The following is a 55689-nucleotide window of genomic DNA, read 5'->3' on the forward strand; positions in this document are numbered from 1 at the left end:
AAAGTGGTGCTGGGGGAGATGGGGGTGGCAAGGCTTTTATCATGCACTAGTTCCAATAACTGTTCAACTACTTCAAGACTATGATGACAACTATCTGAAAGTGCCTGTGGGGTCACTTCAAGTAGTGGCTGCATTTTACAAAACGCTTCTGCTTTGAGAGAGAAGCAGGTGCTCAGGTTGGAGCAACTTGAGCGGCTGCCTGTGCTCCCTCACCCCCTTCTGAACTGGGCCAAACACGAGAAGGCACTTGAGCATGTTGGTACTGCCCTTCTCTGAGCCCCCACCGCCCCGTCGTGCATTAGCTGGGTGCAATACACTGAACACTTGTGGGACCACAGCTGGGGGTGAGAGGAGAAAGTGTGGCCTCAGCCCTGGTCTGGATGTCCTTCCACCTGACAACGACAAGCACCGTTTCTCCCTCCTCTGCCCACACCAGCGCAGAGGTGGCACTTCAAATAACGCAAGTTTGCCAAGTGAAACCAGCCTTGTGGATAAAGCGAGGAATTTTCTTCTGTTTTCCTTTGTCTAACGTATCTCAGACTCGCAGCAACACCCCTTCTCACCGCAGGGCTGGCAGCTATGGACTGAGGCAGCTCCTCGCACAAGGAAAGGGAGAGCTAGAAAGTGCAGCTGTGTTACAACTCCCCAACAGGCCATGACCTAAACCGTGTTACAAGCCCATCAGCATGTTGGTGTGAATTAATGTATAGCCTGTTCATACTCACTCAGAGCACAAGAGTGGTGAACACACGCATGGTGTTAACCTTTGCTCTGAAGTTTGTGGCTCCGTTGCATGTACAACCTGCACGGAGCCCTGCTGTGGTCTGCAAGGCTTTGTGGTCTGCAATGTTTTCCCATTTTGCAGGGGGAAATCAAACCTTCTTCCCTGACCTCATTTGGTACTTGGTCACTGGCCTGTCTTCTCAGTATCATTGAAACCATGGTGGGACACATGTCCTCAGCTCCCTTTAGACCAGCCTCTTGGTTCTGATTTCCCAAAAGCTGCTGCTCTTCTGTTCCTCTGCATTGAGAACAAAAGTCAAACCCTGCCCCGGGGTTTGCACTGCAGCATGGCTGGGGCAGAGTGTGCGGAGGTGACACCAAGGCAACATGGAGACATCCTGTGTCTGCTCGTCACACAACAAAACAGAGTGTCTGGCTTTTGGGGAAGTGGAAAAGTTCAAATGAACTCTTTCTCTGCCAAGCCACCAATATCTTCTACAGGAGGAGTGAGTGCATGTCAAGAGTACTTTTAGCTGACAACTTGGTGGCAGCCTCGAATGAGGAGCCTGTTGGCCATGGTAGGTATGTCGCAGCTCTCTCCAGTGTCTCTGCTGCACTGTGTTTGCCTTTGCAAACATCCTAAGTGTGAGCTATAAGACCAGGTGGACTTTCTGGCTGCAAGGACCCACAAGCAAATTTAGCCAAAAGGACTGGATACATCCCCTTTAAAAAGCTGACAGGGTCAGCGTCTGCAGCATGGGGAACAGAGCTCAGAATAAATGATCCTGAACTCAACGGTTTTTAGAGCAATTGCGAAGTGAGAGGAACGCAGCACGGCCTGCTGTGACCTCCGCCGACCTCTGCACAGGACCCAGAGCACTGCAAAGCCCCGGCTCCATATCGGGTAGTTACAGCTGTCACCGTAGCTGTCACCTCATGATTCTGCTCTCACTGTGCAATGGAAAGAAGTGAGAAGCAGGCTTGCATCGCTGCCTGTGATGTTAAATGCAGCGCGAGCTGCCGAGCTCACACATGTGGTCTGTTGGGCCTTGAAAGGAGGAGACTTGCGTCTCCCATGGGACTCGGCTCCCACGTGGGATCTCCATCCCTGGAGAGGCACAGAGATGCCCTTCCAGACCCTCCTCTTCTCCCTTTTCCCCTTGATTATTTCTGGTCTCGCCCATCCTCTCAGGGCACGGCTCCCTGTCCACCACCAGCCCCGTGCAAAGCTGACCTGGGCCTTTCGCTTGAGGAAAGGTGAGGTTCAGCTGATGCCACCCTTGCACGCCACGTGTGGCTTATCCTGCCCCTGCAATCTGGAGTAATGGGGCCTGACACGTGTGTTTTTCCAGAACACAATCTCTTCAGATCAAATTAATTCTGTGATTTCCATCTGCTTCCTCCTCTGCATAAACGATGAAAACTTCCTGAAGCTAACGGCCAAGCTTGCTCGAAGCTGGGACATTCAAATTAATCTTTTGTCCTTGGGTACCTTCTGTAGCCTGATGGCTCTGGGTGCGACTTCTCCCTTCTCGCCCGCAGACCTGTAGGTCCTAAAGCTGCAGGCAAAGAGGCATTTTAGCGGAGGGGAAGAGGAGGGCAGGGCAGGGTGTGAAGTGACTTGTTTGTGGCTTTGAGCCTGTGGGAGTTTCACACTGAGAGGTCTTTGCCCAGAGCCTCCCTGTTGAGTTGCTGCCTGCACGTGGGGCGAGGGCATCGCTGTGGGTCCAGCATGGGGTCCACCACAAACGGCCTTGAATGAACCCGCAGCTGCATCCCACTTCCCCGGTCCAAGGGTGAGGCCAGCTGTCACCCAGGTGCTTCTGAGGACATGGTAACTGAGGGCTGTGTTTAAAAACGCCAGACAACCTCTCCTTCCCAATTTGAGGGGGTGCTCGCTGAACAGGGTGATTGTATTTGAGCCCTAGCAACACTGTGTCCTGTAGGTCCTCTTTGCATTAAGAGGAACTGAGATTTTGATGGGAACATCTTGTATTGTGTGTGCATTTCCCCTCTCCTGCTTGTCAGGGGTTGCATCGTGTTGCTTATATTAAAGTCTAAAATACAGATGAAGGTGTGAAGCATGAATAATAACTATTGTCCATCAGTGGACACCGCAGAAGTACATCCCATTAATAAAGAGTATTGGGTGAATAAAATGCCTTTTCATTTTTGTTCACTGCTTTTTAGCAAAATCCTGAGCCAGGATGTTTATGTTTTTGTGTAGATCCACATGTGCATTTTCTCATGTTTAGTTCTATAACCTGACTGCATTGCTAGTATGAGTAGTGCTGGCACCACAAAATTTCCATAGCCTATAGAAGGCATGGAGCAGAAGTCTAGAGAACATACCCTCCATCTGTCTCCCACCTGCAGTGCAGCCACCAGTACTTATCTTACAGGTAGGATGTCTCTCGATCAGAGATCTCCAAGCCCTCGGTGAAGTGTATTATTCTTTTTTTAAAAATGCTAATCATGTCCTTACGCAGCTTTTTATTTGAGCAAGATGCAGTGTCCCAGTGCTGAGCTGCAGCTTCCTTGGCTTGCTCTGCTCACCAGGTGGGTCTGTTCCAGTGGGGTTGTTAAGTGTGGTGGATTTTAAACTAGTTAATTAAAAATTTACAAATCCGAGCATGCACTCTTCATGCTTACTTCAGTATCACCCCTCAGGGACAGGCCTGGCTGATGCTTTCGGTAAGGTTGAGTCACTCTTTCTAACCTGGTTTTACTTGTGTCTGCTTTTGTGTCCTTCCCTTGCCTGCCAGCTGTGAGGTCTACATCCCTGTTACACAAGCCAATGTTGTTGGTGTTTTCCTTCTTGATTGTTCTGCGTGTAATTTAGATTCCACCAGCAGCATTTCAATTATGTCATTGCATCATTTTAACGGTGTTTTTCTTGGCTGCAGGTTTGATTTTCTTGGCATTGCAGTTAGGGCATCTTTGCAGACAGGGACACTCGCTAGCTGCACACTCCATTTCCCCTTTTGTGCACCTTGTGCTCGCCTCTGCAAATCCAAACTGCAAAGGACTTATTTTGCAATTCTTTCCTTGCTTGCTCACAATGCCTAACGCAATTTCTCTTCCCCTTTAATTTTCATACGTCAGTACTTATCTTGGATTAAAGTTGTCCTTACACTACACGAAATCTTTGAAGTTTTTGTTTTGATAGCAGTGCCTGGAAGATCCAGGCAAGGACCAGGGACAATTTGTGCTCGTTCTGCCCAGGCAAAACCCAGCGCTTCTGGTACCCAAGTGCTTCGTCTCTAACCTTCACATGGGACAACAGAGGGATACAGACAGGAAAACAGGAGCATCAGGAAATGATGATACAGCATCACCCAGCATGATAGACCTGCGTGCTCAGCACTAACCATTTTCAGACCTTTGTCAGCAGCCGTGCAAAGGGATTGCAAAGGAACTGTGAAGGATAACTAGGTACTTCTCTGTGTTTTTCATCACTGCATCCACAGCTCTACTGTCACATTCTGCTTGTCCTTCTCTGGAGGCACATCTTCCCAACACAATGGATTTAGGATTGCATTTTTTCCCTGGGCTGTTTAGCAAAGCCCATTCCTTACTCCTGGCAGTTCTGCTCTTAAGGTGTCTCCAGCTTCCCACAACATTAGTGCAGGGCTCTTGGTGGATTCATTCAAATCCTCACCTTTTTCTGATACTATTATAACACAATCTGCCCTTTCTTGTAAGAGCTGACAGACAAATCAGACACGGATCGTTTGCGAGTACAGAGTTGTCAGTTTTCTTACATTACCAATTCTATTGCTTGCTAGTGCTTTTTGTTAAACAAAACCAAAGCAATTGTTCCCCAACAACAATCTTCTTCTTTAAACCATCAGAAATCCTATAAAGGCGTTGAGCTAGAATCTGCATCTTCCTTTTCTCCCACCCCTGCCCATATATTGATATTTCTGTGCTCTCTGCCCTGGCGTTCCCAGCTCTCAGCTGCCGTGGCTGTAGCACCCAGCCCCAGCAAGCCCAGTGCCAGCTCCCAGGATAGCCAGGGGCAAGTGTGGTATCTAAAAAAGAGCAAATTCACCGAACTCTGTGAATCTAATAGCAAACTAGAAATGCAAGCAACGTGCTGCCCTCGTGACTTCTTGTCATAAGATCAAGGCAGAAACGGGAAAAAAATTGGCCCAGCGATTACTCTGCGAGAAAGCGGTGATGGAAGCGCAAGGATGGTCCCTGCGCTGCCGTCGTGTCCTGCTCCTTGGTGGAAATGCTATGTGAGTGATCTCGAAGCTGAGCAAGGTCTGGCAGGGGCTGGGGTGTCTGGCTCCTGTGCAGGCAGCAAACTCCCAGAAACATGGAGAAGAAAGAGGGGAAGGGAAAATTGATGGGCTTGGGAGCCAACACACAGCCCAGCGCAGGCAGATGCTTCCCAAAAGGAACCTCCAAAGTAAATACAATTGTGCAAACCATTTCTGTGCCACGCTGGCAGAGTGCGCTAGAATTTTCTGGTCCTTTTTCATATATATCTGCTCAGAAGTGCATGTTTCGGGTGCCCTGGGGTTGAACAAGGAGAAGTTAAGCTCATGCTGTCAGCTGCGCTCCAAATCTGGGCTTGCAGCGCCCTGAGTTCATTCTGTGGAGGAGAGGAGAGGCTGTGGTGCTCCAAAAGCAAGTGGGGTTTGCTCTGGTGCCAGGATGGCCTTTCTAAAAAAAACATATTTCTTTTTTCCTCCCACCTCTTAGCCTTTCACCAGCTAGCCAGTTCCCAGCCCCTTCCTCTCCCCTGTACACTGATTTTAAGCCTCTTCTGTGTACTGTGGCCAGGCAGCTTCCCCACCCCGAGGTGCCCGGAGGAGCAGGGGGCACGGGTACGGGCTGTGCTCGGGGCAGGGGGAAGCACACGCGGGGCTGCTCACACCGCTTCTTCATGCTGTTTGTGCACACCTGACCAGCTTGTTTTCCAAAACCATGATTAATGATGCTCAGCCCAAGTTTGCCTTCTTTCTTCTGAAACCCATCAAGGACACAAAACCAAGCCGAACCAGGGATTTTCTTTTGCAAGCACGATGTTTTCAGAAACAAAGTCTTTGTTCAGGCCGAGCCTTAATGTGTCCTGGACCAGCCCAATTTCTCAATTCATGGACAAATTGTAGGTAGGAAAGTCCCACAAATGACAGGCTTGTTGCAGGGTCTGCTCCACCTTCCTGACAGAACAAGCTGGGTTTTCTGGTTGCCTTCATGGCCTCAGCTAACAAAGCCAGGTCTGGTCTCTCTCTGGGGAAGACTGGCTCCTTTTCCAGTCCTGCCTTGACTACTCCGGCTGACTTTGTCCCTGCTCAAAGGTTTGCCCTAGCTGATGAGCTGGCAGGCTGGTAAGGGAACAGGAGGTCCTTCAACATCCTTGTGCTGTTGCATGTATCAGGTCCTGGTGGCCAGAAGACTGAAAAATCAAAGGAACCATCTCATGTTGGAAAATGTATGAATTTTTCATCTTTATATATGAGGGATCAGGACCCCAGCTGGCCTCCCTGGTGACCGTGTCTGAGAGGGGCTCCTCACTGTTCACACAGCAGCCCCACAGAGGACAGTGCCCGGCTGGGAGCTGCTCCTCTGTGCCCCGGTCCAGCACGGTGGGGACGGGGTGCCAGCGCAGGAGCCTGCGAGGCTGCTCTGAGTCACCATTTGGAAGGCCCTCGCTTCCTTGCTCTCCGATCCAAGGCTGCTTTCTTGGCAGAAGCCTCCCCCAGCAGTCGGTGGTAAACTCACTGCTTTGGGCTGGGAGGGCTGGTTGGTTTGGGTTTTTTCCAGTGTTCGCTCTGATACACGATTAATTAAACATAAGTGCCTCCATTTATTGCTCTCTAGAGAAACCCTTCTGGCTTGCATGCCCTGGTCTTTGGGGACATTTCTATTGTTTCAGCTACTGCCAAAGCCAAGGAAAGCTAAATCACACTCTCCCTCAGTGCGATGGGAGGCAGCTCGCTTGCCACCGTGCCTTGGCATGGCTTGTGGTTGCCTAAACGAGCAGACACTCTGCAGTGGATTTGGTATTACAAGGTGACCACTACCAGCAAGGTCTGGACTCTGTCACCAATCCAAGCAAGGTCAAATCAGTTTGAAATAGTTGACTGGTCTTTCACCGTCAACAAGCAGCCTTGGAAGACTGCAAGGAAAGTCTGAGGGAAATGGTTTGACGTAATTCAGGTAACAAAAAATGTAATCTGCGAGCCTCATGCTACAGGCTCACTGCCAAATCTGTCACGTCTCTTCTCCAAGGGCTTCACCTGCCTTAGGAGCGAAGGTAACTTGATCCATGCCGTGTTTTGTCAGGTCCTGGTTTAGACGTGCACCCACATTTTTGACGTGCCAGCATGGCAGTCATTCCCTGCCGGCAGACTGTCTTGATGCATTTGGTATGCATCAAGGGGTTGCATGGCCCAAGGAAAACCACGAGGGCTTCGAAGCATGGCGTCTGGGGCCATGGGTACCCGGATTGACGGCTGCTTGCTTCACCAGATTGGTTTACAAAGCACAGGCTTTCCTCCACCAGTCCTTGCTGATGGAAAACACCGGCTTGGCTCCAGCTGGACCTTTCTAGAGCCCAGAAATGTCTGATTAAAGCCAAGCGAAACAAGGGGCTGTGGATGCTGGGGAAGGGTTTACCTGGAACTGTGCAAGGGTTTCGCTGCCAGCTGTCCTGCCTTGCTCGAGGAGCTCTGTCTCCTCAGCACGGAGGACACGGGAGCTGTGCAACCACCTCCAACATGCTGCAGGTCACAGCGTGGCATTGCCAGGGAAAACAGACCTGCTTTGCTCTGCCTCGGAAGGCTGAGCAGTGACCTGCAGCGTGTCAGGAGCTGCTTGAGCAGCTGAATGATGGCACAGCTTGGGAGCAGGCGGACAGCAGTTGGCAATTGCCTCATCCCTGGGACAGTCAGTCCTGTCTCCATCCCCACCGCAGTGGAGTCCTGTCCCCTATGCAAGCTGTGCCCACTAGTTGATCAGACACATGGCAAGGGGAACGGAGCAGGGAAAGTGCATCGCCAGCCTGGTTGCCAGCAGCCTGTGTCACTCCTGACTTTAAGCCCATGACAAGATGACAGCAGCTTGTTCTGACTTCTCACTTCAGCTTATGGCTGAAGATACCTTACACATCCTTATCTGGAAGGGTGAAGCCCTTAAACATTTTCCAGAGTCCATCTAATCAATATTTCTCTAATAATCTAATTACTAGGGTGAAGCCAGACCAGCTGCCTAGTACAAGCCACTTACAGCATTAAGAGGTTACAGCTCTGAGCCCAAGGTTGGTGTTTTTCAGCCTCTCTGACTTCCCAAAGTTTCCAGGGAATTTGCAGACCCACGGCACAGGTTTAGGATGACCGGCGCTGGGCTTGTTTTTTCAGCCCGTAACTTGGCCATATGCTGCTTTTACCTGCAGCGTTGATGTAAGGGATTCTCACCTTCTTCCTCTCCCCTGTGCCAGGCGCTGACCAGAGTTAAAATAATTTCAGATCTAATAATTTTCAGAGTATTTTTAACCAGTTGCTTTCACAGTGCAGCCTCACAAACCCTTCTGTCAGGCTACAGGAGCTGCACACCACAGCTTGAAAAGCATTGCCCTGTACTCACACCTTGCTTCAAGCCATCTCCTCCTGAAGAACTGCAGGTTGGAGGGCCCAGGGCAGCGTTTGAGGACTCACCAGCCACCCCGAAGGGAAGGGCTGTGCCTGCCAGGCTGTGCTCACCTACCTCGTGTAAACACCAGCATTTCGGTTAGAGCTCGCACACTTCTCCGTGCTTTCATCTGCTGCTTTTCCTTATTCCACACACGTGGGATTATTTTTTAAATAGAAACTTCTTAAGAAGCCCATTGGCGTTCAGACCAGAATGGATTCGGCCTTTCAGTCAGCGAGGTTCTTCACTTGAGGCACTAGAGCAGCCCCACTGAGATCAGTGGGTGGCTGCATGTGGTAGATCCCTGCAAAACCTGAAGGCTGGAGGATTTCCTGGCCACAGGGCATCCACCAGAGCAGAACAGCAACAAACACCTCAAAGAGCATATTTATACACATCAGATGAGAACAACTTGTTCACCAGCACTGTTCTACTGCAACAGTTACATTTATGCATGCAAAAATCTTGCAAAATCTGCCACAGACCCACTGTGGTTTAATGCAAAATAGCTTAAAAACAACTGCAACAACAAAAATCCAACCATACCTCTCTTAAAAAAAAAAACTTAAAATAGAGCAGGGAGAGAGAAGAAAATAGCAGCACCGATTTCCTCTTTCGCAGTCAGCTAGAGAAGTAAACTGCTAGCATTGGGTTATATATTTATTACCCAACAGCTCCAGTATCAGACAAGCTGGCTTCAGGACCGAGTACTTAACACCAACGTGCCGTGAGAACCCTTCCTCTGCACATGTCGTTGTGCAGTGTCAGCCTGAAATACAGACCTGTCTGTAAAATGGGGGGGAGAAGTTGTTCGCCAAACAGCTACTTGCAAATACCACCAAAGCCAACATTAGTGGAAAAGGCTGGGAGAAAACTGGCGAACTGCAAAACAATTCCAGCAAAGGGTCATACAGGTGACAGTAGCCAGAAAACTGACTGGGAGCCCTCACCCTGAATCTGGAAAGCTAGTGGTAGTTTGCCACTAAATTTCAACAGAAAATAGGACACCTCCTTATTCTGTGATTCTCTCACTTAAGGTGTTCTAGGAGATACTAGAATAAACTCCATAAATTATCCCCTTCATGGTCATCTTTTTTTCCCTTTTTCTGTCTCCCTACAATCAGGCTGCAAGGGCAGGACAGCCCATGCAAATCTGATTCCCAGATATTTAATATAAGCATAGCTGCAATGAACCACCAGCAATCTGACAGAACCACTTTGTATTTTTTTTGTAAAACAACAATATCATGGCTATAAACCAAACTACATTCGGTCTCTGCAATGGAGTAAATAAACCAGAGCAGCAAATAGTGACCCAAATGTGGAGCTGTGGCCAAGGGAACCAGCCCTTGCTACTAGGACTGTAGGTTTGCCAAATTCACGTGAGACAAGGGAAAAAGAGGACTCCAGCATCAAGGCCACTTACTGGGATTGGCAGTAACTCACAACAGGACTTAACTGGAGCACACCTATCCTCTGTCCTCAGAATGGACAAGTCTCGCCCCCGTCCAAGAGGTGAAGTCCAGCACGCAAGGTGCGCAGCCCTCTTTTCCCTGGCTTTGCTGTTAAAGCTGACTGGCAGTACCAGAGGTAGGCAGCAAGATGCACTGCCACTTCTTGTCTAGATACTGCAATAGAAAAGGACGGGCTGGCAGCAAGCACTGCCCTGCCAAGCTGTGGGTAGCAGCAACGCCTCCACCCACAGGTCACATTAGATAGTTATATAGAGTTATAACCACCTGAGAGGAAACAAAAAGGGGCTTTTACGGTGCCCTCCCAGCATCCACACTGGCAATTCAGCTGCTTTTAGCCTTCATCGCGAGCTAGCAGAGCAATCCAGAGTCAGGCTGCAGTAAATCATCCCTGGTACAAACCACAGACCCAAACCAGACTTTCACACATTTGTATGTTTATTATTTCAAAGTACAATATATACATAATGTATAGTGATATCTTCAAAAACTTTATACAGAAACAGGTATCTACAAAATTAAATCAATAGACATTCTGCGTATATTCAGACAACATACATACATATATTGGAAGATTCAACATAGTTTCAGTTATAACACAAAAATGGGAAGGAAACCCCCATCCGTCTTGGAAAAGCTCTAAATACCACCCAGCTCCCTCTGCAACGCAGCCGTCTGCCCCTCGACAGGTTTCAGGCCGTTGTGGAGACACGGTAAATGTGATTTCCAGTGCCACCTACTGCTGACATTCACCATCACCGCTGCTTCCATTGTCAGCGGGAAGGGTGAAGGCAGCTCAGACAGGTCTTGTCTCTGAACCCCTTCCTAGATTCAGGTCTCTGCAGCGTGTGGGCACTCAGCTTTACAATCGATTCAGTGGGAGCCTGGGAGCCAGAAATCTGATTTTTTTTTTTTTTTTTTTTAGTTATGAACCAAAATATTATAATGAAAAATGTTTCAAGATAGTAACTTCAGTTTTAGTAGCTGGAGATACTGCAGGTGTCAGCCACAAGTGAAGATGATGAGAACATCTCTGAGGAACAAATCCATCTCCACTGTTTTCTGGAGAGTAAAATTAAAAATATTGCACAAGCCTATGTGGCAGAGAGCCAGTGATTTCTATAGCATAAAATAGTATTCTTCAGTTCAGAGGGTCTGGCTTTAGACAACGACAGTGCTGGATTTTACAGCTTTCCTGTAGGGCCTCTAACAACATCTGGATGTGCGATGTTTGAATTAGAAGAGCAGCCTGAGTATTTAAGAAACAGATGTTTAAGCCTGTAGGACACAACTAGCTACAAGCTTGGAATTTTCAAAAGCAGCCTGTGGCAATTATGTCTACTGGACACTGAATTTCAGTGACAGGTACGTAGCTAACTGCTCCAGGCTGCCTTCAAAATTCATTTATCAGTTTATATCTAAAATTCAGTTTATCTGAGGACAGTTTTCAATCTCAGGTTCGTAACAAAAAGTTTTAAAAAAAAAAAAAGCAAGTGAAACGCGATTGCTACGCAAGCCTTGCACCCACTGCACCAGCTGGTGCTCACCCGTGTGAAGCACCTCATAGAAACACACCTTTCCACAGAAGTGTTCTTGTTACGTGCACCAACGATACTACACTCCTGACAATCTACCCCGTGGAAACAACAGGCAGGTGCCTTGCCAGCAACATTTTCATGGCTGGTACACCACCACCTCTCAGGAATGAGCAATATCATTAAGCAAAGTTGCTGGCTGACCCTGTCATGTATTCATCACATTCTGCGCTTACTGGATAGAGAGTCATTTGCCAATGTGTGAGCTAGAATGAAATTTCCATCTCTACCAGCTATATTTAAAATAACATGTGCAGAAGATGACTTTGGTCCATGAAAATACTGTGCACAGTAAACGATGTGATATTTTGGCTGCTTTGTGTGTCTCCATAACCAAGAAAAAAAGCCTGAAAAGTTACTCGTGCTAGAGAGAGGAAGCAGCATTTCCAGCAGGGCAGGAGGACAACTAACTAGGTTTCTCAAATAACTTAAAAGGAGAAACAACCATGCCAAAAAGAAGTAAGAATTTCCACAATGTCATTGCACTTATTCCATCTGCACCACACCTCCCCTTCATTCACATTGTACACCTGGAGAACATACATTAAATGATTACAATATTAACATGGTATCTAAAATACTGGAGTCATTCAGCTGAATGCCTGAAAATATCCAGAGATCTGGTACATTAAAGCATTAAAACACAAACATACAAGAGCTAAGCTATGTTTTGACATGCAAATTGTTCTAAATACTTTCAGCAGAAGGTCTAGTTCAGTCACAAACAACTGTCTGTTCACTTCCTGGAAGCTGGTGACAAACCTGTTTCAGCAGAGCCAGGTATTTTCCTCTTCACATCACTCAAACAGTGAAGCAGAGGTAGTCCCATGACTGGACTGGTCCAAATTCCCTAACACTTCAGATAACCATTGCTCTCAGGAATTAGAAAAATATATGTATAAAAACCCACCCAGATTAAAGTCTCACAGTTTCCACAATGCTTGGTCAGGTTTTAAATAATTTGTTTCCACCCTCCCTTTCTAAAGAAATCCTTAAACATTTGACACTGAAGGGACCTGCCATCCAAGACTCCTGAAGCTCTCTGGACCACAAATCAGGTCTTGATCCCGCAAAGACTTTCAGAGATGCCTATCTTTAAAGTAAAAACAAAGTCTCACTGTCTTGAATCAAACTACTCAAATCAAATCAGACCCTTTTGCTCAATTTGGTTCATTACAAAGCTCAAGGGACTCAGTGGCATCCAAAAATGGGAGTACACACCCCTAAGTCACCTAGATGCTTTGATAAATTATCCCGCTGTGTGCTGTTGGATTCAGGCCCCTTGTTTTGTGTATGATGCAGCAAATGGTGCCTGTAGTGAGACAGATTCCCCCCCCGCCCCCAGTATCCTTTCTAATGAAAATAGCTAAAGCATTGCTATTGTAAATGTACATTGAATGTTTTACCATGATAAAAGGAAGTCCAAATATTTAATAAAAAACCCAAAGTATATATTTACACTGTGAACTGTTCAATTAATTTTGGTCAAAAGGCAATAAATACAGAAATCTATGCATTTACTGCTGGAATAGAAATCTATGCATTTACTGCTGGAATAGAGATATTTCAGATCCCATAAATTACTTATCCTGGAATTAAAATGTGAACATGACGTTGTGACTAACCAGAATCTTGTCACCATGATACTCTTCCTCCATCACCCTCTCAGTCACTGGAGGACTAAGTAGCAGTTCTCAGTTTGTGCCATTTTGACCAACTAATTCTTCACAACAGTCAAATTAAGGAGTCACACAGATTTTTGTGCCACTTTCACAGTCCAACCAATAGATTAAAATCCCATTTAGATATCTTCCCATTTCTTACCATTCCTTTCACTATCTGGTCTAGCCACAGTTAATGAGAAAATTTAGTTAGCTTCCATTTGTCTTTGAAAACAGATTTTCTGGCCATCTGAAAACAGATGCAATCATGATGTCTACCTGTACGTACATAACAAAGGGCAGTTAAAACTCCTACTTTTTAAACACTGTTCGTTATGCAGAACTTGATTAACCAATTATGTGATATCAGATTTCTTTAGATCCATATGTCTAAAGATCAAAGGTTTACAGGATTTGTTGAATTGACATTTGTTTCAATTACACATACTCAACAACTGAATCAGAAAGCTTCTTAATCCCTTAGTTCTACTGTTGTTTCACTTCTTTTGAATAAAGAAACTGACCAGTTGAATGTTAATCTAAAGCAGAAACTATGCAATATCATGGCCACCACTTAAAAACCAAAATTTTCTGACAAAGCATTTTTCCATGCATATGTAAAAAATGCTTAATCAACCTAAATATCAGAAATAATAAGCAAAAAAGAAAATAGTCTGAAAGCTCTTAAAGCTCAGTAACACTGGATATGTTCAACAGCAACTAAGACATAATTGTTTTTATTTTTTTTTCAAGCTCCATCATTACGAGACTGATTAATTATACAGTGCAGAAATTAAAATCTCACTGCAACTCACTCAAAACATAGTATGCACCGCAAAGCATCTGTATGTCATTTCAAATAAAAGTTTTAGATAAATGCAGCATGTAGTAAAATTCTGCGACACCTCAGGCTGGTATTGGGTAGACAGAACCAGGCTGATGCCAAACTCTGTAGATCTCTCACATGAGTAAGCCTGTATGGTTAAAGGCTGTATATGCAAAATGCCAGATGCTTGTGCTGGCAGGCAATCAAATTTCAGGAAAAATGTAAAAAACAGTGGTCTGTAGCACCTGCCTCTTCTGCATCTTCATGTTGGCTATTCCATGAAAGTTTTAGTTATGTCTGCTTTATTCTTTGTTCCAGTTCATGCTTGTGTTTAATAAGCCGTTCTATTTCTGTTCCTAGAGTTTGAAGGTTTTCCTTTGGGAGGGGAAAAAAAAAGGATAGGGCAAGTTATATAGGGAAAATGAGTCAATCAGCACAAAATGCACTAATAAGTTAAAATTACTGTTTATGTCAGCAGGTTGATACTTTCAAGTATCCAGAACTAATGCAAATGATTAGACAGAGTTGGAGAAAACCAAGCTCATTTCAATAAAGGATGCAAATCTCTCCGCAAGTCTTCTTTTGCAGTTACTAATACTCTACAGGCTGTCTAGAAAGTACAGCATTCAAGGGGAATGATAATAGCAGGACGAGATCTCCAACTTCTGCAGAACACTGCAGTCCAGCTGGCAGCCTGCACAACATTTTCCAGCCTGCCATCTTTCCTGTGCAGCAAACATGCTGCCCCAATAGCTCAACAGGGCCCCCAGCTACTGCAACAGGGCCAGGGACGTAGAGCCCATCTCAGGGAGAGAGTATGGATAGGCCCTTCCCCACTGAATGCACAGGCAGTCCAGAATTTATTTCAAGAAGCAGCCCATTAGTGTAGCATAATACGAGGGTCCCAAAACAGAGGTTCAGTGTGGATCATGTTACAGAACTCTTTGATCAACCCAATGCTATCAGTGGCACCAATTCACAATGAGCTGACTTCTGAAAAGCCGCCTCCTGTTAACAGCATGCATCTCTTTGAAGGCAGTATCTCAGAACCACAGGAAGAAATGGCATAGCTACTCACTTTCAATGTAATATTTTTCAGTAATGTATCTTCTAACACAGCCTGCAGCTTCCTGTTTATCTCTAAGGAGAGTTCCAACGTGAGACCGCTATCTGCGGGATGAGATGTATACAGAGATGCCATAATCCCGCCCCGTCTACTCAAGTGTACTTTGTTGAAGTCAGAGGCCTCTGATGACAGTGTTCCAGCTTCCTCCCTCAAAATATAACTCTGAATAATTCTGGAGGGAAAAATTAAAAAAAACATCATAGCATTACAAGGCAGTGCAACGTCAGACACTGAAGTAACTTCAGATTCCTGACATAAGAGTAATTTTATTTTCAAGCAGGACTGTATTACTGAAAAGGCAGTAAAAATCAACTCCTGAAATTTCTAGGTCAGAGGAAAACCTGGGATACCACAAGTGCTATAGGCAATGCTGGTAAGCTGAGTCACTACAGGGCACAAGGTTTACATATTTACAAGTATTTTGACAAAGTAATATTGCTACTAGAGCAAAAAAAGGTACTTTAAAAAATGCCCCTCTCTATTTCTATTTGCTGAGAGACTCCAGACAGGGAATCTTAAGCTTTCTACATGTGAGACAAAAGTTACAAAGTCTCTTCTCAAGGGTCTTCACAAGCTGTGATCATGTTCTGTGAAATGGTACCGATGGGCGTATATGTATAGGCTCGTTAAGCAAGGGCTATACATAACAGACAACTGTACTTCCCAGAGGAAGGGATATGCCACAATTTCTTCCCCTCCCAACTGAAGTTCCAGACATCATCCTGTAAGATGAAATTTCCATGTCAGTGGAATCTTGTCTCGCACGTTAAATACCCACCACCTTTGGCTCAGAGACCTTTTTGGTTTGATACACATGCCAGACGACCATCTGGAATTATGCAGATTCTCCTTCCAAAACAAACACTTACAATCAGCATCCTTTTAAGCACAGGAAGAGAATGGACTCTTCTGGTAGCCAGTGGCAGCAGTCCACCTCAAATCAGCCACCCGGTGACCATTTTTCTACCAAAAACACACTTGCACCATTCTATTCCTCCTGAAAAATTTTAGTAGTAAACAGCTCAGCAATTACTGTAACTGCTGGGGAAAGATAAGGAGGAAAAAACCCCAAGACTAATCCTACCTTTGAGATCTACTGTCACTGCAGTATTTTTATTGTTTTAAATATTTTCATTTAGACAATTACTTGTCTTACATAAAATCCACAATACTTGTCTAGTGCACCAGCTCAACACTGAAAAACTGTATGAACAGAACTCAGAACATACTTCGTTTTTTTCCTGATTTCCTCCACCAGCTGTTTAATGTGATCCTCCATAAACTCCATCTTTTCATTTTTTCGAGCATGTGCCTTCTGTAGCCTTAGTATTCTTTCAACCAAGACAGACTTGTCCACCTCTGGGAAGCTATCCACAGCTACTGAAGATCCAGTATTCTCAGGCGACCGATCCTCATTGCTGCTGCGCGCATTAAGGGACCCTGCCAATACATCCATGCTTGTAAAAGATATTTTTGCTGTTACACCAGGTAAAACATCTCCACTACTGCAGTGCGTGCATTCATTACATTTCAGTAGCTTAGGGTATTTTCTTCAGAATGTCATTTTCCCTTACATGTTAGTGGGTTTTTATATAAACAATCCTTACACCATTTAGAAGATAAATGCTAAAACAGCAGTGTAGTCCCCTAGCATAGGCATAATTTCTTTAGCATAAGTATGCTTGCTTCAGTAATGCTTAGTCCTGCGTAAGTACCTACATATTCATTAATAATACTTTGTACAAGGCTGAGCTGATTTTAAACATATCTGTTTTGGAGTCCACTAAAATTACAACACTAAGAAAACTGTGTACAGACTGACAAAAGCCCTACGTATAAACACTCTGCAGCATTGACCACTTAGAGCTTGAAATATTTTCTTTCTGTTCTTCTAAGTATTTATCTCTTTACACAGTGAGATTACAGGACACTTCCAGAACTAACCAAACTTAAAACCCAAAGATATTGAGGGAGAAAACAGATGTTGTTTTCAGCGCTAAAGATAACTGCTTTACTTCTAACCGGTCAGAAAGTAATGAATTTTACACAAATACACTGATGCCTCTAAACATGCTAATTGATTTATCATTCACACAGTTGCAACTGTCAATAGGGCAATTAAACAATGTTGGAAGCCACTGCTCATTTTTGTTTTGCCTCTGGCAGCATTTAAGAGGGTCCTCTATAAACTGGAGTCCTCTGAGCTTCCTCCAAACATAAAAGCAACAAAATAAAAGAAGTAGGCATTGAAAAAGAATCAAAACATATAAACATTACAAACATTAAAGTTTAATCTTGTAATAAGCATCTACAACTGTATTCAGCCAAGTACATTTTGGTGCTTAAAGGCTATTTTGTCAGCTTTAATGGGAGGCTGCCCACACACTGCATATGCACAAACCACAGAAAGAGCAAGGCTCACGGCAGCACACCAGGGCAACCCTGTTAAGATGGAAGGATTCTCTTGGCAGCCCTGCTATGTGCTATATTACCTGATGAACTGGAACGGCTCCCCATGCTGCTGACTTCTTTGTCATAATTACCATTTTCCATCTGATCCAATTTCCTCCGTGCTAAAAGTATAATAAAATTATAGTTACCAACAGGAGATTAACACTCAAAAATCACAGGGTTACACAACATACAAAAACTCTAATCCTCTCTGACCTGCACCAATTTAACATGGCTTGACAACTGAAAGACAGTGGTAGCAACTAAAAATCTTAGGGGAAAAAAATCCAAAACCAAACAGCCCCCCCTCCTCTCCCTGCCCTGGATACAATACCCACCACAATTCTTACACCCCGCAGAACTGTCCATTGAAGTGGGTAATGTCATATTGTTCCCAGTTAATCCTACATAAGATTTAAATTCGATTTTAATTTTGATTAGGACTACCATGTAAATAACTGTTGAATGACAGAATGGCAACTCTGTTCTGGGATCTCGTAACTGTATAACTACTAGGAGCTGAGCGTAGTACTTGTGCCAGAAGCACCACTCATTCATCAGGGATCAAGAGGGAAAGTGCCCAGCTGTTCATATATATACAAAGACAGACATACTTGTCTTGCACAACGCCAACAGGATCTCTTCTTTCAAATACATTTCAAACAGATTTGATTATATTCAAATCTATTTGCGTTGAGAGCATACGCATTATTGGGTATTTAATGATTTCTATTTGTTGACAAAATTAGTCATGAGTCTCTCCATATCCATCTTTAAAAACTGAAGTGCTCTGTTTAATGCAGTAAAAAAAATAACTGCCACCAGCAATTCCTGATACAGTCATCAACTAGGAAACTTCTAGCAACTTTTGAATATGCTGCTACACAGCCCAGGATCCATACATACCACAGTGATGAGTCAGTAGCCACATACATGATAACAAAGACCAAGCTCTTTTGAAAGAAATATTTCCTTTTATATCTAAGCCTATTTAAAAAGTTAATATTTAAGATGAAAATTGACACTAAGGCCTATTTCCTGTAACCACAGTTTCCCCAGGATCTAACTTGCTTACTCACTCTCACTGTCTTTAGGGACAGGGAGAGCTTGAAGGGCTGCATTCAAACAGTGCATATACGCAGCCAGGACCCTAGCCTCTAGCAGACACTGCAAAGGGGGCTTACAGGTGGGGCTGACTCATTACATCTGAAAATAATTTCAACCTAGCTGAAGCTGCTTCGTGAGATCTTTCAGGTTTGCTGCGTGCTTGCGCTTCTGGGTAGCCAGTTCATCTTTCAGTTCATCCACGTGGGTCTTCAGCGCTGTTAGTTCTTTCTGCTCTGAAGCTAGCTGAGCCTGTAGTGTCTCAACCTCTAGCTTTCGCTGATACTCCTCCTTCTCCAACTTGATGGCCTGAAATTGTAGTTTTATTTTTAGTCATATACAAAAAAATTCCAGCCTAACCATACTGTATGCTCAACAGCCCTAACTCTGCACTTTACTTTTCACCTGTGAATCATTCACATTTTACATTTATTATTTAGGCTAAACACTACCACTGCAAATCAACACGCAGCACAGCGCAGTGCTGCAGTAAGACTCCTGAACTATCTCGAAAACATCTACATAATATAGCAGAGAGCCATGCAGAGCTGTACAGTGCAGTCACATTACCTTCCATGACACACTAAGTTTATTAAAAATTACATTTATCTCATAGTACAAACAGGACTTAAGAAACTGTTTACAGTAATAAATGTCACAGACAAATTACAACCTTTTGACTGTTTCAGTGACAGCTGCACAGAGAACAATTCTGTACTTCCAGAAAGAGCAACACAGTAACACCCCCTCATTCCAGTGCAGTGTGCCTCAGGATTTCTTCCTCCTTAGAAACATGAGGTGTTCATATCCCGCTGATATTATTCTATCAAACTGGCAAACTCAATGAGAAATTGCAGTCAGGTAAGTAAAGACACAAGGTGGAATTCATGTGCCACATCTTTACCAGTATCAGACATCTTACTAGTGCAAAAATCAAGCTTCAGACTCTACTCACCAGATCATCATTAGTCTGTTGAACACATTCCAGCTGATTCTGCAGCTCTCTTTCGCTGTAAGAAAGCTTATCCAACTGGCTCTGTAAGGAATTGTTTTCAGACTGAAGCTGTGCATTCTTACTGGTTAATTTTTCAGTGAATATCAATAGCTCAGATTCTCTTTTCCGACTACCTTCAATGTCCTTCTGGAGATCAGCAATCAGAGAATTGAAACCATCTACTTCTTCCTTTAAAGCACCGATTTCTTGTTCATCTCTGTCAAAACAATTGTATCTTATTAGGTATAAGCTGAGCTTAAAGATATGAAACCTGATTGAAATAAAAGGATTCACATCAAGACCAAATAAGGCAGATGAACAAATCAATGACCCTGCGGCATCACTTAGTCACTGGATGGTTTTAAATGCCAAGGGAGTTTGCAGATTCCATTCCATGACATGTTGCAATGATGAAGTGACAGATGTCTCTAGCCCACAGAAGGGCATGCAGTCATTAGCTTCCTCAAGGAAGACCATCTCTCTGTATTCAACTTCATGAACTTTGGTATAGGGTACAAACCAAACCCTCAAAACCAGATCCTGTAGATAAGAGGAAGGTCTGGAAATCCAACAAAGGTGGTCATTCTGTAAGAGGACTTGCCTTTAAGAGATGGGGAAATACTCCAGTTTTGAGCTTCTCCAGGACAGCAGTATGGTGACTTCTGAAACATCCTTACCTAAGCAGTGCAGCTCCAATTGAAAGGACCTGTCTTACCCCACTATCCCTCCCCCAATCCTCTACAAAACAAGTTCTTGTTTCTACTGAAGCACTCCCATTAGGAGACTTTTGATCTATCACTTGCAAACCATTTGAGTGAGAAAGGCTGTATCTTCAGTTATGATCAACATTTTAGAGAAAGCGATTGAAATTCATTTTCCAACATCAGCAGAAAAACCCTTACCTCTCTTTCTCACAGGGAGTGTGCACATTCAAATTTAAAAATAAAATTAAAGTTACACAAAGCAAGGGCACGCACATAATTTTATTCCCTGTCAGACAGTGTAATTGCCAGGAGGCTCAATTCACTTTAAACCAACAACCCCATATCAACATGTTTCTTCAAGTAGAGGTGAGGCTCAGGCAATCCAAATCATTAATCATTCTGAAAATGAACTATAATTTTGTAAAACTAAATAACTGAATTCTACTAGAACTCCATTACTATAAATTATATGCTTCCAGATACCAAAATGAGTTCATGTGGTTAATGACAACAGAAGTTAGCTAGCATTGCACTACCACAGGATAACATCAAGAGTATTGCACCCAGCCTTTACAGTCTTTTTTAGGCTAATTCCACCTTTCAGAAGACTTAAGATTGAATAATGAGAGCATTGATTTTTTTAGCCATTTATGCTGCAAAATATCTGACTTATAGCTCCCATTTAAAAACCTATGCCAGAAGGCTATGCTTATATTTTACATTTCCAAATATGTTGTTTCATTATGACAGGAGAAATCTCTAGTTAACAGTCAGGATTGAACCAGCCAAAATAAAATGTTTAGACCATCCTGAAAGAGTTTTCTAGCTTATCACAGAATCACAGAACCACAGAATGTTAGGGATTGGAAGGGACCTCGAAAGATCATCTAGTCCAATCCCCCTGCCGGGGCAGGATTGCCTAGACCATATCACACAGGAACACGTCCAGGCGGGTTTTGAATGTCTCCAGAGAAGGAGACTCCACAACCTCTCTGGGCAGCCTGTTCCAGTGTTCAGTCACCCTTACAGTAAAGAAGTTTTTCCTCAAATTTAAGTGGAACCTCCTGTGCTCCAGCTTGCACCCATTGCCCCTTGTCCTGTCAAGGGATGTCACTGAGAAGAGCCTGGCTCCATCCTCTTGACACTTGCCCTTTACATATTTATAAACATTAATGAGGTCACCCCTCAGTCTCCTCTTCTCTAAGCTAAAGAGACCCAGCTCCCTCAGCCTCTCCTCATAAGGGAGATGTTCCACTCCCTTAATCATCTTCGTGGCTCTGCGCTGGACTCTCTCTAGCAGTTCCCTGTCCTTCTTGAACTGAGGGGCCCAGAACTGGACACAATACTCCAGATGCGGCCTCACCAGGGCAGAGTAGAGGGGGAGGAGAACCTCTCTCGACCTGCTGACCACACCCCTTCTAATACACCCCAGGATGCCATTGGCCTTCTTGGCCACAAGGGCACACTGCTGGCTCATGGTCATCCTGTTGTCCACTAGGACCCCCAGGTCCCTTTCCCCTACGCTGGTCTCCAACAGCTCTGTCCCCAACTTGTACTGGTACATGGGGTTGTTCTTGCCCAGATGCAGGACTCTACACTTGCCCTTGTTATATTTCATTAAATTTCTCCCCGCCCAACTCTCCAGCCTGTCCAGGTCTCTCTGAATGGCTGCGCAGCCTTCCGGCATCTCAGCCACTCCTCCCAGTTTTGTGTCATCAGCAAACTTGCTGACAGGTTCCTTAAGGTTCTCCAATGAAGGTGACCAGGCAACACTGGAGGGTAATCAGTATCCAGCTCAGCCATAAAGTTCTTCCCAGCATTCAATCTAAAATAATTTTTCCTGCAAAACTCTTTATTTTTATCCTTCCTCCAGTGAATATGGATAGCTGAACGTTCTCTTTATAATAGCCTTTTATACATTTAAGGATGTCTCCCTTCTGTCTTCTCTTCCTTATGCTAAAGAAACCTGCCTCCTCTATTCTTTTCTCATCAAGAAAACAGATAAGATTTTGTGCGAACTAAGGTGAAATTCCTTCCATTTGCTTCCAAGAAAATGAAAGGCAGTAAGTTTATATATTCTACACAACAACAGGAAAAACAGAGATCAAGATTCCAAGATTTCTCTTTCATAGATGATAACGGGAATTTACTGGTCCAAGTTTTACATCTCTGGTTGAGGTTCCACAACTTTATCAAACATTCTAAGGTGTACTGGAAACACGTTAAAATCAGAGAAGTAAAAGACAATATGAAACCTGATGTAGGGATAATAAGTGTTGCATGGGAAGTATACTTAAAAAAAATTTGATCCAAATTGAATAGGAATGAGAGACAGATATTTAAGCATGTCTAAACTACTGAGAGGAAAAGATAACTGGAAAAACAAATCCGTAGTTTCACACTGTGATCACAGCCATTTTAATTCATTTGGCAAGATCCCAGGTGAAAAATAACTTATTGATCGAAGTGTAAGCATCGGTTGTCTCTAACAGATTGCAGTTTCCCTAGAAAGGCTGATGACACAGTGCCAATACAGCTGACAAGCACAAAGCAAATGAAAAATGCTTCATTCTCTAAACCCGGAGGAAGGCATATAATCGCTGAAATACTTTTCAATGATAAGTAAGAACTGTTTAAAAGCACAGCAGGGACACATGAGTGGTTCTGCTTATCTGAGATTTGCCTATCTCCATTTATGCAACACCTTTAGATTCAGTGGACAACATTTGTATAGTCTAGTTTGTATGTATCATACAGAAACAGGATTATGCCCAGACACTCCTGAAGCGTCCACGAACCCAACTCTTCTCAGATTATTTCCCTCACATGCTTAAATGAGCAAACTTTGACACAGAAGAATGAATTCCAGCCCATTAGAAATACAAGTGTTCCCTACTATCTGAACATAGCATCTGTCAAATATGTAAAATTATTTTTGTTAAATACTTTCATTCATCCATCATAATTTTGAAGCAACCTGTCTTTCCAGTTAAGTTGCTTTTCCCCAATCTTTCAATAAAATGAGCACTCAGCAGACACCTAGAAGACACAGCTTCCTACAGAGTATGCCAGAAAGCAAGCACATCTTGTTCTAATAATGAAAGATGTAAGAATTAGACTTATCAGTCACAATACCATCATCTTCTAAGAGGCCACCAAGGTTGTCTCCACTACTAGCAATATTGATTTAGATTAGAAAAACACTTAAATAAGGACAGGGATTCTTCCAAATACAATAAGTTTTAAAGCATCAATAACTTCAAATTAAAAAAACAGAAAAAAAACCAAACCAAAACAAAACAAACCCAAAAAACCCTTTCCACATCCCAGATAATATTTTAAATCATTCCTCAAAGTGCAGAGCTGTACCTCTGATGTTGATCCTGTAGATGATCTACAGCTTTGACTCTGTCCAGCAAATTCTGAATTTCAGTTTTCTGTCTATTAATGATTTCTCTATACTTGGATAACTCATCTTCTGTTCTCAAACGCTCGTCCTCTAGACACTTTACCTAAAAAGAAAAAAAAAAAAAATCAGAAATTATTTATTCTCCCACACTTCAGAGCTGAATTATTCTGATCAAATGTCTAGATTGTTGTACAAAGCTCCTGGGTTATTTTTTTGGTGATTCCAAGTAGCTTAGAACAATATCCCAAATGTTTCAGATCAAATACAGTCAGAAAAATAAACAGATAAAAAAATGCAAAAAAAACCCCGAATTAAACAAGTGTGATTAACACTAGTTTTGTCTAAAGACTCAAAACTTATCAGCCTAATGGACCAGGATCCAAAGCCATCATCTTTCCCCAGTTACCAAGCCAACCCCTTATTATGTCTTCCTCCCTTTTTCTAAGGTCCTATTGAGCTAAAACCTTGCTCTGGACAGAGGTACTGGCATGCTAATCTATAGACTGTTCAGAAATTATAGCATATACTCCTTACCAGATGTCACATGTATGACCTCTATAAAGCTAGCTTCACAGGTAGGAAAAGTTTACAAGTATTTTTCATTTTCCAAAGTTACTAAATTTACAAGATGATTACTAAAATGTTTCTCACGTTTCAGTCAAATGAGGTGCATACCACAAAACAAGACATTGTTGTACTACGGATCAACTGATACTCCCTAAGGATGGCCACCCAGAGTCACAGTTATGTATCCCTTCTAGTCTCATGCCAGCCAGTCTCTAATCAGTTTATTTGGAAAGAAGTAAAAACACAATTAACAGATTGAATATAGTCTTGTTCCAAAACCCAACACTACGCCTTTAGCCCTACTGCAATCCAACACAGCACACGTTACCTTTGTTCTCAGTGTTCGAAGCTCATCCATGCCTTCTTTAAATGTTCTCTTCAGGTCTTCCAGTTCTTTTATTTTTGCATGATGAACCTTTTTAAAGAGTGAGAAGCTCCTTGAGAAATCTAAATGGGCAGTGGCATCTCCTGAGATATCAAAAAAATCTAGGCAAATGCAAGCCACCACAACAGCTGAGAGGGCTTAAGGCAGAACAGGTACCCTAAAGGTTTGTTTTACTTATTCAAGCAAAGCCTAAAATCTTCTTTATTCTCAGAAGAACTAAGAACAAAAGAGAGATTACACACTGGTTTTAGGTGTACAAATCTAAGGAACAACAGCCTCTGGGGAAACTTCTAGGCAAACTGAAGATGGCGTATGCACATGAGCTGTGAGCAGGTACTAAATTATTAGAGAATTTAGCTTTTGGGCTAGCAAATCTCTACAGAGAACAGAGCCTGTTCCCTGTCTCTCCTTGCCGTATAGCTTGGCAAAACACTGGTGAGAGAAAGGCCTGCCTATCACCTGAATTTGTGCTCTAAATTATAGCAACATTCATGTTTAGAAATGAAAGAGCAGTTATTTGTCCTCATTATATCATCCTTTTCCCATAACTTTGATTTTAAGAAGTGCATCCAAGGTAATAGCTAAAAACATCCTCCAAAAAGCAGAGCTGGATGCAGATACCTGGGCTGTAGTATCAGACCAAAAAGAAAAATGTTTGGCAAAAACTGCAAGCAGCTTAAAATAAGATTCCCAAAATTAAAAACTCATGGCACTCTTAACTACTAAGTTGTCAACTGTGTTGTCTCCACACACCACATATTTACCTCCAGGTGATCAGACTTCTCCTGAATTTGTTTCTCTAGTTCCCCTTTAGTTACTCGGAGTTTTGCATCCAATTCATTTGATTTAATTTCTTCCGACTCCTAAAAGGATTGAAGATATGCAAGTACAGTTTTAGAGTTTTATGTTCCCCTTTCTTGTTTTATGAGCATACAGACAGCTTTTCACAGTCTCTTTTCTGTAGGTACATATCTAGAAACTCTGAACATGCCAAGAAAGACCCCCATACTGCATGCCAATCAAGACAAACATTTTCCCTTTTATTTAACAACTTTCCAAGTAAAGAAATCAGTGAGTGACTAGTCATCTCAGCTTTGTAGCTCGCACAGGATAATTCTTCCCTGATACAGCTTAAGATAGAAAGGGAGGAAAAAGACGACTCTGATACTAAACACTAATGTCACCTCCTGAGAAAATGTGCCTACTTGATAGGTTTTTATCATTTCTTGACAGTTTTTCCTTATCTGGTCTGCTTCCTCTTTTGCTTCAGTTAATTTTGTCGTTGCATCTTTGAGGCGTTCTTTGGTTTCCTACAAAACCAGTAATAAATAATGGGTTAAAACTATTTATCTAACTTAATCTGAGAAAAGCATTTCTTATAATAAAAGTTTCCTATTTCAGTCTGGAAAGAATCAGTAACAAAAAGAAAAAAAAAAAAAATTCAGCATTATTTTTCCTCTTGCTTCCATTCAACTATTACTTTATGCAAGTTTGTTTGTTCCAACACTGAGAGCACAACAAAAGGACCTCCTGGTTATGTGCGATGCACATTTTCAGATGATAGATTTAACTCTATCACATAAAAACTAAACTAAGACGACAGTTAATTCATACAAAAAAAAACAAATTAGAAGTTGATCAGCAGATTGAACAGAATCCCCCACATGCATCCTCCCCTCACACCCTTCCAACATTTCCATTTCAATATCTTTAAGAGCACTATTCTGACTTTTGCTGCAGGTGTTCAAATTAAATAAAAAACATCTCAGAAACAGATTTTAGTACTAAATAAAAAGTAAACAGTATAGCAACTACATTCCTCTGACTGTATTTTCATGTCATGGTACCTGTACCACTTCACTAACCTTGTGTGAATCCATTTCTGTTTTCAATTTGTTCTGAGCCCATTTTACTTTGATAACATGAGAATTGATTTCTTCTTTCAATTTTTCTATTTCTCTGTTGAGTCGAGTGGCTTCACCATCCTAAGAAGATTTCATAGATTTTATTTTATGGATTTAAATCATCCAGTGCTTCTACAACAAGACTCCTGCTCAAGTCTCACATGTAGGTTTGTTTTTTTTTTTCTTAGTGTCTGTATTTTGCAAAAGCATGCACAGACTTGAGTGTGCTCAATAATGCTTTAGCCCATAATCCAGCGAAAAAATCATCAATGTTCTTGTTTGAACAGCAAGCTAAGGCTGCATTAGTGTTAATATACATTAACATTACGTATATGTTAAAAGATAAAGCACAGTCTAGAGTTCTGATCTAAAATAACTACCTCCTGGGTAAGCTGCACAGTCTTCTTTTTGTTCTTTTTTGGCAAAAGGATGAGGAAACACAAGTTCAAAGTGGTAAGGTCATACATTACACAAGGCTACAGATAAAAATCATGACATCAGTGGAATGGTACTACCAACTATACAGGTGCAGACTAGTGTGAGCCCTGACAGCAAAATGTATGCAAGTCAAATTACTAACCCATAAGTCAGTGCCAAGAAAGGATGTGAACAGAAGCACATCACTAGCGTAACCTCCTGTACCACTATCCACAAATGATTGCATTAAGTCAAATTTCCAAACTCTGTTTCTGAAGTAATAGATTCATCTCACCAAAAAAGTTTAAGCAGCACCATATGAGGGCAGTGCAATTGCTGTCAGGCTCTAGCGTAATCCTCAGGAGTTATGAACTTAAGTTTTGTTTAGGAAACCTGAAGTCATGCTCCCACTTCCTATTCATGTGAGAGAGGACACTGAGGTGATTTGTTTCAGAGGCATAATTTTCAGTACTTTCATTAAGATGTAGTTTTCTGATCCTTCTCTTCTCATCAACTGTGCATAGTACAATTGCTTAGAAGAGGCCCAAGTCAAAGTCTGAACAATATTAATTTATCAATTTTTGGATCTTTCACATGAAATAAAATTGTAAAGCACAATACAAAAAGACCTGGATAATCTAAGAGGCTGGTGGGAATCTCTTACTGGCTTCTAAAAAAGAATGGCAATTTTTTGGAATTGTGCCTGAAAAATCCTACTACTTTATTACCAATTTTTAGTAGTACAAAAAAGAAAATAGAGTGAAAACACAGAAAAATAGCAAAAAAGAGTGCACTAATTTAATACCATTACAGCCTTAAAAAAAAAAATCCAAATAAGCTAGAAATTCCCTGAAAAGCCAGGCATCTGCAACAAGCAGTCTTTTCAATTTTGTCAAAAAAAAAAAAAACAAAAAAAAACAAAAACCCCCTAATGTTTCATAAACAATATTCAGGGAAATATTAAAAGGAACTTCAAAAGATGGCTGAGAACTCAGTAACAACTTCTTTCCATAGAGGAAAGGGGTTTTCACAGCTATACAGCAAAACCAAATGAAAACGGGTTTCTTTCACCAAGTACAACAGCAAACAAGTGATAAGGTTGTTCTGATAGTGCTTTTAATCATTCACTCAAGTCATACAGCAATATTTAGAGCACCTTAGTTTCATAGAGCTGGTGCAATCTTCCTTTTTCCTGAGAAAGCTGTTTGATTTTATTAGTATGCTTTTCAATTTCTTTGTTTGCATCTCTCACTCTTCTCTCAAGTATCTCCTTTTCCTTTCGGAGGTCAAGTGACTCCTTCTCCCCTCGGACGTACTTCATCACCATTGTTTCCTTTTCATGGCGTGCTTCTTCACATTTCTTGTTTGCCTTCAAAAATATTAAAATAGAATGAATCAGTCTTGTATTTCATAATTAGCTTTTTATAAGACACTACTGGATATTTTCAGTATTGCAGTATAGTAGCATAACAAAGTAGGACCCAAAAGCCCCAGTTTTGCAAAGACTAACATCAGATCCCACTTAAGTACTGGAATTACCTATACTGTTAACAGTAAATATATACCTAAGCAGCTGCAGCTTCACAGCTAAACATCTCAAATGAGTTATCAATACATTAGTAATTTGGAATATAATTTGATGTTTCAGAAGGGAAGAAGTGTATTTGGTAAGTTTTAGTAATAAAATAGTTTTGCAAATACCCAGTACCAGTCCTCCATCTTCCCTTGTCCACGTGCCAACCGCACAATCATTATCTAGTGGTTTATTTTTCAGGTGGCTTATTTTCACAGATCCCCCCTGCCCCAGCACTAACAAATTCTGCTTCAAATAAAAAAAAGAATCATACACTAAGCTTCAGAATTCTCCAAATAGAGAAAATACTTGGCATACTATGATATTAAGAATGAAAAAAAAAAAAATAATCTCAGCTCTCAGTAATACATGAGACAAAACAAGAGCTTTGTGCTGGAGTTGAGAAGAATACTAATTTTGTGATAGCTTGTCTGAAAAAGCCACTCTCTACCTCTTTTTGAACCAAGATCAGCTTACAGGTGAGTAAAATGAGATTTCCCTGAGGGCTGAATTCCATATATATAAACATATATGTTAAAAAGAGTTATCAGGCAGTCTAGAAGGTTAACAGCTATTTAGAAATTCACTGATTCCAGTTATCGAAAATGCATATATAACTGCACACTAGTAGTTCCAATTTTGGAAAATTTTGCCTTACCTAGTGATCTAACAACCTAGGCTGCATGTTTTCTACAAGAACCAAGTTCGTTCATAAGATGTTCAATAATTAAAGGTCTTCCATATTACCTGTTCCATTCGAAAGGCCATTTCTTTATGCAACTGCTGAATAGCATTTTTGGCTGCTGCATCTTGAGTTAAAAGTTTGTCTTTACTAGCTTTCACTTCTTTATTAAGCTCTTCCATTCTTGCTTCCAGCTAAAAGACAACGTTATGATATAATTATAGGGAAAATAAGACTTTGATCATGTTTTGTACAGGCAGGAACATTTCACACAAAATTAGATGCTTCAACAGATATTTACCTGTATTTTATACTTGTCAAGCTGCAACTATCCATATCAACATCTAGCTTTGCATTACATTACAAGCACGAAAGATGTCAATTCTCACCTTCAGTGAGACTGAAGATGAATCAAATCAAGTAAAACACGAGGCACAGTAATTTACTACACAAAAAATTAGATTGACAGCAAATGCTGAGATGCCAGAGCAGAGCTGGCTGCTCTCTGAAGTTGCTTCACCCTTTTGTTGCTATCCCTGTGCCGTATCTACCATGCCAGCAAAGCAGCCATGCATCCATGCTGAACTGGACTGGGAATTAATTCATTGAAACATAACTCAGTGAATAAAGAGGTGCTTAGTCATTGTGCTGGCACTCTTTTTAGCCACCTAGTGAACCAAGTCAGAGGCCTGATCCAGCTGAAGAATAATTACCAATGTTCAGCTGGAACACTTCCCAGAGCACGTTCACTGCACAGTCATGCAAGTTCAGTAGAAGAAGCAGCAGCAGCACTAGTGCAAGAGCAAGTGGTGGCTGTAAAGCTGTAATGCTGCCCAAAGGTTGTTCAAATTATGCCTTAATGACTATCCTCTTGTTCCAGGGGAAAGCCAGTTGACCATGGTTAGTTTTCTTTGGTTTGGTTTTGGAGGCGTGGGTGGGGTGTAAAAAAGTACAAGATCTCAGGGTCAGTATCTTGTATTTTTGTGTAATTCCAAATTGCTACATGAACAGCAAGAACCACCTAAAATGCTTCTGTTACCACACAATGAATTGATTACACCCTCTTCAGCTTTGCAAATGAATCATTGCCCATATGAAATAAAAGTTTTACGTGTACAAGCATGCAGGTACAGTCTGCTGGCAGCTGTGAGTGCAGCCAAGCTTTCATTGACTTGAAAGCTACCAGGAAACACTAATTTAGAAATTGTAACATTAAAACACTCATATCACAAATGAAAAAACTCAAGTGTTTCACTGCAATGTATCTTACTTACAACTCCAGGAGCTATCCAACTACAATATATAAGTATTACAGTCCAAACCACTCTTTTCTGAAATCATCTGCAACCATGTAATATCACAGACCCTTCTTATCTGACCAGAAAGCAAAAGAAACTCCCTCACAAATATTTTTTTTCAGAATGGGATAAAACAATTGCTGCATGATATAGCTTCATGAAATCATACAGTGCTATCATGGAAATACAGACAAGACAGAATGAGTAAGCTGCTCATGCTGATTTATTCAGGCATATGCAATTCCAATTTGTAGCTTAAAAATAACACTTTTCAAATCCATTTTCAATCGCATAATGGATTTTCAAAGATTCTTTGAAATTAACCAAAGACAGACTAAGTCTCTACCTACATGAATACATTCCTACGGAACACCACAAGCCTGACACACTGCTTTGAGAACAGTTTTCTGTGCGATGCAGACAGTAACAGAGATACCTGACAACTAGGGTAGGATCACCAGTACTTCGACTAACAGAAATTTGTAATTTAAATGCTATCTCTTGCCAGATTTCTAAGCTGTAATCAGTTTATAAAGCTAGGCCAACCAACTGTAGGAACATTAGCAGATAACTTTGTAACAGACAAGCACTGACACCTGATGTGATATCTTTTCTTCCCACACTAAAACCAACCTACACCAATGCACACTCTATGTTCCTCTTTGGCCTGTCATGGTTCTAACAATTAACTGGGGAAACGCCTGTATATAGTAACCGATAATACCAAAATAATATGTAAGACCACAGTTAATGTGCTTTACTCTTTATACATGTTCCACATATTGTTAACGTTTACAACTGTAACTACACACCCATCCACTTCTATTAGCAGATGCAGTAGTTAACAACAGAAGATAAAGATGACAAATTAAGAAGAAATTGGGCTTGGTAAAACACTTGCATAAGATCCCCTTTATGTCTACATACAAGAAATAAATCATCCTATCAGGATAAAAGACCGGACTTGTCATTTATTGCAAAAAGTCTTAATAGGCCTTCAACATACAGTCTCCAGAAGGAAGCCAAGGTACACATAACCTACCCACCAAGGCAACCCACAGCATGGGAACTCTCTTGACTTTAAGAGAGACTTCCAGATATGGAACACTTAAGGGATCTGAATCTAGAAAATCAGTTTATCCAAAGGCACTAAATGCTTTTAGCCAATGAATAATATTTCTTGGAATGGAAGAGCAGATTTATCCTCTTAAAAACCTTAGGATAATCAGCACAGGCATTCCTTCCTTCTTCTCTATGCTACCAAGGACAACTTGTTAAACAGTGGCAATAGTGACAGTGTGTACAGGTGAGATACTAACCAGCGCTTCTGTTTTGTTATCTGTACCTGTTTAATAATGTTGAGGTGCTGCTTTTCCGTTTCTGTTCGTTTTTTCAATTCATCTTTTAAGTTGTCCTTTTCTGAGCAAATTTCCAAAATCAGTTCCTGATGTTTTTTATTTTCTTTAATCAATCTATAAAGAAAAAAACATAAATTAAGTGCAAGATATGTCAGTACTGGTTTGTTTGTTTGTTTTTAATTTTGAGATATATGTTTTTTCCTCTTTGATCTGCAAATTTTATTGGGAGTTAAAGCCAGAAACACTAATGAAATCCCCTAGAGCCTTACAAAAACAAAACAGAAGTATGTTGTGCATGTGAAACTTAACAGAAACCAGCAAGCAGCATCTTCCTTGTGAGCAAATCGCTTGTTTCCAGCAGCATGGTGGTGTTATTGTCCATGATGAATGAAGTGAGACATTTGGTACCTCTATGCAACTACAGAACTGTAAATGTTAACAATTTTATCGTGCTTGTAAGACAAGTGACTCCCAGCCAGATAGCTCCACCAGTCTAACATCTGAAAACACAGGTACTGTACATGGATTGCTCAGAGTAGCCTTTGAAGTTCACAACCTGGTAATAAATTAACTCTGATTTTTTAAGTCCTAAGTAGGTATGTAACTATAACAGCATCCATGCTCGTACTCCTTATAAAGTTCAAATTTTTAAGCAATAGTTTGTTCCTTTGCAGCTCAGCTGTTTGAAGCCTGACTTGAAGCTGACACCCATTTAGTTTGACCTTCTAGCACTGCAATAGAAGACATAAAACTCAGAACTTACATTGTTAGAACTGCTGAATGAACAGTCTCAAATGTTTAAAGACACAGTTAGATCATGGATATTTTAGGCCACTAATTGCATGCATTTGTGGGAGGCATGCACTTACCCGAACAAGATATTTAAATAACCCTTTACATATATACTTTCATCTTTAGCTCCCCTCCTTCGGAAAAAAAAAAAAAAAAAATCTCTAAACAAACTAGGGTTCTAAATTACAAGGAATTCAAAACCCTCAGTGAAAGAGAGTTTAGCACTTCTGAACTGTGTTTTCATCTATTAATGAATATTCCAGGATTACAAATTAATTCACACAATTGCTGCTCACTGATATATCTTAGATCTGATCACAGGAGACAACTGGGCTATTTCCAGAGCAATGTTACAAGAAGTTCTGCTGATCATAAACTATGGGACAAAATCAACCCAACCCAGAACGCCATTTGGACCAAACATTAAATGTTCCACAGCAGTTTTACACTCTTGAAGTGAGTCCCCAAGAGTCAAAGGGGTGCAGCGGGGATAGCAGCTGGCAAAAAAAAAAAAAAAAAAGGAAAAAAAAAAAAAGAGACTGACAACATGTTTATAGAAAAAACTTTCTGTGTATATACATAATATATACATATATTAACATTTGTCTTTAAGAAAGTAATTGGTCCATGGCTGAAAACACTGACCTGCCTTTGAATTTACCATAAACAAGTAAAACCCAAATAACTTGTTCATTTACGATCTCCTGGGATTACAACCATCTACACACCCACCACTTCAGATTCCCACTCCTCCTCCTGCATAATTACTGAATGTTTAACTATGCATTCCCAAGCTTTCATGTCATCAGCTGATTTTCCTGACATTCATAATTTCTGTCAGAGGTTAACTGGTGAGATGCAAGAGAATACTTTCCCTACTCTGCTTTTTGAGTATCTCTTCTCCCTCTACCTGGTTTCCCCTCCCTTTGATGTCCTCCCATACCATATCGGAGTGCCTTGTATGAAAAGTAGGACAATTTCCAGCTCTACAAGTAGGAATAAATTTGAAGTTAGAGGCTACATTTTGTTAGAAAAAAAGTGGGAACAGAATATGAAACAGCAAGTGGAAAATCAAGAAATCAAGCAATGAACTGGCTTTTCATGAATACAATATTCTTCATGTAGCGTACTGCCCGGTGAAACTATTAAGCCCAGTTTATTACAGCAAAGTTTATAAGCCATGCATTTCAAAAGCCCTCCTATAAGATGCGGTAAGATAGTAGTTTATCTATCTATGACATTTCCAACTCAAAGAACAGCTCTCTAGTCTGATTAGCAACTTTGCTGGATTATGACAGGAGATTGAACACTACCTGAAAAAGCAATAAGCAATTTCAAACTCATAAATGAAACACACATAGTGGGAGCTAGTAATTACAAAGGTTCATTTCTCCAAAGACATACATGGACTGAATGAATCCTGGACTATTTTTATATCACCATTACTTTTACAGTATTTAATGCTAGACATTGGCAGGCTATTCAACTGAACAGTTGGCTATTCAGTTCCTGCCAAATTCCACAAGAATTCAGAGATCTAAGCACACATTTTTATTTATAAGTACATACCACAAGTAAAAATAATTCCTCAAAGAACATAATTAAAAAAGCTCATTAACTGTCATTACACCAACTCACAAGAGACTACTTGTTTCATACCAAAATCTTGTATGCAGTTGCACACGACATGCAAGCAAAATTGTTCAGTACACACCTTCATTTGTGATGCACGTACTCAAATACTCACTTTTTTATAGTTTGTTCTTGCTCCAGGTACTTGTCTTGCACACATTTTTCGAACACAGCCAAGGCATGTTCACCCTTCTGTACACCATTTGGGAATTTTCGTTCCTTTGGAAAATCTGTAGACAAGAGTTCAGACTCTATTTCCTTTAGCAAATCCTCCTGGGAGGAAGTCTGATGTATTGTGGAAATAAGCTTCTTTGTACAATCTGTGTCGTAAGGGCTTTCTGAATAGATTTTATTGCTAGATTTTTTCACAAAGTCAGACTCTTCCCTTAGCTCTTCTAATATTTCCATTAATGACTGTTCTGTCTGATTAGGTTTTGGTTCAAATTCTTCACTAGATGATACATGTTCTGTTTTTGTGGAGCCTTCTACCTTTCTTTCAGCACAGGTATTGGCACAGCAGTCTGCCCTTCCACACTGCTGCTCCTGTCTTTCTGCCAGGGCCCCATTGTTGCTTAGGCCAATAATTGTTGAATCCTGGTCCGAGGGCAACAACCTTGATTCCCCTTCCAAGACACCAGCATCATCTCCAGTATAACTGTCGCTTGAGCAGTCCTTCATTTCAGATGTTTTTTCAGACTTCTTGTTATCTGGGGACCTGGAAGAGGCATCATCTGACAGATTGACTGGCTCCAGCATGCTTTGCATTTCTGGTAAATAACCCTCCATTGTTTTCCTTTAGAAATCTAGAAGTAGAAATCACATTACACAACGTATTATATTCAAAAACAAAATTAAGAGATTGAGAGAGGGGAAAGGCAGGCTAGTGGAAAGCAAAATTCAAAGGGAAAAAATATTTAGATACACGTTATGCAGAGTTTGTTGATTTTCCAGCCTAACTTTTAAGTAATTTTTTTTAAAGTTTTTTGTTTTTAAACTTTTAAGTACAAGTTTTTCTAAAAGAAGGTGAGAAATCAAGGATAGCAAACAGGAAGAAGTGAGACATAAATGACAAGACAATAACAAAAGCAGAGCTTTTTAGAATTAATAGTTCTATGATTTAAATTCACAACAAGTCCACATCATCACCTCTGAAAAACATTCACACATAAAAGAGCAATTAAAAAAAAACCTCTAGAGCCTTACAGCTTTCATTTTCCTACACACTGTTTGAAAGCAGTAATATGCCTTGACCGACTCATTTTTACAACATAGGGACTCCCTCATCCAGTCAGAGTATACAACTTCCTTACTGTCACGTCCTCACTCACCACCCATACAACGAAATGTATCTGTACCCAGCAACCTAAAGGAAGGAAGGTGCTGGGGGAGGATGGGGGTGAGATTCTCTTTTCCCATCTGCTTTCAAGCAGCCAAAATCCCTTGCTGGAAGAGCACAGATGGCCTGTGGCAGATTTGCTCTCTCAAAAAGGAGCTTTCAGAGACAACATCTGAGGAGTTGAAACGCTATGTAGAAAGTCTTCTTCTAGAAGGACATCATATTGATATTCAAATAGCCAGAACACTCATGGAAAAGCCTGAATATAATGCTGTATCTTCTTTTTCAGGAATCCCACATGGTCAGGTGTCTGGAAAGACTGCTGGTATTTTTAGCAAGCACAAGAAGCCCTTAGGAGAAATTCGTTACAGCAGTCATTAACTTTTAGATGCAACCCTATCCCCTGATACTGGATAAATCAGACTATTTAATAACAAGCCAAATTTTTCATTTCTAAATTTAACTCTGATATTCCACCAATTATCTCAAAGGAAGCAGTAACCTTGCCATCTTGCAACACCATGCTTGTTTTCATACTTGCTTTCTCATCTGTTTAGCTTTCTCTTACACGGTCACACAGTTCAAATCCTTTAGCTAAAAGCTCCAGGCCTTGCACTTTGACTCATTCTGAAAGAAAACCCTTTGTGCTGCTCGGCTCCACTCCTCCAGAGTCTGGAGTGTTGGTTACCAACACCTAGTAGTGAGGCTTACATTGTTAGAACAGAGGGCTACATGAATCCCATTAGGTCTGTGACTAATTGCTACCACTATCGCCTTTCACTATTAGGTATAAAAATCAAATAAGGAAAAAAAAGCAGCAGCTTCAGCCCAGTTGTTTCTACCAGGAAATACCATCAAATTAAAAACCTACTCCTAGTATCTGAAACCAACAGCTGGGCTACAACTGCCAGTTAATCAACAAGAGGAAAGCATAAGGAAAACTGAGCATAACGCTGAGAGTATGAAAGGCAACATGTCATGACTGGACAACAGTCACAAATCATCAAATGACAATTATACATTTTTAAGTAACAAGCAAACCACTTTTCCTTTTTGGTTTCAAAGCAAAAAAACCTCAGTGCTACAGCCCTTAAACCAGTACTAATCAATAGGAACCAGAAAGCAAATAGTAAGGAAAGCTATGAATGAGAACAGAGATGGTGAATGTTAGAGTTTATAGACAATGTGAAACTTTTACAAGGACTCCCCATTTTACCAACAGATCTCCTCTGATATTAATAAAATCTCTGATTCCCCTTTGCATCAAAGGATATATGCTTAGGTCAACACCGCAGCCAATAAATCCGTCCACTTGGTTTGTGCAGCCAAAACAACTGCTCTTTTGGTACCTATCTACTTTTTGATAACTTCTGCTAGCAATGAAAGTTCACAATGTACTACTGTTGTTCTAAAATAAAACAAACAAAAGGAACAACCCCCACTGACATTCTTAATCTGCAAGCAAAAAGAATTAACATAACTGTAAGAAAAAGCATTCAGTTTGATAGTAGCAGAACACACTAGTTCCTACTTAATTAAAAAGCTGTTAAAAAAAATCAGTGTTTTGAGACTGGTGCATTCAACACAGTCAATAACCATAAGATAATTCGCAAATGATGCAGTTAAGAGGGAAGAGACATTCACCTTCTAGTATCTGTTCCCTCTTGTCATAGGAAGCTTACAATCCACACACCCAGCTGTAGAAAGAGACTGTATTAGTATAAAGCTGAGGTACAATTTTTTCTATAGCAGTTACGCTAGTCTAAGCTCTTGCCGACACTTTTTCTGCAGTGATCAGAAGGGGGTTTTTGCTCATTTTAAGCCTTTGCTAAAGTACTTTCTAAAGTGTTATAAAAGCCAAAAAATGTGCAGTTTAATGTATTACTGCCTCAAAGCTGCTCATCGCTGCCCAGCTGCTGCAATTCACCACTCCCACTTGAAAAGAAGTGGAAAAATCAGATATGTGAACTTTCATGTTGGATACCATACCTAAAATCTCCAGTTCAATCAGCAAAGTGGATGGTATTTCTCTTCATATGAAAGCAACAGCTGAAAAATACAGCCCTGTTAAGACGGCACCATTGGGAAGGATACTAAGTTTTCATCTTACTGTGAATTAGTATTAGAGAGAAAGATTAATCTGTGTGGAAGCAGAAATACAAGTATTTGCATCACTCAATTAGTTGCAGAGCAATAAAATGCCACCAACATCCATAATATCTTACACTTAATATCAATCATAAATAAAGTGTAGGTTTTGTATCATCAAATGCATGGGGAATTTGAATAGTGACTATACAAATCGGTTAAAGCATGAAAAGTAAATTATGATGATTCAGTGTTCCCGGCAGACCTACGCTGATTTTCAGTGGTACCCAGAATACAATTTACCACATTAAGAATGTTCACAGCTTTTCTGATTCCAATACACTGGATTTTAGCTCTATCTGCCCAATCTATCTGAACCTGTTCACGACCTGAGCAGATTTTTTTTTCCGCTACTGCTGCTGGATAGCACCAGTTTTCATGTTCTAGGTACTAACTTTAAAACAGAAATAAAACTTAACAATTCATCATAGGATCATAATTTATCTTCACATAAGAAAGAGACAAACAAAGAAATCATGCGGAGCAACTGTCGATGCAAGTTCATCTTAATACTCCAATGTCTCTTGAATACTCAAAGTTTGTTGTGCCTACCTCATGCAACTGAATACAGCAGATACCTCCCTTATAAGGCCAGAGACAGAAAACTAAAGAAAAGGCTCCTGCTTTGTAAGCAAAAGGTTTTGTGTGAAAGTAGCTTAAAACAATCAACATTGTCAGCCTAGCATCAGCCAGTTCAAATGAAACATGCTGGTATTTGACTGTTCACATCAAACATACAAATACAGCAAGTCTCAGATAGTATTTGGACACCAGATACATATTTGATAGCAGTTCCATGTCTTTCCAGGTTTTATATCCATCTTCTCTTATCCTACTCATCCTTATAAGTGACTCCTCCAAAATCAGGGAAGTAGTAAGGTTATGGTATCACACTCTTACAAAATACTACAATAAGAAAACAAAATAGCTTAGTGCCTTTGATGATGTCTTTAGAAAGCATCAAATGCAATCATAAAAGGCAAATCCTGACCCAAGCAGATCAGCTCTTTTATGTAATGACATCTTGTTAATGCATCAGACAAGTAAATCATGGTAGGTCAACACAGAGTATCTCCAGTGACAGCAAAGTGCCAGATGAGCACTGGCTGACCTCACACTGTTTTGCTAAGCTTCTACCTTCAACCATTTGCTCTGCTCCTTCCTCAGGGCTGATCAGCCTCTGAATAGTATGGCAAAAGTGTCTTGCTCCTCAGTCCCCTCCATGTGATGTCTCTCTCACCCTCATAGTGGATGTTCCTTCTGATGCCTATGCCACAAGGGAGTGTAATCACTACCAAGCCAACTTAAAATGCCCAGGGTGGGAACTTCTCAAAGTACCATTTTGAGATTAGCCCAGCCCAAGCTTGCTTGCCTGCATACCTTGAATAACAAGCCATCTTGTGAAACTGCCACACATCTACTGTGGCATATGGAAAGCTTTCTGTCACTGGCTCATAACACTTTCTGCTGCTGTGACAGGACTCTTGGCACTCACACAACTGGTTTGACCAGCCCTCCTCCTCCTCCTCTGTTTTACAGCTCACAATTATTTTGACACTACTACACCTTCCTGCATTCCTGCCCCTATTCTGAAGCTAAGGAGACAGCCGTCTGGGTTTCCCCACAATGCAATAATACAAAGCAAAGCAAGTGGAAATGCATCAACTCCAAACCTGGTGATATGAGTAGCAGAGAATGAGGAACACTAACACAGCTCAGCCAAGCTTCCTTTACAGCAATAATGGGCCCACGGGCCCAGTTTGCACAAGCAAACAAAACACCTCTCTTCATATACAGATCTGAATATAGACAAGTTGTACCCTTCAAAAACAAAACTTTGACTTTTTTTTTGAAAAAGAAAGACACTGTTTTCCTCATCATAGATGTGTTCTTCCAAGAAGCACGGAGCATGCATACTTTTCCTCATTATCTTGTGGTATTCACAAAAATTAAGTTTAAATCTGCATCAGTGCATATTATGTCCATTTTAAATATACATCAGTATTTGGAGAAGTAGCTAAACTGCAGCCACAGTACACACAACATTAAAGGCTAGTACTGACAAGGCTTGCAACCATTTCTCGTATTACTGTAACTGAGATGTGCTTATCTGCTAAACTGCTGACAGCACATCTGACAGGAACCACAAGCAGAGAGCAGAGAGCCTGCCGATGCAATGAGTGGACAGACACCAACTTTTTGAGGCAGAAACGTCTCACAGGTATGTAAGGGAAAGCAAAGACTCAGGAAATAGTATCTTCTTCTTTCACTTTCTTTGTTACACAATAGAAACATCCTCTGTTTACTGCTAATCAAATGACAAGAATAAGAACAAATGTGACAATCATTTATTTAAGCTCTTCAATGAAGAATACGATACAACATAAGTATAGATTATCTAGGGAGAACATCGAAAACCTTGATACATGATCCTGTAACGTGACAAAAAAAGAAAAAAGTATTTCTTCTAGCTACCTTCAGTAGCAGTCACCCTAAGTGTTTGTTCAGCTCTGGCCTCAGGTGCTATTCATAGATACAAAGTTATGAACATATAAAAAATCTTGCAGAATCATTGCACATAAAAAGGTAAAACTTGCAGATTAATAAAATGTACAAGCTACTGGAATTTACCTGGGTATTTCCATTTACATTTATTGTCCGCAAGTAATCTATCTCAAGGTTTAAAATTACTTAAAAATTAAGTCAAATAATGTTTAATACTTGGCTATTTCAACAGTATAGACCTGCTCTTCAAACTACCAGTATGAAGGACAAAGGTCTTAACTTGTTCTACTAAATCAATCTAAGTGGACAAGACAAGTAAATTTTTCTTATGTAAGATTTGGTCTCACTCTTGCAAGCTGAGTATGTACTATGGCTACACCATGTTAGTCGGATTTCTGGAATAAAGAACTCTAATGATGGCACTACATCATTGCTATGATAGTTATGGTAATTAGGTACTTGTTTATAACTTATTTTTTACAGTGAAATGAAAACAGAATTTCCAGAAGAGCCATTGATATCATGCTTGAACACTAATTCGACTGTTTATTAATTCACAATTTATTAAACCAGATAAAATAACCGTATAGGAAAGTATGTGATCAGACATTAATATTTAGTTCCTGGACTAAAACCATAGCAATTACCTGTACAAATAAAAAGCCAATTAACAGCTGGAATATACATGCCACTAATTTTAAAAGCTTCTCCAATTCAAACTCTGATTTTAATACAACTATACATTCTGATAAATTAGGTTACGAGAATTAATTTTTCACATGTGATAACAAAGTAAGTTTAATTATTCTTGTTTTAGCATCACTCTTCCAAGTATACTGTTAGACATGACATCAAACACACAGATGTCAGAACACAAGCCAGCAATGGAGAGCTTCTACAGGCACAACTCTAGAAACAAGGTCACAAATAAAAAAATATTTCAAGCAATACCTACACTGAACCACCATACTAACTCCTCTAATCAGCTTCACTGGAAGAACACTTTGTCTGATAATTTAAGAACTCTGTATTTTTCTGTATTAGCAGGCAGCTAAGACCTATCCCTTTAACATCAGAATTTAAGCCCTCTCTCTCTTCCTCTCTTTTCTTTCCCCTTTTTCTGCCCATTACCCACTATAAAGTGAAAGAAAATGCTGCAATAAAGATGGGGAGGAGTATCAAAGCTGTTCCTTTCCATACACAGTTTAACAGTAAATTCTCACTTCAGAGTCCATTCACTGGCATGGGGAAAAAGTCAATCCTCTCCTTTCCTCTGCTGAAAAGTACATACACTCTGACTTTTTAAGGAAGCTGTTGACACCCTCATCCCTTGACTGTCCATCAGGTTATCCACTATACCAGTTGGAAATCTTCCCCCCTATTCCAGTACTGCTAATTCCCAGCCACTAGAAGGTAATTCATGATGAAAGCAATTCCCTGTATGCTTCCTACTGTCTGCACGGCTCTAATTAGGAACACAGCTATAGCTTTCCCTATTCTGTTACTACAGGCATGCACTGAGAATCTGGTACATTTTAATTCAATATTATGCCATTTCAAACTGCCTGCCTTTTCAATCTTCTGATGGAGCACAAACATGATGCTTTTAAATCCCTGACTACAAAGGACTTTCCTAAACAGATGCACTATTAATGCTAGCATTTAATTTCATAAAATAGATAGCTTGACCCAAGCTATCAACACTCACCTTGTAAATAGTTGAGGAGAAAATTACTTTGTTTCATTCAATTTCAAAATACATGTGAGATGACATCTAAAGACACATATTAAATGACAACTATGGGAAGCATTTTCTGAGGTGTGGCTGCCTGGAAGAATTCACTAACAACACGGGCAAAAAAGAAAGCGTGTGCCTTGTCACCTAGTAACTATCACAATGGGGCTCTTTTACAATAAACAGATTAAAGAATGACAGAAGTATGTGCCTGGGTGGTTCTGTAAGCAAACAGACTAACAGTCAAGGTCACGAAAAATAAAAATCACTGCTACAAGAAAAAAAAAATGTATTTAAGCAACAAAGCTTAAAATACTGTAGAGAAAGGGGCAAAAAAGGGAAGGAGGGACTAATGCTTCACAAGTGTGTGCACATACAAAAACTTGTTCAAATCAGGGGGGATTTTGAAAGAAAGTAAATAGCATTGAGATAAGTGACAGAGGCACAAAACCTTCTGAAAGGCGAGTAATAACAAGAAGTTAATACAGCAAATGCAGTTCACTGGACACCAGACACATTGAACCATGCATTACATAATATAATGGTCAGTAGCAATCAATTATGTCAGTTCCTTTCAACAAGAATGGGTTTTGCATCATCTTTGGGTAGATGTTTTTCGGTCATACCTGTGCTCCTAAGAGAGACCTTGTAGCAGAGCCACTGACCAAGAGGGTATCATCTACTCTCCAAACAAATATACAGGCAATCCACAAAATAGTGAAAACACAGTTCTCACATCATCAGCTAAGACCATGTATGCTTCACCTCTGGATATGTAAAAACCATCCAGACAGGTTTTATAGGATATAAAACAAGCTCATTTTTAAATAGATGTAAAATATAAATTTACAAAGCCATTCTCTTTCCCCTTCCATTTCATATCCATCACAGCAGAATATTCAAATTTCCTTTAAGTAATAGGTCTCAAAATGACCCAAAGCTGTAATACAGATATGATGCATTTCAGAGAGTACGTGGGGGACAAGGAAAGGAGTGATGAAGCGCTCCATGGCTCATAGGCAGATGACCCCAACAGTCAGCAGGGCCCCAAGAACCATGACCGGGCCAGGCAAGCAGCTAAGTGACAGAAAAATCTGGTGACACCAACCCAAGCAGCCTGAGTTCCCAGAATTCCCTACCGTTCTTACGTGAATGCCACCTCAGCACTCATATAGCTGCACTGCCACTGTAGTCTGTGCTGTAAACTTGCTAAGGAAACACTGCGCACCTCTAAACAAAGTCCACAGGATTACTGGAAAAACCCTGCCTAGAAAACAAGCCCCTTGCAATTGCTCCAGAGCAATTCTCTTTACATTGTAACTTGGGATCCTTATTTCCTGGTTCTTTCTCAAACTGCACTGGATCCATAACTCACAAAATTGCTGCTGTTACTCTTCATTTTGCTTTTCAAGATGAGTTCCTTCTCAGGATAAGTTCCACTGTAAATTCATCATAAAAATCTAAGCAAACACCCTTAGGCACTAGTCTCCTCAAATGCTCCATAATACTCACCAACCTTCCATATTGGTTCTGGTTTCTGAACTCATGGCAAACTAAAGCAACGAAAACTTCATTTATGTCCTTTACTATGCAATTCAGGTTTAGCATCCAGCTTGCCTTGTCAGTTACTGGGACAAGGGATAACGCATGTCGTTTGGCCAGCTTCTTATGAAGATAGCTAGAAAAGGGGTTTACTCTTAACATCCTCAACCTGCCCAGTGACAGCAAATCACTACTTCTTTTGCCTAATGCTAGGCCAGAAGACTTGGGCAGCGCTACACAACTCAAATAACCAGCTGTCTGTTCCAGGTGCTGTGTTACTGTTCTCTGTACCAGATTCCAACTTATTTTACAAATATCTCAGCTCCTCTGTGTCCTCCTCTCCAGTTCAACCAAAAAACGCTTATTTGATCTATGGGTTTACAAAGATTTTTTTGCCAGCAGATCCCAATGTTATGGAAGCAAGTGAGGAAAGAATAGCTTCATTTTGATACCGGAGGTGCCAGATGTAGACATGTATGAATCATTCCAGTTTTAGCAAAGCTGAATTTAGGAAAGCGGACGTACAGCTTGCCTATATATTTAGAAAATTATGGGTTTTATCTCTGCACAACCCAGGTGCTAGATGAACAGAAAATTCCATATCCCAGTTACACCAATTAGAAATGTAATGCTTTCATGATGACTGCACTGTTTGTTCACCTGCAATTCTCTGGACAGCAAAGTGGGGATCAAAGCATCTGAAACTGTAGCTGGTCTAAACAGATACCAGAAACTGTTTCTTCTGTTTTCGTTACTCTGACTTCCTAACAGCTCTCCAAATATCAAGAGGTCTGTTCATTGATACGTGTTATACCTAAAGGTAGAAATACTATCAACTTCATTGTGCAACCTTTCAAAGCTGATCCAATAATAAAAATAATAATTAAAAAAATGAGACATACACACACAAAAAGGCTAATAAAAATCCCAAACTAACAGGTTAATCTAGAATTGGGGGGTCTGGAAGACAGCCTCTTTTCAAAAATGAAAAGCATTAGCCTCATGGAATTATAGCTGTCGAAGAAAACCTTTTTTTTTTTCTGAATCACCCAATAGTAAATTAAAATGCAGCCATGTACATTTCCAAGAGGAAATTGCATGCATTTTACAGCTATTTTGAAGATTCACACTTACACCTCAAGTCACACTGCAATACACTTTCCCATTACTCCAGCCCTCCAACTACCAATTAAAGCTCTCGGCAACATGCCCAGCTGCACCTACCGACATACGCTGCTCTCCTGGACAAATGAAACTTCCATTACATGTCTTTACACTGTTCACTGCCTTCACCTGAAAAGCACTGAGCACTAGAAGCTCCCCTTCTTTAGCAAACACGCAACTTGGAGATGAGCTGGAACTTCAGCTCTTTTAGCTAGGATGGAATCTAACATTTACTTTGCATACAACTGAGGACTGACTTTTAACTCAGTAATACTGAGCAATACATTTTAAAACATGCCTTTTTTCTGACATGATTTTCAAAAATACATATAAAGAAAGATCATCAATGTCCTAAATCTATCCTGAGATAGCAGGTTCACACTCATCCCTTGGAAATTGTGATTCAACAGTAATTGTGATTTTAAAAAGGAGTAATAGGACATTGCAGTGCACATGCAAACTCATAATCAATATGTACTCCACCATTTAAACAACTCTGCCTCCTATTCACTCATGTTAAGCACATGTAATACTAAATGCCAACCCACAGATTGATTTTCACAAGTGGTTCATTACACTCAAGCAGAATACCAGCTCGGAAGCACCTCTCTTCACGTAAGCAGCTACTAAAGCTCATGAAGCAAAGACAAATACGTAACTTTAACAAAGCCACATTTATCATTTACACTTCAGTAATGCGTTGGCTCTTTCCCCAATCACTGCAGTATAGACTAAAGGCTCTGGTAAAGAAATTCTTTTATATTGCCTTACGTTTCAACTCATGCATCTATGAAATATGACTGAAGGTTCAACAGTCAAAAGGCTTTTCTCGATGAAGCTCTGATGTTCATCAGAAAACCCCAGTAAAAGCAAAAACGACACATCAGCACCATTTGAACAGTTCAGTTACAGACTCACTTCCCTCTTGCATGATCCTGGGCAACAAAAAGACAAGAGTCCAAGTGATTCCGCCAGTCTGCAATTGCAAATTCAAGTGTTAACATGAGATGCAATACAATCCAGTGTAACACTGGAGATGGACTTTACTTCAAAGAGTTAATTGGGATTTATTGGCTGAAGAATACTGAAGAGAATGATAATGATTTTTAGAGTTTTCTTGACAAGTCCCACACATATGAAGCAACCAGCAACCAAAGTAAGACTTAAAGAACTTACGTGCAAAAAAGCTTCATAAATGCCATAGCATTTATTAGGAAGACCATAATTTGTCTGAACAGTCTGTTCCACAAAGAACTATTTGTCTCCTTTAAATATCATGCTACAAAATATTCTATTAGAAACATAATCTTAGATGAATCACAATAGAATAACACGTACTTTCTATTATCTTTAAGCAGATTATCATAAGACAGAGACATTAAAGTAACCATTAACAACCAGACAACTGTTAGAATCACAGGAACTGCCACTTCATTTCAATTCAGGTTTAATTCCCAACCTATCACAATTGGGTAAGAGACAAAGCTGTAGGATAGCTTATGTTCTATCATATGTACAATTGCACTCCAACAAGACTGCTAAAGAAATAATTTATTTTGGGGTATGACGTCGTTTTCTTCCTATAGTTGTGTTGTTCATTGTAAAACCCAAGATGCATCTGTTCAAGAACTTTTCACATCTTTACTAGACAATAACCATTATTTGAGCAAACTAAAATGCTTTTCCAAGTCCGTGCCAACCTGTCACTGCACCAGAACTCTTCCTAAAAATTTTACATGGCAATAATGCTAAAAATAAAATGAAAGAGAAATCTTACCGTTTGTTTTAGCAGTTAGCTGTAGTGTAATCCTAATACTACTTTCACCTAAACTAATCCGAACTGACCGAACACAACTTTCTACTTCACTTGTTGGGTGAGGTTTTTTGTTTATTTTTCTAAATCAAAATATCCTCAACTACTATCTACTGCTCATCACAATGACTAGCAAAACAAACTTTCTTGTTGCTTCCAATTAATACCCAACTTATCTGTATTTTGCATATCTTTCATAAGAACTCCATCACAAATGTCTTTCCCAGACTAAGCATTACACCACCAGGTAACACTGCAAAAGAGGGAAACTCAAATCCTAGAGATAATTCTAGTTTCAATTGGAGTTTATAAAGAAATGAGGATTCAGCTAAAGAAGTCCTGTTCTACACGACAAGATACGAAAAGCAGCTCTGCTGTATACCAGCTGCGTAGAGGGACAAATCAAAGTTTTCAACTAAATCGAAAGGACTGGGACAGAAGGGTCCACAAAGCCGGATATTTTACATAATCTAGTGTGAGATGTATAAATGCGAAGCCAGGACTGTTTGAAATGCATTTGGTTACATCTCCACATCACAGCAGCAAGCCACGCAACTTTGGAAGTGATGAAACACAATAAAAGAAGATGAACTGGATTGAAAAGCATCACAACACCCAAGAAAAAGTCAGAAAAAAGAAGAGCTTAAGAAGAGATGAAGTTGATCACCACTGCCTGTATTCCATACAAAACAAAGGGTGGCCATGAGGTCTCATACACTGATGGCCTTCCTGTATTTACAGGTCGCATATATAGAAAACAAAAGAAACACACGCGAGTCCGACCTACACTAGCTCTCCCAATATTAATTCACTTTTGCCCAAGACCAAATACAAGAGACTGCTCTAATTTAGAGAAAAGATTATTGGGATATCACCAAGTATTGCTGAGAAGGAAGACGCAACATAACGTGGTCCCGTCTACACAGAAAAGTGAGAGGACTGCAATACAGACAGGACAACTGTGACTCACAGCACAAGTGCTAAAGCTGGCTGTGTACTGTGACACCGAGTCCTCCAGCCCAGGCATAACTTGACACAGCTCCTTGATTCAGCTCACACAAAGGCTTGCTTTGACGCACATGTTTGAAGGGAGGGGAGTGGAATGTGCGTACACAGAGTGGGTGCTCTCAGGATTTCCTTGCTTTTATCAGTTTAATACTTAATCTCAATTATTTTTCTCTTTTTTAATCTGACTTTATATAAACACAGATTGTATAGCCCCATGGCAGTGCCAAGGTGCAAAGCTCAGCATTTCTATCAATTCTTTTAACATGAGTCAAGTACTTTAGAAGACAAGGTTTACTCAAACTGTATCTTTGCTTATGTCACAAGTTAGATAGTTGAGCAACATTGTATGAACTCCTTCAAGGCATCACTAGGTTTTCTACCGGTCTCATGCAAGTGGTTAATATTATGGTCATATTAACTCCACATACGGCGTCAAGTAACAGCACAACTCCAAAATAAAGTTCAGCAGTTAAGGTTTAACAAGTGGGACTGGATTTGTTCCCATCACAACACAAGTCATGGGGTACACCTCAAGAGTGTTATTTTTTTGTCACACTAGTCCCAAGGTTGGAAGCTCATGTCTCAGGGGAAAACTATGTACTAGCAACAGCACCCTTTTACGGTGAACTTCAAATGAGACTTGGATACTTAAGGGTTTACACACAGACTTGTAATCTTCTGTTAGTAGAGTGTCTTCAGCACAGAACAACTCTTACTCTTCTAAGAAAAACAGTCTCTCCTTCAGCAACCAATGCAATGCCAGCAACAGCACTACCGTAACCTTTCAGGATTTTAGCACCATGCCTTCAGCTCTGCTTACGACCAGGTTAGTACCAGCCAGTCAGTCACTACCACTACTCTGTTTGCGTTCACGTTCTGACACTGATAACATCACCTATGCAAAGAAGAATGTTTTAAGGCAGGGGAAGAAATCAAATTTATGATCGAGTTCACAACCTGGACAAAGCATACACTCTATGACAGGTCTCCTCCACCTATAACTGAGTCATAACTCTCCTTCACACTACAAAAGTTAGAGCACTGACAGACCTTCTTACAAAATTATAGTGTCATGGTATAGGTATGATATGGCTCTTCGCATATTTGGCATTGAAGATGCTGGCATATTCGCTATCAATGGCTGTTCTCAAATGTTCAATACAACAGGGTTGTAAAATTCCAACCAACCATGGCATTACTGTTGCCTGACCCCTGCCTACTGAAAAACACCACTCGTGAGGATGGCGAGGCCCTACTGTTTTCAAACCTGATTTTCCTACAGTTTCTCCAGCATCCCTGGAAACAAACAAGCAAAAAACTTCAATCCTTTAAGTACGTGAATGTGTTAACTGTAAGCTCTACAGAAGACTGACTTCTGCTAATTAATATAAGAGGTAGTATTATATACAATATTATTACATTAAAAAAAAAAAACAGTATTCAGTGTACTTCTTGAGATCCGCGTTGTGATTTTCTCCTCTCTTCTGACACCGATTTGTTTCTGATGAGATGATTTTTTTTCACTCTCAATTTGAGGCAGCAGGGTCTTGGTCTATGACTTGAAGATAAGAATTATCCATAAGGCTTTCCAATATTGTTTTTGGCAACAGGAAAATAAGTTCAGAACAAGCCAATCCAGAACTAAGCACAGGATATTGCCTGCTGGAGCCCATGTTAGCAAAAGTTGCAGACTACTGATTTAACGTATTTCTCCTGCTTAATAAAGCTACTAAATCCAGAAAAGCACTTGCTTTTTTCCATAGCTTTTTAAAAAGCCGGCTTCAGAAAACTCAATATTAGCCTTGGGTAGTGATAAGCAACGTAGCTGCTAATTAGGACCAAAGAAACCATTCTCTGTATTTGGTTCTTCAGTCCTTTTCTCAACACTTGGAAATAGTGAACCTCACAATACCAACAAACATCTGTCAACAACCCCAAATCAAGTCTTACAAAACAAGAGAAAATATTGTTTTAAAGCCAAGTCAAGAACAGATGATTGAAGAATTTCAGAAAAAGAAGAGAAGGGCTCAAAGACAACACAGAACAAGTTTACTTTTCTTTTTTTCCATAAAATGGATGACATTTCAAACTGACAATCTCTTGAAACATCTTCAGACTTTCGGTTTCTCATACTTCTAGAGCTTAACCATCTCCTCCTAAAGTTAATCGCAACATAAGCATTCATAGCAGCCAGTGATTACATTTCCTTGTCGATATAAAAATGCAGCTGTGGCTCATGCTGCTTCAACAATTTCCTTATACAACAAAACATATTGGGACACTGGTTACATGTGGTTTTTTAGTGTATTGTGCTTGCAACACTTTAACTTCTGAAAAGCAGTTTTACAAGAAGATAAAGCAAACCAACAATAAAGCCAGCCATATTTCTAATCTTACACACAGATTTCACCTCCACAAGAGATCCTCTCCTGGTCTGCACAGAGTCTCGCTGGAAGTATACCCGTATCAGACTCACCTGTGCAGACTATTTTCCAGGAAAAGAGCCAAAATCCACAAGCCTACATCATAATCATCTCGCTGAAGTTGCAGTGAAGCTTTCTGCTTTCAAACCCAGCAGGGCAAGCAGCTTTTGCAAATACCATCTGCAAAAACAAGGACACATACTCCACCGCAACACTGCAGCCGGCTCTAAAACATAACCTTCACACTGGTGTAACAGTTGCTGGGGTTTGCTATCTCATTATTTAACCATATAGTGAAATCAACACACAGCCAACGAAACGGGACAACCTAATTAACAACGTGAAGAAAGCTGTCAAGAAACAAAGAGACTACGAGCCAGCACGGGAGCCAGAGCTACCCGCTCGGAGGTCCCGGCTCGGAAGGCGCTGCTAAGGCAGGACTTCGCCCGCCCGGACCTCACGTCCCTTCGCCCCTCTCCTCCCTGCGGAACCTGAGCCTCACCCTCACCTGGCGCCACCGCAGCCAGCCAAGTGCCCCCACCGCACACGCTGACCCCCTCGCAGCGGCCACTGCGGCGGCCGGGCACCCGGGGAAGCCTCCCCCCCGCCCCCGCGGCCCCTGCCAGGCCGGCGCGGCCCCGTCTCCGCCACCCCGGGGTTTATCGCCCGCTGACTCCGGCACGCCGCGGCAGGCGGTCGAAGCGGCTCGTTGGCACCGCCGGCCCCGAGCCGAGCCGGCCGGGGAGCGCCGAGCCGTCCCGTCCCGTCCCGTCCCGCCTCGCCTCGCCTCGCCCCGGCCCCCTCGGCCGCGGGTGCCCCCGCGCCGCCCCCTCGGGGAGCCCGGCAGCGCCTGCGGGGGCTGTGGGGCGCCAGCAGCAAGCACCCGCGCACCCGCCCGCCCTTCTCCGCGGCCCCTCACCCGCTCGCTACGAGGCCGGCAGGGAAGGCAGCAGCTCCCCCATGGCGGCGCTTCGCCCCGCCGGCCACCGCCGTCCCGGCGAGCTGACACATCAACAAAGATGGCGGCGGCGGGCGGTGCTCCGCACCGGGAGCAGGGGCGTGGCGGGGGCGTGGCGGGGGCGTGGCCAACCCCTCCGGGCAGGGCATCCCCGGGCCGGTCACCCCGGGGTGCTTGCGGCCCCGGCAGCTGCCGGGCAGGAGGGTGCTTCACCCCGGGGCCTCGGAGAGGTGGGCACGAAGTACCTCCCCTCTTTGCTACCTCGGTGCACAAGTAATGACTGACAGGGCCTCTTCTTCCCTGTGCAAACAGCATCTCGTTTTCCAGAACCAATCCTACACAAGACGCCAAAAGCCTCCGCACCCACATGCCGGGGAAGAGTAAATCCAGTGACGTTAATACACAGAGTCCAGCTTCAGCTAACGCCTGCCGGCACTTCATTCTTCATTCTGAGAGGATTAAAAAAAAAGTGAAGAATTTGCTGGGCATCAAAAATCTGGAGTATGTTTTAGTGCTGGGAGCAGCAGTTCCTCTGTGGAACACAACGAGTTTTGGAATCCAGAGCACTATTAGTGCCATTTTATTTTCTTTAATAAACAATAAATTGAAAACACTACCTTAGTTTTTTCTATTAACAGACAAGCTGTTAAGTGAAAACAGTTGCATTTACTGTAGCAGATCAAGTAATGTAATGGCATCTTTCTTGCAGGAACTTCTTAACAATAGAAAAGCAAGTTAAAATCACTGAATAATTTGTGTTGGAAGGGACCTCGGGAGCATATCTAGTCCAATCCCCTACTCACAGCAGGGCTAATTTTCATGTTAGATCATATTGCTCCTTTATTTTGGCTAATTTACTTTTATATACGTATAAAAGTATACACACACCTATATGCTTTATACCTACAAAACCCAGTGATGATTTCTTCAGTTCATACCTTGATGACTTTGAAAATAGAAGTTTACTTACAAATATTAATTGGGAGCTTTATTTCAGAGCAAGTTATTTTTCTCCTTATTCTTTCCAGGTAATTGGAATTTCAAAAATCACAAATGCACATTTTGGGGTCCTAGAAAATGATCCTTTGAAACCTTTTTACAGATCCTTAAAAATAACACTGGGATCTTAGGGAAAATCAATCTGCAAACCATTCAGAGCTCATAACCATAAACCTTTGCATTTTCATTATTTTGGGAAAGATAACACTGATTCAGATAATTAAACATTAATAATCTAACCATCACCTCTAAAGCAGTGAAGGAATCGGATGAAGGCATATGTCATTAAAACCATTATTTAGGTGAGAGCATAAACTGGAGTAGGTTGTGGAGAGAACTTGTGGCCTCAGCTTTAACCTCCAAATAATATTTTGAAGGCAAAAATCTAGCCATTGCTTTGCTCATAATATGCTGTGCATTTCATATCGCTAAAAATACATTAAAAAATCAGGTGTGGAATAGAGATAAGGAAAAATTGTCCATTCTCAGAAAGCAGTGACATGCAACACTCACTTGCTAATTGCCATGCAGCCCAAGTCTAAGCTTTGCTTTCAGAAATGCTTCTTTGCCACTCCTACTCCTGTTCTGCAGCTGAGTGGCAAAGTTCACCCAGCCTGGCTGCTCTGTAACACAGTCACTTCAGTGCCCAAATGCTTCTTACTTGGTCTTCTCTTCCAGTTATTTAAAGGCAACTGCAGAGACACCAGTGTACTCTGGCCCCAGTCCTTCTAAGATTTATGCTTCTGCTTTGCTGTACACTTTGTCTGCAGTCTCACTGACGTTAATCATGTGTGGCTTAGTGCGTCCCACCAGACCTGGCAAAATTTCAGCTGATTTTCACCTTTTATTCTGGACATTTTTTTCAGCAGGACTGAAATCAGGTTAAGAAAATTGAGCCTGATTAGCAGATTTCTTCCTTAAAGGCAGGCAAAAAGGATTTTTTTGTCCTCAGCTGGACTCCCCATGGCTCTAGTCCCAGCACTGATGCTCAGACAGTTCTTGGGCCAAATTTTCATCTGAACAGTATCTTATCCCCAGGAGGCAGCCACAGATACTTAGGGAATGATAACAACAGAACATAGAGCGAGCCCTTGCCCCAAACTGTCTGCATTCATATTAAATACGAATGAATGAATGAATTATTGTCTTAGCCAGCCATAGCTCTCATTTGGCATGTACAAATGCTGAGGAAGACAATTTCTGAGTGAGAGAACTTATCAACTGAAATACAGTCATACACGACAGCCTTCTCTTCTGCTGCAGGCATAAGCTCTGCATTGCAGAGGCAGAAGGAGAACTTGGCCTGTATTTTCAAAAGGTCGTAGTTCTGGCTTTTGGCTCATGCTTTGTTATCTAAGAAAAAGAAAAGTAAGTGTTCATGTAATTGCTCAATTTCCATGTGATGTTTGTTAATTATACATAGCATTTTTATAGCTTTGCCCACTGGAGGGGCTTACAATCCTATGCTTTCTCCTTCAACTAAAACAGTGTTAGCAACTCCACTTTAAGAGAGAACAACGAGGCAGCTGAAACAGCAGATGTGCTGAACACCCCACACTCCTCTGGGACCACTGGCGCTGGAGAGCTGTGGCTGGCATTGCCGAGGAGCTGGGAGCAGAGTCCAGGTTGCCTGACTCCCATCCTCTGCGCTCGTCAGAAGGCTGGTCTGTTATAATGGAATTACTGCGGACTGATTAGATTCCTGCATTTCACATCATGGCCAGGTTACATGAAGAGTTATTATTTTCTTCATTAGGAATTGCTTTAACTGTCTAGCTATTTTATTCTAAGCATGGTTTGCCAGGGGTCTTCAGGGAGCATCGTCCACAAAGCCCCAGGAGCCTCGTCTTCCCTCCCTGTGTCAGGTAGAGACAGCAGCACTGCTGAAGCCGCAGTCCCGGCACAAAGGCCTTGCCATCACTGTCCTGTCTCATCTATGCATGGTATAGTTAAATCCTAAGTGTGACTGTCATTATACAAGTGCTCTGACTAAGTTACACCTGGCAAAACCTATTTTCAATGTATGTTGTTTGGAGTGCCCTTTGTTCGGCATGTAGCACAGTGGTGTCCCAGCTAGTTCCTAGGCACTTAGATCCTACAAATTAGAGCTAATGACATACCGGTACAGTTACTACAGAACCTACATGCAGGGCAAGCCCAAAGCTCTCGCTAAAAATTGCAGACAAGCCACATCAACCTCCTGCAGCTCCTGTGATGTTGCTCCTGTCAGCTTCCACGCTAACAGCACTCTCCCCAGTTACCTCTGACACTCCTTCACATTCATCTTTTTCCACCGCTGCAGCCAGCCCTGTTATTTTTCTTTTTAGAATTAATTTTACTGCTATCATTTCCTGCTCTTTCTTGTTGCAGTATCCTGAGGCATGAAGAGTCCCAAATGACCGATACTGAAAAAACAAAACCAATGAAAACAGTATTTGCCCTGGCTCAATCATTCTTTGCAACTTCTAACTGCAAGAAAACTTTGTGCCAGTTAACATGCTGATAAAATTGTGTGTCCAGTGGGATACTTGATTTTCCTTTTCATTGTATCCTGTCAATACACTTCCAGCACAGTCTATACTGTTAATTAGTGTAATTTCAAAAGACTGTTCAGACTGGCAGCGTTGTTTTGATTCAGCAGGCCTTGGGGCTGAAATGGCTAGCCAGCTAAACGTACTAGAAACATGGATATTTTAAGTCACAAAGATAGTCTACTTTGGGGTTTTTTTTGAGACATCTGAATGGCAGAGAAGCATTTCTTAATGCCTCACTGGTATTCATGCTTCTTAGGCACAAGGATTATTGGGTGTTGGGCTAATCTTGCAGACAGAGGAACAAGGTTCTGGGAGGTAATGGAGGCTGCCTGATCATAATTGCCCTGTCTCCCTGCAACCTCCCACATGCAACTGTGCCTAATCCAGTATGCAACGCTGGGCAATGGATTTCCTGAAATCCCACCTAATCCTACCTAATTTCCCCTCCTGCTTTCAGAGCAGCCTCCAATGCAGTCAGCTTCTCCTCAGATTGCAGCTGAGGGCTGGAGGTTCACTGGAGCCAGGAAGAGTCTTTCCTCTGGCTTTGGTAGGTAGTATCTAAACCACGTAGAAAAAACTCAGCAAACCTTTGATGTGTTGTTTCTTTTGAGAATGCTTAGCAGCGAACAATAGTTTGGCAGACAGGATCCTAGACTTAAACACAGAAGATTTGAAATGTCGTCACAGCCAGACTCCAAATGACTTTAAGGCAAAATATGCTTCAGTTTCTTCTCTGTGAACAGAGATAATTATTCCCTTCCTCACAGAACCTGTAAGAATAAAAGCCATCACTTATTTTCTACACTTTCATAATAAGTACAACAATGTAGGCACTAAAATAGACCAGGTTCATTTCTTTGTGGTGAAAGTTTAATTGCACAGCAATGGGAATGCCTGAGAGCATGTCTAAGTAGTAGTGTAACTTCAGCAGTGTTGAAGATGAAGTATGTTTTCCAGTGTAGGTAGAGACATGAGGATGGGAAACAAAAGTTAAAAGAAAAAAAGGGGAAAACACCTTGTATAGAAAAGAAAGAGGAGAGAAAGGCCAAATGAAAGCACAGAATAGGTTGGAAATGGGAGATGAAACGATGTATTTTCTGGGCTGCAGGGCGAAATTCAAATATTTTAAAATACAAATGCATCAATTTGATGTATCAAATTACAACATTATTGCACAGATCTTACAGCCACCTTCTGAATTTGTATG

The 55689-nt window shown here is 41.3% G+C and overlaps 1 protein-coding gene across 2 annotated transcripts; it reads right to left on the reverse strand.

Moving 5' to 3' along the window:
• Positions 1–13800: 13800 nt before the first annotated feature.
• On the reverse strand, positions 13801–51002 carry CCDC186 (coiled-coil domain containing 186). Of its 2 annotated transcripts, XM_068399534.1 has the most exons (16): positions 50911–51002; positions 34433–35120; positions 31881–32007; positions 29303–29431; positions 28139–28351; positions 26527–26646; positions 25867–25971; positions 25426–25524; positions 24605–24691; positions 23670–23812; positions 19558–19813; positions 18722–18911; positions 17540–17620; positions 16277–16487; positions 15000–15219; positions 13801–14296 (listed from the first exon to the last, which is right to left on the reverse strand). In XM_068399534.1, exons 2-16 carry the CDS (start codon positions 35101–35103, stop codon positions 14213–14215), a joined length of 2736 nt encoding a protein of 911 aa, XP_068255635.1. In that variant the 5' UTR covers positions 35104–35120; positions 50911–51002; the 3' UTR covers positions 13801–14212. The 2 variants fall into 2 exon arrangements, with proteins under 2 accessions (XP_068255635.1, XP_068255637.1); XM_068399536.1 differs by lacking the exons at positions 13801–14296; positions 15000–15219 and adding an exon at positions 15229–15769.
• Positions 51003–55689: the final 4687 nt, after the last annotated feature.

This window comes from Nyctibius grandis, chromosome 4, assembly GCF_013368605.1.
Source record: "Nyctibius grandis isolate bNycGra1 chromosome 4, bNycGra1.pri, whole genome shotgun sequence".
Lineage (NCBI taxonomy): Eukaryota > Metazoa > Chordata > Aves > Nyctibiiformes > Nyctibiidae > Nyctibius > Nyctibius grandis.

Excerpts from the sequence above, each read along its gene's own strand:
- CCDC186 (XM_068399534.1), bottom strand. The coding sequence starts at position 35,103 with ATGGAGGGTTATTTACCAGAAATGCAAAGCATGCTGGAGCCAGTCAAT. Across the intron at positions 29,432-31,880 it reads ACCTCAACATTATTAAACAG|CTGGAAGCAAGAATGGAAGA; the intron begins GTACAGATAACA and ends GTTGTCTTTTAG. Across the intron at positions 25,972-26,526 it reads CAGAAATGGATTCACACAAG|GAAACCAAAGAACGCCTCAA; the intron begins GTTAGTGAAGTG and ends CTGGTTTTGTAG.